General features: G+C 38.9%; 1 protein-coding gene across 2 annotated transcripts; it reads left to right on the forward strand.

Annotated features, from left to right (window-relative positions):
• The first annotated feature begins 341 nt into the window (after positions 1-341).
• LOC118220569 (PHD finger protein 3-like) lies at positions 342-49,749 on the forward strand. 2 transcript variants are annotated; one of them, XM_035404450.1, is made up of 15 exons: positions 342-492; positions 5,765-5,819; positions 17,529-18,944; positions 19,209-19,470; positions 20,804-20,930; positions 21,267-21,405; positions 23,928-24,084; positions 25,380-25,496; positions 35,747-35,875; positions 37,765-37,894; positions 41,733-41,916; positions 42,039-42,186; positions 42,334-42,423; positions 47,593-47,788; positions 47,872-49,749. In XM_035404450.1, exons 3-15 carry the CDS (start codon positions 17,560-17,562, stop codon positions 49,341-49,343), a joined length of 4,536 nt encoding a protein of 1,511 aa, XP_035260341.1. In that variant the 5' UTR covers positions 342-492; positions 5,765-5,819; positions 17,529-17,559; the 3' UTR covers positions 49,344-49,749. The 2 variants fall into 2 exon arrangements, with proteins under 2 accessions (XP_035260341.1, XP_035260343.1); XM_035404452.1 differs by lacking the exon at positions 5,765-5,819.
• Positions 49,750-52,428: the final 2,679 nt, after the last annotated feature.

Here is a 52,428-nt window from a genome sequence, read left to right on the forward strand (position 1 = left end):
TACTTGGGGGGACTGTTTGGGAGGAGTTCAGTGAGAAGGTGGGGTGGCAGGGTGCTCCCGAGTCGAATGCCTATACAATCCTGAGGTTTTATTCATTACAGAGTTTATGCCTGATTCGAAACATGTGTTATTATATTTATTGACATTACTTTGTTTAAACATTTGGTGGGTATGTACTGGACACATCCCTCTGTGTTAACTTAACTTGGTTATTTCAACTATTTGCAACCACTTTACAATCACTTTAAGAATTGAGACGCCGGGAAAACCAGACGAAGTATGACCCTTGCGGCATTCCATAGTAAACTGTCTCATGCTGAACAGTCGTACCACGTGACACTTGTAAGAACTATTTCATACTAATGGCTGCGGTGAGAACTACTGGCTATGATGGGAAGACTCTACGTCTTGGATTGCAGAAAATGGGGTCGCGTGTGTATTGATTAACTAGGTAGATGTAGCCTTAAATCCACTGCAATGCGGAAAGAAAAGGTAAATCAGAATATTTTGAGTTTTTTATTCACCGTTACCAATCAATAGATTCATGACTGTGTTGGGCGTTTCTTATTGTGTTTTGCTAGCTTGCTAGGTAGCTAAACAGGCCTACACAACAAGCCGACAGAGTAGCTAACACTAGCTGGCTAGGTAAAATGTTTATATAGGGCCATTTCTCCTACATTGCACGTGTATTTGTGAATTGGATTTAGCAGTCTAATTTATTTATTATTCTATGATGTCAGACATTAGTTAGTAAGCTAGCTACTTGGACCCAAGTCAACGGATATTGTATGGATAGTGGACTACACCCAGTTGTATGATGGTAACGTTATCATATACAAATTTTCCACAACGCATTAGTTGGCTCCCGATTCAAAAATTTTGGTCCATCTTAAATCGGTTGAGTTATATGATTGGATGCTTTCGCGCTCTTCCTTACGTGTTTGCAAAGGCTATTATTTGCCTCTAAAAGTCAGATACGACTCAAGAGAGAAATTTAACAAAGGTAGTAATGTGAAATTAGTTGTTTAAAAAAACAAAACTATTTTGTATTATGTTACGTTCACTTCACATGTCATTTAAGACTGTAATATGGAAACATCAGATACCCAAGTGTCACACATTTTGTTTTCTCCTCAAAATCTAATAGTCTCAACATTTCATCACGTGTGTATGAGAGAACAGGAAATAATGTACATCTGAAATGGTGTGGATGAAATATCACTGCACCATATGCAAATAAAACTCCAAACTGTCTATATAAACAAATACAGTAATAAACTCTTATTGGAAAATGGACATATTAGCTGGCCATTTCTCCTCAAAATTTAGAAGTCTCAAAATTTGACATTTAATTATGACAGAAGGGGTCCTGAAGTAGTACTGACCTGATTTGGGTGAAATATTCCTGAAGCGTTTTCAAATAATCCCACCCAAAATATGTAATCTACTACAGGCTGAGTGGGGAAAAAGAAACATTTTGGATGGTAATATCTCATGAATTATAAAGGTCTCAAACTTCTGACACTTGTTCCTGGCAAAAGGGGTCCTGGGGTACACGCTACCCCATTTTTGTGAAATTTTACTATAGCATTTGTGAATAATCCTACTTCAAACCTTCTGTGTAATCCAATACAACACAGTTGAGAAAAGTGAAAATTTGGGGTCGTGGTCTACATCCTACCCCGTTATTTTAAGCAGGAATGTTTAGGGAAGTCATGGAAGAGGGCAGATTTTACGGCATGGGAGTGATTTTATTTTTTAAGTCCCCAAGCCCAATGACAACAGTCTTGCCTATCTAGTGTTAAGGAAAACTCTCTGCAGTTGTGTGTGTCTAATTGAAAACCTGGTTCTCACTTCTGAGCGAATTGCAATAAATAGGTTGGAAAAAATATTTGAATAATATCGGCTAAATTCAAGAGGAGAAAACATTCTGAGAGAACACAATATTCACGCGTTTCCAAATATGGTATTTGTATTCGGCACCATCACTAACAAATGCTATGATACACTGTTTATTACATGGCTTTGTGCAGCCTTCTTCAGTAAGCAACAATTGTGTACTGAAACATCAGTATGTAATCTAGCTTGGTCTGTAATGCCTAGGTTATATGGAATATGTGACAAAAAATTCCAAGAAGTAGTTAGGCTACTTCAGATGTAGTCAAATATGCTTAACGTGTGGTGAAATTGTTACTCGTTATTTCCATCAAGTATTCCTTCAGTAGTTGTTTCATTATATTCATTAACCACTTCGTGCAGTGCCCCTAGTGGTCGGCATGGCGCCATGCCTAAATTGCTCAATTAAGACATTCTGTTCTCCTGCAACTAAATTATGTGTTGAAAACACAAACTCTGTGTTCTAGCTTTATTAGTAGACAATTCCCCCCCCCCCCCCCCGCATGACACACTGGACAATTGTGTCTATCTGGGCATACATGAAAACATTCTTTTACCTCAAAAAAATTTGTATTCCGTTGTAGCAACAAGATAAAGCTAACAGTAGCTGAAGTTATGCCAGTACAGCTGTAAAAAATGCTGTTTTCTGAACACTAATAAACGAGAGGAATTTTTCAAAAATTATACCATGTCATTCTACTGTCAATATCTGTGACTAAATATGGAATAAATATACAACCGTACTATTGTTTTAACGCGTAGAGATGTCCCTTTCAAGGCGGAGTGGTTATATTGTCTTGGACAATCCGTTTGTGAAATATACGGTCATTTGTGACGCCTGGGTACCTTCCAAAATAGCTGTGTGTAATACCACACGTTGTTTATGGTGTTGTCATCCTTTGTAGTACAATCTGGCTAAACAGAATAAGCTTTCTAACAATGTATAATATGTCTAATTTTACTTTTTGAATAGTGTTTTACAGCTCAGCTTAACCGAAAGTTATGTACCATTATAGCTGCATTACGCATTTCCTCTGTGGTAGCAGTAAAATAAGTCATTTCTTGGAAAATATTATTATTTTTGAGAATTTCTGAGCATGGCTAAGGCATATGTTTCTGATAGACCTAGGTTATATAGTCTACTGTTTTCTGAGCTAGGTTAGAACTGGGGAACGACGCCATTGATTCTGTCTCTTTCTCTATCTACTGAACACATATAAGATTTCAGCGTACAAATGTAAATGTTACTGCTGAAAATATTTAGGTTATATACATTATTTTTGAAATTGAGTGGCTTTAAATAGGTTAGTGGTATTTTATAATTATATTTCACATTGTAACAAGAGTTAGGCTAATGATTACACATTTAGGTACAGTACCATGTAGCGTGATAATGTTTTTGCATTATTGTTTTCAAATCTGATATTCAATGTTTTACTTTAAACCTTAATAAGGGGGACACATATATGCTTTATAATGGAGAAAAAGCATTTTATTGATTTTTGGAGTGATTTTTATGTTTCAGGACCCCTAGATATTTTAAGCCAACTGTACTGACGGAAAGGTTGTAATTCCCACTTGAAAATGATGCAACAGTGAGTCAAAACATTTGATTTGTAGTGAAATTTTGAATAGATTTGGAGTCATTGGGTACACTGCTTACTTTTTGATTTATCGATCTTTAGTAGTTCTGCATATCCGTCCTTAGGTTTGACACACTTGTGGTCAAGGAGTTTTTGATCCAGGACATGTAGGCTATAGTTTAACCTGCTGTCTATTTGCAATCTCTCAGTATTTCATTGCAAACTAAAAAAGAGCAAATTCATTTTTGATTTTTAGCTTAGACAACTGTATTTGTGGCACTATATTTGTATTAATCTGAACTGATCTAAGATAGTATTGTAAATGGTACAAATGTCTTGCTTAATTGAAGCCATTTTTCAAGTCTCACAGATTTTCACATTTGGAGTTATAAAGATTTAACTAGGGTACCCCCTAAAAGGGTAAGGATTAGCCAGATTTGGCATGTGCTGAAAGGGGTTAAAGATTAATCTACAGAGGGGTGACAAAGGAAAAACCTACATAAAGTGTGTTAGTAAGGTGTGGGCTCCCACGAGCTCACAGAACCGCTTTAATGCACCTTGGCATAAATTATAAAAGTCTCTGGAACTTTACTGGAGAAATGAAACACCATTCCTCCAAAAGATTCCCTCATTTGGTGTTTTGATGATGATGATGATGATGGTGATGGAGAGTGCTGTCTAACACGTCGGTCTGAAATCTCCCAAAAGTTTTCAATTGGGTTGAGATCAGGTGACTGCGAAGGCCATAGCACATGATTCACATCATTTTCACACTCATCAAACCATTCAGTGACCCCTCGTGCCCTGTGGATGGGGGCATTTTTATCCTGGAGAGACAGCTCTCATCAGGCTAGAAATGTTTCATAATAGAATGAAGGTGATCACTCGGAATAACTTTGTATTAATTTGCAGTGACCTGTCCCTCTAAGGGGACATGTGGACCCAAACCATGCCAGGAAATTGCCCCCCTCAGCCACCGGACCGTTACACTGTAGGGGTTAAGCATTCAGGCCTGTACCATTCTTTTGGTGTGTGCCACACATGCACTCACCCACTTGAGAATGAGAATATGGTGAAGGATGACTCATCTGATCATATCACTTTTTTCCACATCTTTGTAGACCAGGGCCTATTGTTTTTGCATCAAATGTGCATTCGTCTTTGTAATGAGGGGATTATGCACTGCAACCCTACTTTAATATCCGTCTCTATGCAGTTGTCGATGGACTGTTCTTGCTGACAGTCTGATTATGTCCTGCATTGACATACTCAGTCACCTGAGGAAGAGGAGTTCTTCTGCTTTTCATTACATATCACACTAATGCAGGAGAATCACAGTCAGCGAATATGCACTTTTGACCACAATTTCCAACCCTATTTACTGATGTCTTTCCCATAGATCTATATGCAGATGTCACTTTAGTCACTCTTCCTATTGAAACACTAACCAGTTGAGCAGTCTTTGTGAATGAAGCTCCTGCCATCCGTGCCCCAATAATGAACTCTCTTTCAAAGTCACTTACATCTTTTCCTCCTGCCACCTTGATCCAAAATCAAGGTCAACTGGGCCGGCTAACATTTTTATAGCTACATACCACAGAGCATGATAGGATGTCAGTTTCTTAATTGTATCATAAAGTACACCTGTATGGAAGCATTTACATTTGTTATTTACATTTGTTATGTCATTTATTTGGGTTTTACCTTTAATTTGTCACCCATCTTTATGTCGATTACAGAGAAACTAATAGTTATTGACTAAGAAAGGGATCGCATGGACTGGATTTTGAGTTAAGAGAAAAGTGGGAATGATCCTAAACAGAGCATAGAATGTACAGCATCAGTGAGGGAACATTGATTGCAGTGGTCTGATGATGAGCGGGCAGTTTTTTCTGACCCTGCTCAGCTTGATCTGCTTCTGTTGAGCAAAGTATGAAAACATGTTCATTTTTACATGTGTAGGTACAATTGTTTTTGTTTCGTTATGGCGCTGATCTTAGATGGACCCAGCACACAGTTGTAGATTGAAAAGGGTATTCACAGATTTGTCAGTGGAAAGTAGTATTTGTTTCCATTTAATGCTTGTTTTTTGTATCAGATAGCAAAGACAATATATTGTACAATAAGGTATCCTGTCCGATTGACTGATCTGTCCATAATGCTGTGGTTTGCACCTCTGCGGTTCTTCTATATATCCATATTTTATTTCCAAAAATATGTTGCCTTAAATGACACTTTTTCCTTCATTCTTAATGGGCCTAAATATTCATTTGTTTTATTTAAAGGTGCAGTGTGTAGAATTCAGCAGAACGGACTTGGCAGAAATGGAATATAATATTCGTAAGTATGGTTTAATTAGTGTGTAATCCCATGGAAATAAGAATCGTTGAGTTTTCGTTATCTTAGAATGAGCCCTTTTATCTGCATAGGGAGCGGGTCCTCTTCCCCTGCGCCGCCATGTTGCACCGCCATGTTTCTACTACAGTAGCTCAGAACGGACAAATAGCTCTAGAGAGGGCGCATTTGTGATGCCTGGGTACCTTCCAATAGCTGTGTGTAATACCAGCCACACGTGTTGTTTACGGCGTTGTCGCCCTTTTTAGTACAGTCTGGCTTGAATGACATTCCATTTATTCAATAGGTCAGAGTATAAGCTTTCTAACGATGCTTTTGGAATAGCGTTTTGTCAGCGTAATCAAAAGTTTTGTTATCATCGCATTCACTTATGCATTCACATGTGGTAGCATTAAAATACGCTGCACCTAACGAAACGTAGTTAACGATTTTTCGTAATTTCTTGGAAAATACTATTATTATTCAGGACTTCTGGGCATAGTTAAGCCATATGTTTGCTGATAGACCTAGCTGACATCGTTTTCTGGTGTAAGACAGAAGCGGATAGAAATAGCCTATGTCATTCATTTACTGTCTCTATAAGATTTCATCATTGCTATGTAAGTATTACTGGTCAATATTTCGGTTATATACGTTATTTTTGAAATTGAGTGTCTTTAAATAGGCTAGTGGTATTTTATAATGAGGATATGTCACACTGTATGTAAGCGTTAGTATCAATCAATCAATCAAATTTTATTTATAGAGCACATTTCATACAAGTGATGCAGCTCAATGTGCTGTACATAAAAATAAGAAAGAAGTAATTAAAAAGTGTTACAGTGGAGGAAATAGAAAACGTGATGTAGAAAATGTGACAGGTGCTGGTGTTTTGGTCCTCAAGTAGGGCAAGGTCATTTTTCAGTTTTTTACAGATTATGAAAGTGCAGATTATAAACTTCCAAATGATGTGTCATACATTGAAATCTGAAAATAGTTGAAGAAGATATGCTTATTTGAATGTTGGTACTCCTAAAATCAAGTAGCAAAGAAAATCCCCTTGAAAGATCTTGAACTTTTCACACTTCTCACAGGGAGATAATGGGTGGGAACAATAGCTAGTTAACTCCACCCCAACCACTCCCCCGCTAGAGTACCTGTAAATCCTTGTCCATTTAGGGATTACCCTATTTAAAGCTTTATAACTCCAGATGTGAACACCACAGAGACTAGAAAAATGTCTAAATGAAGCAATACATTTGTACCATTTACAATACTAGTTTAGATTACTTTATATTCATAATTTTGTAAGAAATAAAGTGCCACAAATGCAATGGTCAAGGCAAAAAATCTAAAATGAATTTGCTCCTTTTTTAGTTCGCAATGAAATACTGTGAGATTGCGGGTTAAAGTATACATGTCCTGGATCAAAAACTTCTTGACCACAAGTTCATAAAATCTAAGGGTGGATATGTAGAACTACTAAAGATCTATGAAGCAAAAACTAAGCAGTGTGCCCAGCATCTCCAAATTTACCCAAAATGTCTAAATTATTAACACTGGTCTAAAATAGCTAAGGGTCCAGAAACAAATCCAAAATCTCTCCAAAAAGGAATATAATGCTTTTTGTCCATTGTAAAGCATATGAGCCCCTTATGAAGGTTTAAGATAAAACATAGATATAATTTAAACATTACATAATACCACTAACCTATTTAAAGACACTCAATTTCAAAAATAACGTATATAACCGAAATATTTTGAGCAGTAATACTTACATAGCAATGATGAAATCTTATCTATGTTCAGTAGATGGAGACACAGACAGTAAATCAATGACAGTTCTATCCGCTTCTGTTTTGCTCCAGAAAACGATGTCAGATAGGTCTATCAGCAAACATGGCTTAGCTATGCCCAAAAGTCCTCAATAATAATGGTATTTTCCAAGGAATTACGAAAAATCGTTGACAGTGTTTCGTTAGGTGCAACGTCTTTTAATGCTACCATATATAGAGCGAATGCCATGGTAAGAAAATGTTCGGTTACGCTAACCTATAAAACGCTATTCCAAAAGCAAAATTAGACATGTTATACATCGTTAGAAAGCTTATACTCTCACCTACTGATTGAGCATCCGCCGTTGTAGCAACCTCACAGAGTAAACAAACCTAGGCTACTACCACACGGCTTTATTTATGGGCGGTGGCTTGACTGAAACAAAGTGACAATAGCCAACGAAATCAAACATGCTAATTAAACTGCACCCCCATCACGCCTCCAAAACCCGGCTGTAAGAATCACTAAAACAAGCCGACTTTGCTGACAAATTATAAGTATTTAGTGACCCTAAAAATTTTGTTTATTCTATTGAGTGACTTCTTCAACACTTTAACTTTTGTAATATGAAAAAAAGGAAAACAGTAAAAAAAAAAATTAAAAAACCTTTTTTGCCTCCTAGCGCGATTTCAAGATTTGCGACTTGCGGACCTTTTCTCCAGCACCCGTCACAAATAGAGATACCTTAGCAATGTTTCTTAAAGGAGTAACATGATGGTTGAACGTGACACTTCCCAGTTGTCTTTAGGCAACAACAAAACAAATGTACATAATTTTTTTATTATTCAGTTATTTCAATGTACTTTAAAACGTATTTTTCTAAGCCTAAATTTCCCACTATAAAAGTTCACCCGAACCGTCTGGGTGTGGTAATGAGAACTGTCAGTTAGCTATGATTGACAGACCGTGCCCCGTTACCATAGCTACCCCCATGATAAGCGCTCTTTTTGGGAGACTTTTCACAAGCTAGCTAGCTTAGTAGTATATCAAGTATCGATAGATAGCTAAGGTAAGGACGTTGACTTATATCCAATTATAATTTTTGCTATCTAGCTAGCCAAGTTAAGATAAAAGCACAACTATAACGTCCTCATAAAAGCAAACTAGCTAGCTAACGTTATCGATAACATTGCCTTATGAAAGCAAACTACCTAGCTAGCTAACGTTAGCTAGCTAGCTAGCTAAATGAATATAACCAGAAATAATCTAATAGTCCTTAAAAGGCACTCTAATTTAAGTGAACCTAACGTTAGTCAAATATTTGCATTGTCTTGCCCGTAAGCCAGCGGCGCAAACTATGGGTCTCGAGTTATCCATGGGTTTACGGGGCGTGGAAAGGGGAGTGGTTACTGTGTTCGTGACGCACCAAGCTGACAACTTTCTCAACCGGTTGAAAATAGGACGATAAATTTAAAACGCATATTTCTCCAAAAATACAGAAATACAGGACATATTTAATACTCTACTCATTGTGTTTCTTCAATGCCTCTTTTGCAAATAGCACATAAAACCGAGAAAGTGTGAAAATCACCATGGTACTCCTTTAAGTGATAAAAAGCTGATTTAGTGACATTTCTAACATGGGCTTCAAAATTAAGGTCGGCATCCATGATTACTCCCAGGTTTGTAACTTGATGTTTGCTCTTCAGTGACAGAGATTCTAGATAGACAGAGATTTTTTCTCTTTGATCCTTTGCTCCTATAATAAGTATCTCTGTTTTTTCTTTATTTTTTTGTAAAAAGTTTTGGGGCATCCACAAATTTATATCATTAATGCACCTGATCACAGGGCTCATGTCCCCAGGTAATATGGAGATATAAAGTTGTGTGTCATCTGCGTAGCTGTGAAAATGTATGTTATGTTTTCTAATGACATTCCCAAGAGGGAGCATGTACAAGTTGAAGAGGACTGGCACTAGAATGGACCCCTGAGCAATACCACACAGTATGTCAACTTTCTCCGAGGTCACCTAGTGAGGGAAAGAAGTTGCACCCGGTTAGATATGTCCTAAACTAGTTTAAAACTGTACCCGAGAGGCCAACCCAATTTTGAAGTTTATCTATTGGAATTTCATAGTCAACAGTATCAAAAGCTGCGCTCAAATCCAAGAGCATGAGAATAGAGAGCTTATTTGAATCAGTATTCATTCTTAGGTCATTTACCACCTTAACGAGTGCTGTCTCTGTACTATGGTGGGCAAGAAAACCAGACTGGAAATTCTCTAAAATACAATTTGCGTTAAGATAGTCGTTTAGTTGCTTAAAAACCACCTTTTCAAGGATTTTGTTGAGAAAAGGAAGGTTTGAAATGGGCCTATAATTGCTTATTTCTGAAGAATCAAGATTACTCTTCTTCAGAAGTGGCTTTACCATAACAGTTTTAAGTGCATATGGGAAGGTACCAGTTTGTAGAGAACAGTTAGGCTAATAATAGTCTGCACTTCATCTGCTAGGCAGCTAAAAACAGTTTTTAAAAAAGTAGTTGGAATGGGGTCAAGGGGGCAGTTCGAATACCCAGGCCCTTGGTAATGACCAGGTCCAGAGTGTGGCCTTGTTTATGAGTAGGTCAAGAGACATGTTGGGTAAAATCAAAGGAATCTAAAAGCTTGATAAAATCTTTAGCTTTTGAGTCAGATGGATTATCGATGTGTAAGTTAAAATCTCCAGAGATAATAGCCCAGTCAAAATCTGTGGCTATTATGGACAGTAATTCTGCAAAGTCCTCCATGAAACCGGAGTTAGCCTACATTTTGGAGGACGATACACAGTGAGCAGGAGAACAGGAACATCACAATTTAAAATTATTGCAAGGTTCTCAAAAGTAGAGAAGTCACCAATTGAAATTTGTTTAGAATTAATTTTGTCGGAATATAGCCTAATGTTCCTACACCACCTCCTTTCCTCTCTTGTCTCACAGTATGATGGAAGTTAAAATTTGGAGGTGATGCCTCAATAAGTGCAGAAGGACCAGTATTGTCCAGCCAAGTTTCTGTGAGCATTAGAGTGTCCAGCTTGTGTTCAGTTATAAGCTCATTTATGATAAGTCTTATTGCTAAGTGACCGAACATTAAAAAGTGCCATTTTCATCTTTTGAGATACAGAAGCAGAAACAACAGGCTGATCAGGCTTATAGTAGTGTAATAGTTTTGTGACGCATCATGTCTTTCTATGATTTACAATGCGAAGCAGCTAACATTAGCAATAAAACGCTACCACAATCATAATCGCTATCTTACTTGTAAGCTATGACCTATAGTTTTACGGACTAAATAACTAAATACAATTTACAAATCTATAAAGGAACCTTATCACTTGACACTTGGTTACTCGATGCTGTCGTAGACGATGACATCATTTTTGGAACTTACAGGCGACCATAGCTTCTCCTACGTCGTTGGAAAGGGAGGGGTGAGGGGAAGGGGGGATATTCAGCTGGTTGCTATCTGCAACCTCACCGCTAGATGCCAATTCTACACACTGCACCGTTAAGTTCAATTAGATGAGGGATCAGTGAGAATACATGCTCTGATCACTGCTGTATTTTTCCTATTACATATGATCAGGGGTTAAATTGGGGGTGGACGTGGGTGGACAGCGTCCACCCACCTTTGGTAAATAAATAAATAATTTTGACCGGCAGTTTTACAAATAACTATGACAATTCAGTCCATTTTTCGTAGGCTCCAGTCCATGTGTTCCCTCTAGCCAGTTACTCGCTCAACCAATCAAAAATCCAAAGAAAAAAAGACTCAGGAGGAACAGTCGTTTATATAGACAGGCACAGAAAGAAAAATATCATTGATTGTCTTGATTGTTTGGAAGCGGACGCGGTAGGTAATTTCATTAACGTGTAATTTCATCTATGCAACATTTTAAAGAGAGATGAATAAACAGCCCCCAAGAACGCCGGCTATTATTAACGGCAACTTTGATTGCTTGAGCAAAATCAGCAGGTTGCTGGTCAGCAGCTAAGCTAGGATTGAATATTTCCCACATACATAACGTTTTATTCAGCGGCGACTGGTGAGCTGAAAATCGGTGGGACGCACAAATTTCCTTTAAACTAATCATTGATCTCAACCTGTTTTCATTAGTAATTTTCCTTTATAATCAAGCGTGCCAACGATCGGATTAATCAAATGGCAAGTAACCTAACACACAGCGTCTTCACACCGTGTTAGGGGGATTAAATCATAAATTCAATTTATCTGTTAAAAATCCGTTTTAATCACCAAGTAGCCTACACTTAAACAAGATACACCAGTCTGTTATCTACCGTGCTAGCTTTCAGAATAACCACCAAAAACAAAACCTGCACTTCAATTTTGTTTACAATCTACGCATTGCAGATATTTGCCATGAATACGAGTGCGGAGAAAGAAGTAGGCCTACATGTATCCACAAATAATGTTGACTAAAAATGTGCACAATTTCGTACTGCAAATGAAAATAAATGTAGGCTATAAGGCCTAGGCTGCTTGCTAAAACTGCCTATTTGGGGAGAGCTGGCTATATATATGATAGTATTGAGTGGCCTATTTTGTGGATTAATTGTATTGATACTCAAGGAAAACGATTAAAACGAATTTTTCTAAATCATATTTATCATTTAATCTCCCTAACACAATGTGAAGAAGCTGTGTCCCTTTCCAATTGATTAGTCATGTTTGCATGCTTGTTAATCACTGAAAATGAATTAAAACAGTTTGACATCAATGATTAGTTTAAAGGAAAGTTTTGCACCTCACCAGTTTAAGAAAGATGGATAAAGGAGAAAGAAAGTGAGGACAAGAGGAGGATGACCGATTATTTTCGTGGGTAAAAAAAATTCTCAGCATTAATAACTCTCAATAAACTTGAAATAGGCTATATTATGTAAAAGCTTGCATCAATAATATAGCTACATTCTTTTTAAAACATTGTTTTCCTTAATTACAATTATGTGCACAATACATTAAAGATACAACTATTTTGAGCTGAGACATTCATTGGTTTGATGAATGTCTCATCACCCACCTTTTTTTTTTCACCCACCTCCCACCAGATTTCAGGGTCCACCCACCTCCCAAATCCCAATTTAACTCCTGCATATGATTGCATAGATTTGATGGTCTACAGGTTTGCAGTATACTCAATTAAGTTTTATTTTTATCCATTAGGCACGTTCATTTACATTACATTACAGGCATTTGGCAGACGCTCTTATCCAGAGCGACGTACAACAAAGTGTATAACCATAACCAGAACAAGTATGACGAAACCCCTAGAGAGAAGTACCGGTCCAAGTGCAGGGAACAACCGCATAGTTCAACTTGGACCCTGAAGGTTAAACTGATTAACACTAAACAACGAGAACGGCAACAACGCAATCTATGGAAAAAATACAAGCAGTAGTTAAGACAGTTAATGCGCCTAAATCACCTATGAAACAGCTGCCTAGTTACAACCCTAAGCTTACAGTCATTTACAGGGGGGTAGGGAGGGATGGGGAGAGGTGCAGCCTGAAGAGATGAGTCTTCAGTCGTCGTTTGAAATGGGTCAGTGTCTCAGCTGTTCTGACCTCCACAGGGGCGTCATTCCACCATCGTGGGGCCAGAACAGACAGGAGACGTGTTCTGGAAGTGCAGGTGCGAAGAGATTGAGGTGCTAGGCATCCTGAGGTAGCAGAACGGAGGGATCTGGCTGGCATGTAGGGTTTGAATATCTTGTGGAGGTATGCTGGGGCTGATCCCTTGACTGCCTGGTATGCTAGGACCAATGTTTTAAATTTGATGCGAGCTATAACAGGCAGCTAGTGGAGGGTAGTGAGCAGGGGAGTGACGTGGGAGTGTCTGGGGAGGTTGAAGACCAGACGAGCCGCAGCATTCTGAATGAGTTGCAGGGGTCTGGTAGCAGATGCCGGTAGTCCAGCCAGAAGAGAGTTGCAGTAGTCCAGGCAGGATAGAACCATTGCTTGGACCAGGAGCTGGGTTGAGTAGGTGGTGAGAAAGGGGCGGATTCTGCGGATGTTATACAGGCTTACTGCTGCGATGTTCTTGGAGAGGGACAGCCTGTTGTCCATCACCACTCCGAGATTCTTGGCACAGGGTGATGATGTCACTAAGGTGTCCCCTAGGGAAATGAAAAAGTCGAGGAGGGGAGAGGATAGAGCAGGCATAAAGATTAGCTCCGTCTTTCCCGGGTTGAGCTTCAGGTGGTGATTGTCCATCCAGCTCTGTATGTCCCTCCGGCAAGCGGAGATGCGGGCAGGGACCTGTGTGTCCGATGGGGAGAAGGAGAGAAAGAGTTGCGTGTCGTCGGCATAGGAGTGATAGGACAAGCCATGGGCAGATATTACAGGGCCAAGGGATCTGGTGTACATTTACCTCCAGAAGTGAATTAAGTAGGCCTACATTTTAAGGAATGTATGTTTTCAAACATTTATGTTCTAAAACTAGGCTATATGGATTCTTTCATTGATTTGCAATTAACATGGTGTGTAATGTGTTGCCTGTTCAGAAATGTTTACTTTCTCTTTTCATTTTCTGTACCTGTCTGTAAAAGATTATTTATTCTCTGTGCTTCATTTTAACATATAGTAGTGTACTTATTTCAAACATGCATTTCAGTCCTTTTAAAATATTTTGTTATATCATTTGTAAAAATAAAAATAAATTAAAAAAATAAAATTATTAATGATAACTCACATGGAATTCCAGAGATCTTTATGAAAATGTCCCTTAATGTTTTGCTTTTTGGGGATTTTGAGAAGAACTACTTACTTGAACATTTAGCTATGTGTTTCTGTGAGACCAAAATATAACATGGTGTTATTTTAAGAGTACTGTATGTAGAAAACTTAAAACTGACCAATATTTAAACAATGTATTTTAACTTGACAGGGTATTTTAACTTTTTGAATGTAAATTTTGAAGAAGCTGAAAAGGACAGTTCTTCCCCTGTTCTTCTTAAAATGCAGCTTCGATGCATAGAATCTTTATTGTTTAAAACAATTTCTACAGACAGGTGCCTTCATCAGGGTAATTTTTTTCAGTATATGTTCCACCAGCCAGCACCTCTGCAATTCAGGTGTGCATTCCTTTCGTTCAACAATAGAAAACACAGTTTAAACCATCTTAAATCAGCTTAGAATTCCAGCTGGTCTTAGCTCGAATCTTCTGCACGGTTGATATTAATTTTTTAGTTTTTGTATATGTTTTTATTGGCCCAGACAGTTCTTGTTGAAATGAAGGATATGTTCTATATTTTTTAACTTCTAGAAGTTTCTGGATGAACTTCCAGCTTTACAATTGGGAGCTTAGAGAAAGAAAATTAAACTTTGGGTAATTCCAAAGAAAATTGCATAGTGACATTGTTTCTGTACGTATTAACAGATTAATTTTATAGCATTTATTCATGATTATGTACGCACAAGTATCAGTTTTTATATTGTGCTGATAATTCTTCACTTTTCATTTATCTGGCAGTCCAAGCTCTTCACTCCCAAGGAGCAGAAATGCATGGTTTAGATGCAGCTGTTCAGGCCAAAGGGTAGCCATCACTCTACCTGTACTGGTTGTTGCATTAGCCAAGCTGCTTACAGATTGAAAGTGAAGCTACAACTATGAAACTGAAGTTTCAACTACTTTGCAGAACCTGATTTATTTGGCCCAAATTTAAATAAGAGGAGATTCAACAGAGGCTCAGAAATGGAAGAGGGAACATCAGCTGGTCTGCTGATGTCCTGTTTGATACAGTCACATCTTCAAACTCTGTTGTTTAAATGTAAGCTAGGTGATGACTGACAGACCCTTTTGTCATTCTTTTCCAGCAAGTTGAAATTCTGCAAGCATTTCATAGGACTATGGATTAATTCAGTTCTGAGTAAAATATGTCAGTATTGATTTGGGAAATCCTCATTGATTTAAAAAAATATATATATATTTTGAGTGTTCTCTGAAAAGGACACTTGGAAACAGATTGGCATGACTCACTTTATCTCTACCTAAATACCTCATGCACACAAAATATGGAATCTGGTCATCTGCAGCATGCCGCAGTGTTGACTGATGACCCTATTTCTAGTTGCACACTTTTTGGTTTTGCCTGTGAACAAGCACATCCAATCAGATTGAAAAGTAAGATAAAGATTCAGTAAGACTTGGGCAGTACCAGGGAATGTTATTTGGTAATCCGATACATTAAGCTCCTGTACAAGTTTTAGCTAGGTACCTAATTTTGAAAAATAACAAATGGAAAAAATGCAGTTTTCACTGCCCCAGGCTCTGAAATCAGCCACTCCAAATTTCACCGCACCTGAATATTAACAACTAGTCAGGACATCACTCTGCAAGGTGGCTTCCCTATCTGCCTGTTAATCCTGTTGTGCACTCAGTGCTGCCAGATCAGGCAGGTTGGGGCTACACAGATAAGAGCAGAGCAGAGATACTGCAGAGATGGTCCTAAAGCTAGTTAGCTAGCAGAAAATGATAGGTTGAGATATTCTAGACAACCAATGTCACTATAACAAAAATGGAAGAGAAAAATCTGCCAAAATGACCAGATCTGCCTTTGCCTACAATGACTTATACTGATAAAAAAGATTTTCAAAAGCAAGAAAAGAGCGATTGATGATGAAAAGATTTAAACCAAAAAGAAATTGATCCGAGAAAGAGACAAGACTAGAGTAAACATCAGTTTGGCTTTTCAGAAATAGTGGTAGCCACTAGCTATGTAACTTAGGTACTTACAGCGTCTTCGACAAATGTTATGGATATGCAGTAGTAAAAATAATATTTAAATATAGCTGCAAGCAGCGATACATGGGGCCCAAGCACACACAGCTAATTATGTGCCACTTAACAAGAGCCAAAATCACACTCTGGCCTTAGGGAGATACCCTATACCACTGCAATGGTTTTCATAGGTCTCACCCATGTGGTTAGGCCAAAATGGGGGACAGAGGAAATTGGCTAATAGCATTCTAAAATGGCAACATTCCAAAATGGCGGCAATCCAAGATGGCGGCGACAAATAAGGAAAAGATATAGGTTCTAGATGAAGAAATTGATCACTACAGCAAATCTTTAATCTCCAAAAGACAACAGTGATTTTCTTGTGAATTTCTGAATTTAAAAAAGGGCTCTATAGTGCCACCATCTGTTTCAATTGGACCAATACTTTAGGTTGATGCTTTAGCTTTATTACCCCAGCCAGTTAATGCTAACTGGTACTACCTGGCCATCAATATTGCATGAAGCTCTATCATTTTTGCCAGTAACATCATGCTTATTATACACCATAGCTGTGAATTAAAACTATAGCTGTGTTCATTGTTTACATTTAGTATGATTCCATTTACATTTTGTCTTTTATATCTGTGAATCAGACATTATGTGCTTACTTTGATGTCGGACTGCTGCGTGCCTGTGTTTGGAGGGAGGTGCTTTGGAGGGAGAGCTGAGGGGAGGGGATAGGAGGTGGTGGAAAGTTCTTTTTTTCTCCAAAATCTTGCTCTTTTGCTCATTTCTCCAAACTTACATACTGCACCTTGAAGCAAGAATCAGTCTCTGGTGCTAGCCTGCCTGACGCACAGGCCAATGTGATACACAGCAAGTCAGTGCATCAGTCAAGTTATTGGGGTGCCCCTATGGTAGAAAACACACCGACACAGACCTTTATTGACAATTTTTTTGTGGGGTATATCTGTTCTCTTATCTGGTATGGTTTTGGAATGTCAAAATACAAAATGACCTGTTTCTGAATGTTTGTCTTAAGTAATGTAACATAAGATGACCCTTTATTTTTAACCTGCGAACATTTCCTATCCAATCTATTACTTTTATTTAGTGTTGCTCAATGGGAAATTAAATTATTATTAACACTCTGTTGTCTTTTCAGGCCCAGTTAGGAGTGTATAATAACACGGCAGATGGATCCTTCAAACAAATCCATTAGCGAATACACAGGAAAGCCTGTAAGAACAGAAGAGAACATGCAGAAGCATCAGGCATCAGGAGAAATTTCCCTAGCAATGAAAGACGAACTGGCACTGGGGAATGGGGCAGGCAGTGAGCAGCAGGTTCAGGCCATTAATCCTGCTGTACAACCAACAACAATTAATGTAGAGTTGGAGAAAACAAAACCACCAGACCTTACTAAGGGTTTGGAAGATTGCCCGAGATCCCAGAAGAGTTCAACTTGTGGGGTTCTGGAAAATACACTTAGACAAGGTGGAACTCTAGATGCAACTTGCTCAGATTTGGTGGGAGACTTCAACATGGCACAAGAGCTTGGTGAGAGTATAGTCAAAGACAGGCCACCAGAGCTAGCACCCTTCGTTAATCCCAGTGAAGTCCAGGAGGGCCATGTCATTCTGCTGAGCAGCAGCAAAGCTACCAATTCAATCGGGGAAAACAAACCAAGCAAGGACAACTTCCAATTTCAAAAAACTGCTTTAAGTGGTATGGATACATATGATGCTGACAAGGATCTAGATACAAGTGCAGTCCTGAAAAATGCTGAGGTCAGTAAAGTGGGGCTGCAGAGTTTACCTAAAGGCAAGGAAGGTCAAGACCAAAATGATCCGACTAAGTTACTCCCATCAGAACATGGTTATTCCCCTGCAGAGCAGTGGAAGGAGCAGAGGCCAAGCAGCCCAGTTAGTGCAGAAATGAGACCTTCACCAATCCAGCCAAAAAGGGTAACTCCAACGGACACTGAAAGCATACAAACAACTGACGCCCAGCAATTAGTGATGGCTATGAAACGGCAAACCAATCAACTAAAAACATACCCGCCTTCAAAAAAGCAAAGAATACAGGCTGCACAAGATGGGAGACCAGTTCATGTATACAGCAACACGCAAAAGAAACAACTGCTTTTTCTCAACCAAGGCCTGAAACCTCCTGAGATGTCAAACCCTTCTCTGGTCAGCAAAACCTTACCACATGCTGCTGGTCCAGACAGATTCAGGAGTCAATGTCTGGAATTGCAGCCTGGAATTTCAAGATCTGTTCAGTCTCATATTGTGCCCAGACTACAGAATCCACAAACGGCAGCATCAAAATCCATCAGTCCCCAATTGGAGTGCTCAGAAGCAGAAGAACGAGGGGAAAAGGGGAAAATGAAAAAGTCCGAAAAAATTTTGCAAAGACAGAGGAGCAAGAGTGGTAGAAGTCTCCCCTTAGAAGAGCCTCCTTTGTTTATTCCTGATAATGCCCCAACAGTGAAGCAAGAGGAAGACTCCATTGACAGTGAGACTGTATGGGATCCTACCAAGCATTGCATTTTCTGCAAAAAGCCTCATAACTCCAGGTATATTACACAGGATTCTTATTGCTGTAGATGCATCTGTACCTTTCAACAAAGATTCAGCATACCTAATTTCTAGCATTAGTTCTACATTGTGCATTACGGTGGTAGTGCATTTTAGAAAAAAATGTAAGGTACTGAATAATAAATACATTTTGTAATATGAACTGCTTTTAATATAGAAATAGGCAGGGGAAATAAAGTCAGTAGCTGCATCAACACTCAATTTCAAATGGTAAAATGAGGTCAAATTTGCCATTCGTTTAGGTTCATGGTTGGCTGTGGTCGTTGTGACGACTGGTTTCATGGGGAGTGCGTAGGTCTTGACCTGGCCAAGGCCCAGAAGATGGAGCAGGAGGACCAGGAGTATGTTTGCCTCAAGTGTTGTGCTGAGGAGGACAGGAAGTCCACTGCCCTGAGGCAGCTTCGCACAGACCCATCTAAGCTTGAGCACAACCTGGAGAGTGACCCTTTGGCGAAACAAGAGAAGCAGAGGCAGGCAAAGCCACCCGTAACAGGAGTCAGAAGGGTAAGGGGTATGCTGTAAAGGGATGTTGTCTGTGTTTATGTTGTGATTTTGGGATTTGTACATTACTGATGTTGTAGGCTAAGTAAATTATGGTGACAGGAGAACTATATTAAAATCTGGAAGTTGGGGCTGCTGGGTGCCTCATTCAGTTAAGGCACCACACCACGTTGCATGCATGAGCCTTGCAGCCTTGGTTTGAATCTGGACCACGCCAGTGCTAACTGTGGTCCATAGCTCCAGAGGGAAATGTACAATTGGTGATTGTACCACTTAGAGGAGGGTGGTCCAGTCTGTTAGGCATCCATGTTTCTTATCACTCTCTAGTAATCCCCACTAGTTGATTGGGGCACCAGAGCTGTACTCTGCAGTGTGACATGAGGTAGTAGTTGACACTACGTGTTTCTTTGGAGGACCGCAGATATCTACACTCTCCTGAGTTGCCTGTGCAGTTCGCACATGAACACAGCTGTGGTTGCAGATAACTGGACACAACAAATTATGGTGGTAATTGGATACATGCAGCCCAGTGTTGGACACCACCAAAAAAACAAAATGATAAATTAACCCCTTCACACAGATGCCAAATCTGGCCAATCCTGGCTTTTTGGTAGTGTTCCTGCTTTCTATTTGCATGTTTATTTCTCAAACAGATTATTATAGACAATAAATGACAACTGAATCATGAAAGGGACATCTCAACATGTAAAACAATGGTAAAATTGTATATTTTTTCCATATTTAGTTTCAGATATTGATAATGGAACGACGTGGTATACACAATCATTCCTTGTTTATTTTGTTATTCAGTAAGCATAGAAAGTGCTACCAAAAAGCTCTTGCCAAAGTGGCTGGTAAGAGAGAAAGTTATAGGCTACTGCTGTCTACCCGCATTTGGCAGGTGGTGAGTGTTAATGTCAAGCCCTTCTGGTCAGAGAAGCATATAGGTGGGCTTGTTTTGTTCCAGAGAATCTATACAACCAGTGGTGTAACAGCATTCTTTTGTACACAGTACTTTTGGAGTGTATGCAATGGCGAAACAAACAACAATGATAATTCCTCTGAGAATTTCTAAGTAAACAATGGACATTATGTAAATTGTACAAGTTACATAAGTATAAGTATGTACTTGTAATATGTTGTTATATAACAATGTATCCATGAATGCAATGTAGTCCATATTGTGTGCTAAAATCATAATGGCTCATACATTGGCTGTATCTGATGTGTACACAAACAGCAAAGCTGACTTTTGTTACCCATATAAATATTATGTGTAGGTTCTCATTTTGAAAATCTTTCTAATTTGTGCCTTTTCATTTGTATTCTAATCTAGGATTCGGTGGAAATGAGGCAGCAGTCAACCAAAAAATCAGAGACCAGGAGGCTGTATGATTCAGATTGTAGAAGTGGTCACACAGTGAAAACACAAAAGACCTCAGGGGACATGCCACTGAAAACTGGTATTAGGATTAAATCTCACTGTTGTAGTGATTCACTTCATCAATCACATATGTGTATTCTAATACTGTACAGTGTTTATAAAATGTGGCAATAATGAAAATTATGACAGATTAATTTCTGGTTATTGAAGGATGCAATTACATAAAAAACTTTAGGCTAATGGATAGCAAACCCTGATGTATGCTAATGTAATTTCATGATTATGACAGATAAAATGAGGGAAGAATTTACGAGCAATAATTTTTTGTGATCAGTATTGTAGATGCTATTTACACACCTGGTTAATATTGTTCTCATTATCTTCGTTAATCAGTTTAATTTGCCAACTTCCTTAGGTATGCATCAGAGGGTGGAAATGAAGACAGCAAAAGGAGCAAAGTGTCTGTCATCCTTGCCTGCAGCATTGAAAAGACCTTCAGTGGAGCAAATCAGGAGGAATGTACGTGATTCTCTGAAGGACATTCTCCTCAAAAGGTAAAGATTAGTACTTGTCTCAGACGGGAGGGTAAATTGGGACAATTCAAATGGGCGGGCATAAAAAATAACACTGGTTGCCTGAACCTTCGACCCCTGTATTGACCAACTATACACTGTTGCTTTGATTTTTTAAAAATACTATCTGTATGACATTGTTACGTCATTATTGTGAATTCAACTTCTAAGTATTCAACCATAAAATTGGTATTAGCCTTTGGAAAAAAAAACTAAAACATAGGCATAAGACCTAGAGGAGAAATGATTCATAATGTAAGAAACCAAAACTTATCACATTGAGGTCACCAACTGTAAGAAACACCACTGCAAACCAAACCGCGGAAGTATCTGAGTGGCGAATGAATGTGTGTAGTCTTACCCGGTACTAATGGAACTGGATTAATTTAATGTTATCTTGATTATCTGACTCCAAAATAGTGTTTTATCCATTCCTCTGTGTTAACAGTTATGTTAAGAGGAATGCCAGGTTAAAATGAGTGCAGTTTATTGTTCAGTGTGTTTAGTAATAATGACAGTATACAATTGCGCAAAATGTGAGAGGTGAAATGTCTATATGCATATGCCTCGGCGCAGGACACCATGTTGACAAGTCTCCCCAAACCATTCCACATTTCCCCTTATATGCCCACAAGATAAAAGACATAGTCATGAAAAAACAATACAGATCAATGATCCTGCTTGCACTATCCCTGTAAGCATATCACATCAGGTTAACCTTTGTATCTGGCTGGGCGCTGACCCATCGGTATCAAGATCTTTAGTCAGCACGCCACCACCAAAGACACCAACTTGTTCCCAATAGGCCTATTTCACATTTCCGGGTATGAAAACCGGATGTAGGGGTCTCTCATTTCCGGTTATCTTAACAGCCACCAAAACAATGGCAGCAACGAAGAGCAACCAGTTTTGTTGCGTTCCCCTGTGTACCAATTCGAAGAAGAATTTATTTGCCCTTTCACAGCTTTCCCACAGATGTGCTCCAAAATAATAAGAAAACTTGCTAGGTAGCATGATTGTTGCAAACTAACATAAACTAACTCATTATGATAGCTAGCTAGTTAGCTACTGCTTTGTGAATCAATAAGATTACACTCGATATTAAACTTTTCTCCTCACATACATTTGGGTCCAAGAGTCTGAGTCCACTACCAACTTGTTTTTTTATCATTCATTGAGAACGAACGCAGTTTCAGTCATGTGGTATTTGTTACTCAAGAATGTCATAAAATCAGTTAGCTAGCTATATTTTATGTTATGATTAGCAAATTACATTTTAGCCAGCTAGCTTGTTAGCAAGCACATATTTGGATATTCAATGTTGAAACTGCAGATGCACGTTTATTTTAGTTGTTAATTGTAATTACAAAATGTATTGACGGACATCGCGACAAGCCTACTTAAGATATATCAGCTGATTTTAAAATGTGTGGGTAGTTTTCATCAGCGATGAAAACAAACAGCTCGGTAGTAAACTGAACACCATTACACAGGCGATCTGACAAGCAATATAAATCTTTATTAGAACAACTACAGCACAAACAACATGTCACAAAATACTAACGGTAGTACAAAACTTAGTTCAGAGATATTTCACTTCGGTATAACAAGTAGTTTTGTGGAGCCTAATACATTGTACTTACATAGCTCTGCCTCCCCTGCTGACCGTCAACGTTAACAGAATCGCTTTTCCTCACAGTTGTCAGGCTCCCTATTCATTCATTTTCGGGACAACCGAGAGGAACAGAGACGCTGTTAACGGACAGCAGATGTTGCTTCACGCTACGAAAACACAATGGAGTCTCCTCCAGAAAATAATTTATGTTATGTCGAAGTTAAATATCTCTAATCGGCTAACTTGCTGTGGTTAGCAAGCTAGATATTTAGCTTTCTGGCGAACCAGAGCTAACGTTATACTTATCTTCATAACCGAATATAAACTTCTCTAAACTTTTATAGCCCTTGTCTAGTTTAGACCGCTTAACGTTCACTGGCAATGCTTCGACAATGCGGATAACATCGGACAGCGAACTTTGGCAGAGCTATTAGGGACTGTGAGAACACACGTCGCTGTTTAGGCTCAATTTTTCACTGTCAGAAATGGACTTGCGTCCATAGCAACGGTAACCGGAAACAAAGTATCCCTACATCCGGTTTTAGTCGCCATCTTGTGAAATAGGCCTATAACATCTGCTTTCCAGCAATACAAAACATGATTACATTGGAGAACCTTAAGTTCACATAATGCTGATCCAATCAGATGTTTTGCAACTGAGCACTGTCTCATTATCACACTTGCTGACAGTAAACAGTCTGTTTTCTTTTAGTGGTCTGATAAGGAGAACACTTCTGTAAACCGCCTTACAATAAAAATGTCATATTCAATAATCCAACTCCAATGTATTTTTCAGTAGACTAGAGAATGAATGTGTTGTATTCAAGCTGTTTAGACTCAATAAAGTAAATGTGTTTGTCATATATGACTGAATGTGATTTCTTTTCAGGCTAAATGAGTCTGATTTAAAGGTTTCAACAGAGCGGGCTGGAAAAGTGGCTGTGAAAACGGAGAAGGAACTTTTTTCTTTTTTCCGGGATACTGACAGCAAATACAAGAGCAAGTATAGAAGTTTAATGTTCAACCTTAAGGATGCCAAAAACAATGTGAGTAAGACACCATGTCTCAAAACGTTTGTTGTGCCAAACAGGCATTGAGAGCCCTTGAATGCACTCTGGTCGGTCAGCTCTCCCATGTAAAATGGGATTTTTGAACCTAAAAATCTCCATTTCAAAACCAGTAGTAATGCCACTTCACGGATGGACTACAATTACCATGGGCTCACAAAATACCGATTTTGGTATAGCTATATTACACACTAGTGTTGTGGATACCCCTAAATAATTATCATAAAAATTACGACTTTTTGCACAAACATAACTCAGTTTGACCCCAACTGGTCCTGAAACAAGACCCCTCATTCTGTCGTCATTTTGAGACATGCATGCTTTTTATATTTTCATGGCTGTATGCTTAATTAAAATTTAATGAGTCATCAAAATTTGGAATTTGGACCCTGAATTGTCCATAGACTTAACACGGAGACACAATACTAACTTACAAAATCAGGCTAGCTTCTCCAAATTTGAATAGTTCCATCGTTAAGTTCTAACAATGATTTGTGAGTGACTATCATTGAGTGACTGTATGCTCAATAGTTAGCCATGACTTTGGTTTATCAGTCAATTACATTTGTACAAATATTAAATAATGGTGTGTATATAAGCCCATATATGTACATACTGTATATTTACTTTTTAGCAGACTCTTTTATCTAGAGTAACGTACAGTATATGAATGCATATATTTTTCAAATATATGTAATCCCCTGTTCGAATACACAGTGCCTTTGCATTGTTAGCGCAATGCCGTGCCAACTGATCCAAGCCATAGGAATAGTATTATGATGATTAATACTATGTGACCTGGAGTATGTTCAAAATTAGATACATATCCTTAAGAGATCACAGCAATATACACTCTACAATATGCTCTCTAATGCGAGCTCTACCAATGAATCACATATACATAGCTTTAGCAGTTGTCTATGATCTGTGCTGGTACACGATGGAGAGCAGATTGATGTTTGCGTTAAGACTGATCAGTTTCATTTCATGTCTTTTGATGCTTTTGGCAAATGCATACATTTCATTTAAAACATAGTTTTTTGTGATTAATAGTACAAAAGAGTATGGTGGTTTCCTATGTATGATATCTGTCTTTAGTCAATTGTCATTTTCTTGTTTCATTAGAACATTGAACAGTAAGGTGGTTGTTGATACTGTTCAGTATGTAAATTTAAGAAAAGGATTTTATTTATTTTAACCTTACATTAATGCTCTCTATTTTGACAGTAGTAAACAAAACGTCAAATTTTCATATTTTCATTTTTTTTCCGCAGGTGTTATTCAAGCGTGTACTCAAAGGTGAAATTTCTCCAGAAAATTTAATTCATATGAGTCCTGAAGAACTAGCCTCAAAAGAGCTGGCTGCTTGGCGAAAAAGAGAAAATCGGCATGTAAGTACCATTTTTTGCATCACATTAGTAAATTCAGAATTCATTCCTGTTTTCTCTCATATGTCATATGTTGATGGATGACTCTGGCTGTGTTTGAAACAACAAACTATCTGTGACATGAAATGCATACACAGTATGTTCATTTTAAGTATGTGAAATGTGCCCAGATGTGTACTACAGCTGTGTTCAAAACTGCATACTATCCATGATTAGCATACCAAATGTGAAGTTAAATTAATAAGTAGTGTGTTTATTATGCTTAGCATGTTCATTTTGCGTATACTACATTAGCAAAAATGTCTGAGTATGCAAGCAAGATTACTCAACAATCAAGAGGAACCCCGTAAACCAGTGCTGTGAAAAAGTATTTGCCTCCTTCCTGATTTTCTCTATTATTGCAGAATTTTTCACATCTTTAGATGATTAAAATGTAATATTAGACAAAGGGAATCTGATTAAACTCAAAACATGTTTAAATGATTATATAATTTATTAAATATAAAATGTTATCAAACACCCATATCACCCATGTGAAAAAGTAAATACCCCTTTAGTTACAACAAATTAACCCAATTTAATTGATAATTAGTTTCAGCTGATTAAACACAGCCTAGCTTGATTGCAGCAGCCCTGTTGAATCTAAACCTCACTCATGGTAAACTTACCAATGGGTGAAGTAGTCAAAGTTTCCACAAGCACACTATGCCACAATCAAAGGAAATTCCAGAAGTAATGAGGAAAAAAGTTGTTGAAATATATCAGCCTGTAAAGGATTACAGAGCCATTTCTAAGGCTTTGGGACTTCACCGGGCAACAGTGAGAACCATTATCTTCACATGGAGAACACCAGTGGTGAATATTCCCAGTATTGGCCAGCCTACCAAAATTTCAAGAAGGGTCTAGTGAGGAGGAAGTTACAAAAGTTCCCAGAAGAACATGCAAAGAACTACAGGCATTTTTAGCCTCAGCTAAGGTCAGTGTTCATGGCTCCACAATAAGAAAAAGACTGGGCAAAAAATGGGATTCATGGGAGAGTAACATAGGAGAAACCACTGCTAACCAAGAGAAACTGCTCAACTCACATTTGCAAAAAAGCACCTGGATGATCCCCAAGCCTGTCTGGATAATGTTGTATGGACACATGAGTCAAAAGTGGAACTTTTTGAATGACACTGGTCCCAATATGTCTGGTGTTAAACAAATAAAGAATTTCACTGTAGGCACATCATACTAACAGTCGAACACGGTTGTGGTAATATGATGGTGTGAGGATTCTTTGCTGCCTCCGGACCTGGACGACTTGCCATTATTGAAGGAACCATTCTGCTCTGTACCAGAAAATTCTTAGGGAGAATATCCAGTCATCTGTCTCTGAGCTGAAGCTGAAGCGTAATTGAGTTATGTAGCAAGATAGTGATCCAAAACACAAAAAAGTCTAAATGGCTTGAAAGAAATAAAATTAAAGTTTTGGAGTGGTCTAATCAAAGTCGCCCAATAGATGCTGTGACCTGAAATGGGCAGTTCATGCTCAAAAGCCTATCATTTTGTCTGAATAAACGCTTTTGCAGAGATGCCAAATCTGACCAATTCTCATCCATTTAGGGGGTGTTCTATTTAAGGCTTTATAACTCCAAATATGAGCATCACAGAGACTTGGATAATTGCTTTTGCAATCGTTCCATTAACAATACTTCAATGATTCAACAATGATTCATTTATATTAAAAATGATGTAGAGATAGTCACCAATGCAATTATTCTGGCAAAAATGCAAAACATAAGTTGTTCTTTAGTTTGTAATGAAATACTGAAGGATAACATATGTAAAACGGGCAACACTATACATATCCTGGATCATAAACTCATTGAGTGTGCAATATCTAACGCCAATATGCAGAACTACTCAAGCAAAAAGTAAGCACTGTATCCTTGTGTCCCTTACGGTGAAGCCACACTATACGCGGCGACGGCCGCCTGTCGCCGCGCCGCGTCCCCACAGTCGGCTGTTTGTGGGCGTCACCTATATTTGACAGACAGTTGTGTTCGTTAAATGTTGACCGGGTTTAATATCGTGTTTCATATTCATTGTCCTGTCTGAATAAAAATCATTTTTGCAGTAACCTAGATCTGAATTTTTAGTCAGCTGCCTAGCTAGGCTGTTTAATATCTAGCTAGTGAGTAACAACCAACAACAAAAACATTGTCTGGCTAATTAGCCAGATAATGCCTTCAGAGTTAGGCTACATCTGGTCAGCTAGCTAGGTGGCTGGTAGAAACGAACAACTTGCAACTAATACATTAGAAAGATTTTTTTGTTTGTTATTGTTTGTTGTTACTCACTATAGCTAGACATTAGACAGCCTAGCTAGGCAGCTTATTAACATTTTTCAGAGCTAGGTTACTGCAAAAATGATTTTTATTCAGACTGGACAGTGATAGTAGCTAACGGCGATAACTACGTTGCAGAGCCACCGACAATTTCAGGGACTTTTCTCCACGCTGCGTTCCTCTTATCAATGTCTCTGTAGGAGATTTTATTAAGTTGGGAAACCCGATACGGAAATTAGGAGTTAGGTCCTCCATTGTGGAACGATAGAATGTGGAACTAAAATTAGAAAAAAATAGGGACAATTTACTTGACGCATCATTAGATCAAATCAGATTGGTTACCGCAACGCAGCGAGGGGGTCAAAGTTGAATTTTTGCCATCTCCCCCGCGGCCTCGCCGCGCCGCCGGCAATCCCAACATGCATTGCGGGGTCTGGCCGCCACCTCTCATTCAAAATGAATGGAGGCGGCGCCGCCACGCGGTGGGGCCGCGTATAGTGTGGCTTCAGCCTTACTGTCTCCAAATCTATCCGAAATGTCTAAATTGTACATTGCTGTAAATCTTAACATAATCCTATATTTCACTACAAAGCACCAGTTTGTACTCATGAACTCACATTTGCGTTATTTTCATGTGGGAATTACTATTTTATCAGTATTGTATAATAAAAGGCTTTTTGTGTATTTTAAAGCATATAAATTTGCCCCTTACAGTGGTTTAACAATAAACATTGATATAACATTGAAAAATAATGCAAAAACATTGTTACACACTGAACGTAAATAATTGAATTGTTACAAGCCGTAATACGTAAATCTTCGTATGTATCCTGGTTAGACCTAATACTGCATCCTACTTTTCTGAACCACTGCCTAGAGAATTTTCTTTAGCCTTGCTGATGAGTTGGAAAAATTGGTTGGTAATATCTTCCAAAAACCAAAGGGAAAAAATTACGCCACAACCAGTGCTTGTATATCACTGCATAATGTTATGGTTTATTGCACAGCGCTGTGATGAAGCAACAGTTCAAGCTTTTACGTGCGGCTCGAAGTTCTTGTTATAAATTTTAAATGGGGCATGTGATACACTGTTGGAAAGCTTATGCTATCCTCTTCTATGAATATAAAAGAGGATGAAAGAGTTATCAATCAAATCACAAGGAACTGAACAGAGTTACTATGCCATAAGAAGTGGTGTCTTGCAAATGGCCAATTTAAATCCCTACCCCTAGTTTCTGTTCACATGTTTATTTCTCAAACGAATTGGTCAAGACAATAAATGACCACAGAATCTACGCAGGATTTCCTCTTGTTTTTTTTGCTTTTTCATCAATGTATTGGCATACCTTCAGGCAAATGTTGGCTTTATCTTGTTGCTATGATGAAATACGTATTATTGGTGGTAAAGGAGTATTTTTATGAACTCCCGAATGCTTTGTGGGTATAGTTGCAGATTGAGAACGTGGGGAAGGGGTGCTTGTTATATAGACAAACTACATGACAATGGTGTAGAATTAGAAACTGTATTTGGTGTACTTGTGGTGTATTGTTTACTAGGGGGCTTGCCCGAAGTGGTTAATGCAGTTCTGCAAAGAAGAGAGGGCTAAAATTCCCCCACAGCAATGTTGAAGTCTGATATCAAATAATAGGAAGCATTTGATTGCAGTTATTGCTACTAAACATGGTGCAACCAGTTGTTAAGTTTAAGGAGGCAATTCTTTTTTCACATGGGTGATATGGGTGTTTGGTAGCATTTTTCATTAAATAAATGAAATAATAATTCTAAAAATGTGTTGTTATTGTTACTCAAGTTTTGTCTAATATTATTGCCTAACATTTTGCCTGAAGATCTTAAATCATCTACTGTGACAAATATTCAACAATAGAGGAAATCAGGAAATACACCAAATACTTTTTCATTGCACTATACATCATGATTGCATGTCGTCATCCAATTGAATAATATGATTTCCAAGAATAATTTCTGATGACAACAATATGATATGCAGCATCATGTAGCTTTTAAAGTACCCCTCCATGTGTGTTTTAAAACCTTAAAAAATATTCTGTAATGAATAGTAATTTAATGTGGTTTTTCCACCAAAAATATTCAGTTATATTATAATATTGAAAATGGCTTAGTAGCATCTCTCCACCTTTACCTCATGAGCTAATTATTTGCAGGCAACCTTCATGCAGCTCCAAAACCACTTTACCCTCCTATTATGTTGGAAATTTTATGACCAGTTTTATGTTGGGGTCAAATTGACTCCAAATTTTCATTTAATATGTGACACTTGGTGTGTCACCTCCTTTAATGTCTCCCAAATTACTTTTATCCCTAAATATTAAAAATCTGTGAGAAAAATCATTTTAAAGCATGAGGTGAGTAAACGTTTGAAACCCGTATGGAAAAGTGCCATCCAGAATCACCTACAAAAATCAGAGGGTAAATAGCTGCAAGCAGCAGTTCATGGGGTCCAAGCAACATTGGGCATACAGCATACTACGGCACATGTATTTGTGTGTCTTATGCATTCTTCAGGATGTAATTAATGGCACACAAACTCCTGACTCTGATGAATCTTGGAAAGGAAAGACTTTGAATGTAGGCCAAGTAGTTGAGTCAAAAATATGAAAAATACACACTTATTCTGGTAGTGGCACCATAGAGTTTGACTTTGTACTCAATATGCTCTGTGGATTTCAGACAAACATGGGAATGTAAATTTCATCCAGGTCCAATGCAACATTCAGAGGAGATGCATCGCACCGAACTACGGCATCAACCCACAACAAGTGGTTGTTGTAGCACCTTTGTCTGGCAAATCAGTATATTTTTTATTGGCTGGGTATTGGGTGCTATTTGCTGGCTATCAACCAGATTTCATATGATTTTCATACGACCCCTGTCGTAAGTTTGTTTACATTTGTCTCTGTTGCGAGTGGGTTTCATCTTAACAGTTCGTCATCTGATTAGCCGTTTCCATCTCTGGTTCCTCAGCTTGAAAAAGCCGCTGTTTTCCAGTTACCAGTGGAGACTAGCTCTTTGAACTTGTGCTTTGTGGGTTGTGTATAGTTATTGCTTCATTTGACTTTATGTATTCAGCCCTATTTTTGTTTGATTCCGATTCTCCTATCACCCTTCTAGTTTTTTTGACTCATGATTCTGTGTCTGACCATTCCCTCTCATATTCTATTACAATTCTTGCCTAGCACCTTTGCTTTGTTTGCGGATTGGATTTTGTGTTTGACCATTCACTCGTACTTGACCTCAACTCTCGTGTTGCCCTCTGCTGGCCGTATAGTGTGCTGGTTAGTTTGTGTTTTATATGTGAAAAAATTATAAAAAGTAAATAAGTGGTTGCATCACCTTTATCAGAAATAACTGCAACCAAACGCAGTATATAATTTGATATCAGTCTTTCACATCACTGTAGAGGAATTTCAGCCGACTCTTTTTTTGCCAAACTGCTTTAAATCAGGCTACCTGGAAGGTTTTCAAACATGAACTGCTCGTTTCAGGTCCTGGCACTGTCTCCCTATTGGGTTCAGTGCAGGACTGACTAGTCCACTCCAAAACTTGAATTTTTATTCAGCCACTTTAATTTTGTTCCATCGGTTTACTGCATAACCCAATTACGCTTCAGCTTCAGATCACATGGAGTCAGGAACACTTGCCATAGCTGAGACTAGAGAGGCCTACAGTTCTTTGGATGTTCTTCTGGGATGTTTTGTGACTTCCTGGATGAGTTGTCGCTGCACCCTTGGAGAAATTTTGGCAGGCCGACCACTCCTGGGAAGATTCACCACTGTTTCAATTGTACTCCATTTAAAGTTATTCCTCTCCCTGTGGCTCAGTGGAGTCCCAGAGCCTTAGAAATGGCTTTGTAATAATCTCCGGACTGATATATTTCTGCAACTTTTTGTCTAAGCTCTTCTGGAATTTCTGGAATTGTGGCATTATAGGATTCTTGTAGCTTGTAGGAACCTTGTGGTGACTATTTCACTTGGTTGGTAAAGTTCAATATGAGAGGTTTAGATTAAACAGGACTAAAGAGCAATCAAGCCTGGCTGTGTTCAGTTTAATTACCAATATAATTACCAATTAAATTTGATTGGTTGACTGTTTCATTGAGTAGCTAAGGGAGCCATTACTTTTTCACAAGGGTGATACGGATGTTTGAGAACTGTTGTCATGAAATAAAATGATGATTTAGAAGATGATTTAGATGGTTTACCTAATATGTTTTGTGCAAATATGTGAAACCATTCTGTGTGCAAATTTTCAATAATACAGGAAATCTGGAATGGGGCAAATACTGTTTCACGGCAGTGTGTCAATATGTCCATCTAGGTTATCTTGATTTGAGGCCTTTTGGGATTTATTAGCTGTTTTGAAAAAGTCACACCCACATGCAACTTCATTGGCTATTTGCAAGCACATTTTTAAGTGTAGCAACTTTGCTAATATAAATTTGTAAGATAATCATCAGTAGATGCAGGATGCCAAGTGTCGTGCTAATTGGTCAAACTTACTGCCCTGTTAATGTTACTGTGCAAGCTCCTTGCGAAATCGGTTTGTTTTAGTTTCACTCAAGTCAAAGAAATTTTGTTAGAAAATGTACTATTTAACTTTAGACTAATAAACTACAGTTGACGCAATGCATGAATCCCTGTTGAGTTAGCAGGCTGTGTGGTTAACCTCTTAGCGCAAAGCGCCTAGTGGTCGGCATGCCGGCCTGCCGAGATTACTAAACTCAGACATTCGGTGCTACTGCAACCGAAGTATGAGTTAAAAACAGAAACGCGTTGTTTTAGTTTCATTAGTAGAAAACTGAGTTTCACAGCGCCGCCATTGTCGCTCTGGTCGTTCATTTAACACGCACCCCCTCCCTGCAGTCTCATCTGCAACTACACCCCCCACTCATGACATAATGGACAATATTGTCTATCTGAGCATTCATAAAAATATTCTTTCACCACTCAAAAATCGTACTTCGTCATAGCAACAAGATAAACCCGACAATAGCCCTAAGATATGCTAATACAGCAGTGAAAACGCTGCTCACTGAATAACAAAATAAACAAGACAAAGTTTTAAAATATGATACCATGTCATTCTACAGTCAATATCTGGGACTAAATATTGAATAAATATACAACCATACCATTGGTTTTACACGTAGAGATGTCCCTTTTGAGACTGAGTGGTCATATATTGTCTTGGACAATCCGTTTGGGAAATATACAAGCATTTGTGACGCCTGGGTACCTGCCAAAATAGCTGTGCGTAATACCACACGTGTTGTTTACTGCGTTGTCGCCCTTTTTAGTACAGTGTGGCTTGACTGACAATTCATTTATTCAGTAGGTGAGAGTATAAGCTTTCTACCGATGTATAACATGTCTAATTTTGCTTTTGGAATAGCGTTTTATAGGTCAGCATAACCGAAAAGTGTCTTATCATTGCATTCACTTACGCATTCACTTCGTGGTAGCAGTCAAAGACGCTGCACCTAACGAAACACATTGTACCGCATTGTGTGACAATATTTTTGCATTATTTTTAAATTGGATATCAATGTTTCATATCATACCTTCATAATGGGCTCATTTATGTGCTTTACAGTGGACAAAAAGCATTATATTCCTTTTTGGAGATATTTTGGATATGTTCCTGGACCCCTAGATATTTTAGACCACTGTACTGACTGAAAGCTTGTAATTCCCACTTGAAAATGATGCAACAGTGAGTTTCCAGAGTCAAAACAGTTGATTTGTAGTGAAATACGTGAATATGATTTACAGCAATGCATAATTTAGACATTTTGGATAGATTTGGAGACGCTGGGTACACTGCTTAGTTTTTGCTTCATCTATAGTAGTTCTACATATCCACCCTTAAATATTATGAACTTGTGGTCAAGAAGTTTTTGATCCAGCACATGTACAGTTTGTCCTGCTGTATATATGCAATCTCTCAGTATTTCATTGCAAACTAAAAAAGTGCAAATTCATTTTTGATTGTTTGTCTAGACAATTGCATTTGTGGCACTTTATGTCTTCCAAAATTATGAATATAAACTAATCTGCATTAGTATTGTAAATTGTACAAATGTCTCTGTGGTGTTCACATCTGGAGTTATAAAGCTTTAAATAGGGTACCCCCTAAATGGGCAAGAATTGGCAAGATTTGGCTTGTGCGCAAAGGGGTTAATGTAACATAGTTCTCAACAACTGGCCACGTTTCACGTCAATCATGTGTACCTGTCTGTCAGGCAGAAGCCGTAGGGATTTTTAAAAAAATGACACGCCGATCTACGGTTTTCTCCTTTTTCATCCAATCCTGTTACTGCACGTATGCCTACTATTGCCCTATGCCCCATACCAATTTAATTTTAGGTGTATTCATGCATGGTATTTCAGAGCTAAATATTCAATGGAAAGTATCCTTTGATGCATTGGAAATATTTGGGTTTTTCACTCTGAGAGACTTCTGTTATGGCAGCGGCCGTGTGCTCGAGCGAACAGTCTCTTTTAGGCATATGGGAAAAAGCGGTGGAGTGTTTGTGGCATCTCTACATCTTCTGTGGTGTTATGCATTTTGCTCAACATTAAGTCTTTTTTAGTCTTTGTGGATGGTGACATTCCAATTTCACTGCATTGTCGTGACATTGCTCGTTTCTTTGTTGACAATTTAGAAAATCACATTTTTCCCATAGCTTGACTCTTGCATCCCCAAACCAAACAATCAAACTACACCTATGGTGGCAACACAAAAGAGTAGGTACGTGGGAGGTGCTTGTGGGACTATATATAAATAGGGACAGTAATGACCAAAAGTGGAATATTTGGATGGAAACTGAGAGCAGTGACATTACATGGAAAATTATCTAGTGGTTTATATCAATATTTTCATTTATTTTAGCCATGAATAAAAATACATTAACAAATAATACTACGAATATTGTGGGAATTTTTCTAAATTTAATCAGGGTGGTTTCTACATATGTTTACAGCCTTATTTAAATAGGCTACTGATAGCCACAGGTCTGTGGTGCAGTTAAGGATACTCAATTCCATAACGTGCTTACTAGTTGTGTATACTACACATTTATAGTACATGGTACATACTGACATATTAGGTAGTACTGTATGTAGTCTGCAGTTTCAATCACAGCATATGGGAGCTAGGCAAGTGTGTCACCTCATATTTATACCCCAGTGAAACAAGAAGTCATGAATGACCACCTAAGAGTTCCTAATGAGTCAGATGAACTAAGAAAGTAGAATATGAATGGAAATAAACTTGTATTAATTTTGTTAACCAGGGGCATCCTTGTTTTTGACAACTGGGTCGCACTTGTTTTTGACACAGTTATTTATTTTCTTTGAACAATTTTACCCCAGTTGAAGGTTGAATTTCTCTTGTATTTTGTGTACAAAATCGAGCTGATGAAAAGCAATGACTTCTTTTCATAGCTTTTTTGTTTTACCTCTCTTTACCAAGGGTGTTTTTCTGTGTGGCATCGATTAGGCTGGGTGCCAACTTGATATTTTAGTACTTTCACTCATCTCAGTCTCGACTTGTTCAAGACTTAATTCCTTGGTAAAAAAAATGGCTGAGCCAGTCATCTTCATTCTTCATTATGAGCAGGGTTATCTCTCTTGTGCAGTGGACTCATGGCAGCATGGCCAGCGTACAGAGCAATCTAAGTGTTGTGGCAGTGTCTGTATTGGTTAGACTGCATGTATTGGCAAAAATGTTTCCTAGCCCATTCTGAAATTGTTACTGTACGTGTCTGTCTCAGAACACTTACACATCATGCAAATCACTTTTGCATCTTGGTTTTCTTACCCATGATAGGGCTCAAACAAGTATCTAATGTATTTGTAAACATGAACATGCTTTTTCTTCAGACAATTGAAATGATAGAAAAAGAACAACGAGAGGTTGAAAGGCGTCCCATCACAAAAATCACCCACAAAGGAGAAATTGAGATTGAGAACCAGGAGCCTGTTAAAGAGCCTGAAGCTGTGGAATTGGAGGTAAGTGAAATCTCACTGTGTAAGAACGGGGCATTTGCATTCTATGCAGTGTGGAATGACATTACAAATAAGTATAACATATGACACTCAACCTGTACTGGGCAACTTTTATATTAATTTCCTCACTTCAGCGTTTTGACGTCATTGTACCAACTTTGACTTTTACAATCCAGTAATACTGTTAATTGTATTTGCCAGAATACTGGACCTTTCATTTGAGGGGTGTTTGAAAAGTTACCTGTCAAGCCTAGTCAAGGTGTACTTTTTAAGCAAGTGGCACGGAATATTAACCATGCTGGGAGCAGCCTAAGCAAATTCACACCATAAATGCATACTTAATTTGGCAGTGAAAGAGTTGTCATGTGTATTGAAATTAAAGTATATAGTATTTTATGCTCTTCCTATTATACAGTTGAGGCCAAATGTTTACATACACCTAGGCTAGATATTCAAAAAGATATTTAAACTGTTTTTCACAACTCCACACATTTCATGTTGCCATACATTTCTTTTGGCAAGTCAAGTAGGCCATCTACTTTCACATCAGAGGTCATTTTAAAACAATTGATTAGAGACAGATTTATTTCAGCTTGTCAGAATGTCAGAATTCCAGTGGGTCAAAAGTTTACATACACCAAGTCGACTGTCTCTTTAAACAGTCTGGAAAATTTCAGAAATTGATGTAGTTGGAAATTAGGAATTGATTGGGAGTTAATTGGCACCTGTGGCTGTATTTAAGGGCCTACTTTTAGAGCCACTGCCTTTTTGCCCTTGATACCATGGGAAAATGCAAGCAACTCAGCCAAGAAGAAAAATTGTAGACCTCCAAAAGTCAGGTTCCTCCTTAGGAGCAATTTCCAAACAACTGAAGGTACCATGAGCATCTGCACAGTTGTATGCAAATATAAAAGTCTTGGGAAGCCCCTAGTCCAAGACCAGCATAAAAAAAGCCAGAATGAAGATTACAGGTGATCACCAGGATGAAGACCTAGTCTTTTGGAGGAGTGTTCTATGGTCAGATGAAACAAAAATTGAACTGTTTGGCCATAATGATCAGCGCTATGTATGGGGGGAAAATGATGAATCTTTTAATCCGAAGAACACCATCCCTACTGTGAAGCATGGGGGTGGCAGCATCATGTTGTGGGGGTGTTTTGCTGGAAAAGGGACTGGTGCACTTCAGAAAATAGATGGCATCATGAGGAAGAAACACCTCAAGACATCAGCTATAAAGTTAAAACTTGGTCGCAACTGGGCAGGACAGTGATCCTAAGCATACCTCCAAATTTGTAACAAAATTGCTTAAAGACAACAAAATGAAAGTATTGTGGACTGAACTGAAAAAGCATGTCTGAGCAAGGAGGCCCACAAACCTGACCGAGTTACACCGGTTCTGTCAGGTGGAATGGGCAAAAATTCCGGCAAAGTATTGTTAGAAGCTTGTGGAAAGCTACCCCAAGTGTTTGATTCAAGTTAAGCAATTAAAAGGCAATGCCACCAAATACTAACGAAGTGTATGTAAACTTTTGACCCACTGAAAATTTGATATAGTACATAAAAGCTGAAATAAATCTGTCTCTTAGCTATTATTTTGAAATGACCTCTTATGGAAATAAAGTAGATACCCTAATTGGCTTAACACAGGAAATATATGGTAACATGAAATGTGTGGAGTTGTGAAAAATTGAGTTTGAATGTCTTTAGCCTAGATGCATGTAAATTTTTGGCCTCAACTGTAAGTGAACAAACATATTTTAGTAGGCTGTTCACTGATGATTTAACTGTGTACTTGAAGCTCAGGAATAAGCTTTATTCTTAACACTCTACAGGTAGTGGGTTTGGCAAATCTCATGAGCTTTATGTTACTCAGTGTATTTATGTCTGTGCAGGTGGACCCTGTGCCCAGACCAGTGGAAGAGCCTGCAGCAGTCCCACAAGAAATGGAATTTGAGAGCCTTAAAGACACGACCAGCCAGCACAAGGATCACCTTTTTGACCTTGATTGCAAGATATGCACAGGTACTTGAAAATGCTCCATTTCAATGTTGCCAGAATCATTTGAGTTCCTCCAAATAAAGGTTTCCCCACATAACTTCATTAGCCTTTAAAGAACTGTAACAATTTTCTTTTTGAACAGAATCAACAATAAGGGCTCTATTTTGCGGAATCAGTGTTATATGGTGCATGGATGCAGTCAATGGCACGGTGCACCGGTGCACTGAGCGTGGCTACTGAATGTTTTGGTATTTAAGTGACCAGAGGCAAAAAGTGCACAGCTGAAAGCACATGACAGAAGTGGAAAATGGGCTGGATTAGGCTGAATGTTAGTGGTGGGTGTGTTCCAGCAGGATTGAATCATAGCCAATCAAATTACCTCTTTTCATTCCCTTTAAGAGCCGTGCGCATTGTGTCCAGGAGTACTGCCAATTAGGGTTGGACGATTGTCTGTCTGTTTAGATCGGCTGAATGTGGCGAGCTGGGTGTATAATGGTGGACAGGGCATGAACTCAGCAGCTGATGACAGTTAAGTTCCGTCCGATCTGGGTGAGAACAGGAAAAAGACATGCGGAAGGAACTAGCTGCCAGGAGAGAGAAAAATGGAGTCATGTATACAAGACAGTGGGCTGGAAAAGGACCATTTTCAAGCATAAACGGAAGTAAAACGTCTAACATTGGTTGTTATTTGTTTCAGTGTAATTGAAGCAGGAGCGTCGGAGTGATTTTGAACTTGGGGGGCACCTAAATTGTAGGGTGGTCTGGGGGCATGCTCCCCCTTGAGGAAATGTTTTTTAAATAAAGCACTTAAATGCTTATTCTGGTGTCTTTTAAGAAAAGAATATGCTAATTAACGTGGCTGTGAGAAAGTCACATGGTTCTCGTGTAAACTGCTAATTAATGCATAAACTTTTACGATACACCCTTAGAAGTAAAGTAGACTAACATGTTTTCCTGACCACATTGCTATTCCATAGGACACCTCCAGATGTAAAAGAGCATAGTTCGATCTGTATAATTATCAGGAATTGATATGGTTAAGTTTACTAATGAATTGTAGGAAAGTGGTGCAATCATTGTTGCAGCAAATATATCTTTAATGCAGTAATTTTATTACATAACGAACAAACAACACAAAAAATGTTATAATTGCCTTAATAATGCCATCATTATATTTTTCCAAAGAAATACCTAATGTCCGGTCACTTCCTTTGCACTAACTGCATTATTTTAAGTCATGCACTGACTGCAAACGCAAGGGGATGAGGAGCACAAGGCCACTGCCATAACAGCAGCCTCTCAGAGTGATGGAGGAATTTAAATGGTGCTGAACATAATGTGCCATGTGTCAGATATCTGACAAATCCATCACATATAAATAGCAGCTCCAAATTACTATGTAAATGAAACAGAATATACAGCATATTCAACTGTGATATGGACTGCTAAGTAACACAACCTTTACTTTCCTGAGAAATCGTTAATATGCGTACAGGTAGCTATAAACAGCTAGATAGGTAAGTTAGCATTAGGTAGTACAAGAGCTAGCTACTAAATTAGCTGTATTACTCAGTCAAAACAACATAGTAAAATCTTATAGGTGCTTATGTCAGGAAGGCACACAAATACTCCTTTGAATTGCAACGAGTTCTGGAGGAGCTAGCTGGCTGAATTAACCAAGTAGATAGTGGTTGCTGCCTTAGATGAGTGAACATGTTGCCTGATTTGCCAGATGGTGACAGCACCCAATCAGAGCCTCAAACCCACCTGATCTTTAAATAAATAGCCAAATTAAATAAATAATTAAAAAATGCACAATGCATGTATATACAACATGTTATACTTATTTTCTCCTGATAAACAGAAATGTGCTCATTATGCAAGATCGGAGACAGCAAACACTAACCACCAACATGATGACAAATGCAGCCATTTTTCTTATTTTTGTTCATCATTTCTCTCATTGTAATGGTGAATGAATGTGTGTGTGCACGGTGATAGACAAGTGACCTGTCCAGGGTGTATTCCTGCCTCTCTCCCAATGCACGCTGGGATTGGCTCCAGCAGCCCCCATGAGCCTGCCCAGGATAAGCGGGTATAGATAATGGATGGATTTCTCTTATTGTATTGCCACACTGGCGATGTTTTCTCTTTGCATAGCTACACAACGATGCTCACAGGCTAACGTTAAGCATTTCAGTGCCAGGTAACAACTGTCTGTCTGCTGTATTGTTAATGGTGCATTTGACAAATAAACTATGATTTGATTTAATCACTCCGCTAACTCCAGTTAATACCCTAGACATGATATCTAATGATATTAATTGCCAGATTATTGCTTACTTTCGTGCAAATGTAGCTAGCTGTATCTGTCTGCGGTATTGACTGCATGTGTTTAAGTTTTATTCACAACAAACACAAAATAAGCATTTTTGAAAAGTGGGGGGACAAGTTCCCTCATTATAATGGGTCCTACGCCCAGCATTTATTGAAGAAGTGTGTAGCTAGTTGTAGTGACTGTAGCCGAGTACGGGTTTTAATGTCATTGGTTGAGAATATTGCACTCACTAACAGAGTGAAGCTATGAGGCTAGCCACTTCTGCAAATTGTCAGTGGGAACGGCCTGGGGGGAGTCACAGAGGGTGCGTGGGGGCTTATGCTGCCACTGCTAACCAGGCTTTACTGAGTAAAAATACTTAAAGGTTTGATTGATTACTGTAGCGCCCCCTATTGACTGATTCTCACCAAATTGTTCCTTCTAGTACGGGCTTCCCAGTAGTACAAGATGATTGGACCACAGAAAATCTACCTAGTACATGCTAAAATCTAATTGGCGTATCTGAACAAAACAGCAACTTCGCTGCTTTGGCCCCCAATAATAATCGGAACAAAAACAAAAAGGTTCCAGCACCTGTATGTATCCTAATAATAAAAATCCAAAAATCCCCCCCCCCCCGGTGTTGCCCATCCTTGCCTTCCTTGCCACTTGTTCTCACTCACAAGTGCTCATGTAATGTGAAATGCAAGTAAAGAATGCTACTCTTCAAAATGTGTAGACTATGGATTAAAACGAATACTTCCCTGGGTTCAACCACAGCTGGTATGTCGCACGCTCTGCTCAATGCATGCGCTGAGACAATCACTTGAGTCCCTCAGTGACAGTGCGACAGTGATTATTGACAATAAATACCTGCCGGTTTAAGACATAGAAGTGAAGTTATGATAGTGTTGCTATGAGTAATGCATTTATTCAGTTATGCTTTGACACATGTAAAATCAGGACCATAATGTGAACTGCTGGCCAACAGTGCTGTCCTGTTGAGAGAAATTGTCTCATAACCCTTTTGGATGGTTCTGTCTATCCGTTTGTTCTTCTAGACATTGACCTGCATAGAAAGTGAAAGCAAGTCATCTTACAGTTTTTGCTGTAATTTGTGGAGTTTCAGCATATGATGCAAAATTGCAATCCGCTGCACCAACATTGCAGTGCGCTGCTTGAGATCTTCACTGACACACCCACAACAGTGCCTCTCATCCCACTTTGGCACATGGCTGGACACCAAATTACTGGGCTCAGGCTTCTCAAAATCCATGACAAATATACCACTTTGCCCGTGTTTGCCAGAACGTAGAGCTCTAAATGGGATAAAACTGATTTATCGCCCTTTCATGAATGATTACCAATGTATGAATCACTGTTTTATGTTTTTTTAGATGTCCAGCTGCTCCTCAAGAAACAAAGAATTTTTTTTAATTGTGAAAAAAAATTGCAGCATGTGTACAATGAGTCAAACATATCAAAAGCTATTCCTTTATTGATCTGTATAAAGTCAGTGTCATTCACTATTATTTCTCCTTGCAGGACGAATGGCTCCTCCTGTCGAGGATGCAGCCACCAAAGTTATGAAGGTGGCTACCACAGTGATGTGGAGGCAGGCTGGCTCTGATGGAGAGACTCCAACCATGTCTGACCACCCAGATGGGCAATCCCACAGTGAAGTGGTGGAAAATGTGGTCAATACCAGGGCCATCTCATCTGAAGGAAGGTGAGGTCTGCTTCCCTAGTGAGAAAAATAGAATTACATTCTCAGGCAATGTAGGTAAATGCAGTATCCCAAGTTCGCTTAAGGAAAAGTAGTTTTTGTTCTAAGGGAAGTTTTTACTCCAGGTCAGATAATGCAAATGAAGGAGAGGATGAGGCCATGTTCCTTGCACGTCTGCAGTCCATGTGGAAGGGCTTTATCAATATGCCATCCGTGGCAAAATTTGTCACAAAAGCATATCCAGTATCAGGTATTCTTGACCACCTAACTGAGGTAAGAACCTTTAGTTGCAAGTAAGCATGCTTGAAGTAAAACTAACATCCAGTTACATCAATGAGTAATACTTGCTGTTTCTAAGCATCAAGGTTGAGTAAGACTGTTTACTAAACATGAATGTCTTATTTATTATTATTTCATCAGGACCTGCCTGACAGCATCCAGGTTGGAGGGAGGATTTCCCCTCATACTGTATGGGACTATGTGGAAAAGATTCGAGCCTCAGGAACAAAAGTATATTTCATGTGATTTTTATTTTATTCTGAGCAGTTTCAGTTATAAACACTACATTTTACTCAGTATTGGGTAACCTGGGAAATACGTAAAGATGAGATACGAGATATTCTTTTAAAGGGAACCCTGCCTGTTTAGACTTGTAGGGCGTAATATGTTGTATGAATGCCCTCAACTATGGAAATATGTTGTAAAAACCACACACAAGATTTCAGTTATTAAAAACAAACCCAAGCCAAACATTCCACAAACAATGGGATTCACTTTGTTGTCTTTAAGCCATTTTGTTGAAAATTTGGAGGTATGCTTTTGATCATTGTTGCAACCAAGTTTTAACTTTCTTGCTGATGTCTTAAGGTGTTGCTTCAGTATTTCTAGATAATCCTCCTTCCTCATGATGCCATCTGTTTTCTGAAGTGCACCAGTCCCTTTTGCAGCAAGACACCCCTACAACACGATGCTGCCACCCCCATGTTTCACAATTTGGATTGTGTTCTTCGGATAAAAGCCTCACCCTTTTTCCTCCACACATAGCGCTGATCATTATGGCCAGACTGTTCAATTTTTGTTTCATCTGACCAGAGAACACTCCTCCAAAAGGCTAGGTCTGTGTCCTAATGATCAACTTCATTCTGGCTTTTTATGCCAGTCTTGGAGTTGGGGCTTCTTCCTTGCGCAGCAGCATTTCAGGCCATGGCAATGTAGGATTCTTTTAACGGTGGATGTAGATACGTTGGTACCTGATGCCTCCAACTCCGTCACCAGTTCCCTTGTTGTTGTCTTGGGGTTTAGTTGAACCTTTCGGACCAGAGTTCGTTCAGCCCTGGGAGTCAATTTGTGCCTCCTTCCTGAACGATGCAGTGTCTGTGTGGTCCCAAGATTTTTATATTTGCATACGATTGTTTGTACAGATGCTCGTCGTACCTTCAGTTGTTTGGAAATACATACTAAGGAGGTACCGGACTTGTGGAGGTCCACAATTTTTTTTCTGAGATCTTTGCTGAGTTGCTTGGATTTTCTCACTGTATCAAGGGCAAAAAGGCAGTGGCTCTAAAGGTAGGCCCTTAAATAGAGCTACCGGTGCCAATTAACTCCCAGTCAACTCGTAATTATGACAATTGGCCAATCACAAGCTTCTAAAAAGTAATTACATCAATTTCTGAAATCTTCCAGACTGTTTAAAGAGACTGTCAACTTGGTGTAACCTTTGACCCACTGGAAGTCTGATACAGTGAATTAAAGCTGAAATAAATCTGTCTCTAATCGATTATTTAAAAATTACCTCTGATGTGAACAAAGAAATGTATGGTAACATGAATTTTGTGGAGTTGTGAAAAACTGAGTTTGAATATCTTTAGCCTAGGTGTATGTAAATTTTTGGCCTTAACTGTATCTGTGAATAGGATGGTGTAGCAGTTGGTCCGCCGGAGAGGCGGATTGGTCTCGGCTGCGCCGGCTGGTGGAGAGAGCACACACACCTGGGTTGTGTTAACTAATCCGCTCAGATGCTTACAGGTGTGCAGCTCTCCACAGTTCGGGGCCGAGACCAGGAGCTAACATCGAGAGCGCAGTTATGATTTCCATTTTGTTTTGTTTGAGCACTAAAGAAAAAGAAAGCAATCCTCAGCTGGGATGCTGGAGGAGCTTGACCTGGCCAGGAAGGCGAGTCAGCTACAGAGCAGGGAACTGAAAATTTGCTGCTCTGTTTTACTTTCTTTTCTCTTTGTCATTTTAGCTTGTTGTTTTAGTTTATTGTTTTCGCCCGCAACCTGTGAGGGGGAAGGGTGAAGAGGGTAATTTATTTTATTTCATGTTTGTGTGGGTGTGCTCTCTCTCTCTCCATGTGACAGACTGTGGTGTTCCCTGTCACTGCCGCATCTCCCTCCCAGGAGTGTCACACTGGTTTGTCACAGATGGATTCAGCAGTGAAACATCTTAGTGTATCAGCACGTATTATCATTAGGGATTGTGCATTTAAAGGAGGTATTATCACCGGCTTAAGCTCATATATACGACGCAGATAAATAGTAATGCTATGTCATTTAAATTAATGGCGATAATGTACATGTTTCAGTTTCACCAAAAAGTTTGATCCATATGGTAAAGTGACTTTGAACGGCTGCTGCTAGAAAGCGGAGCTCTTTACAACAGACACCTTTTTCCATTTCTGTTGGCATAGGTGAGCAGTTGCTGCACAGACACCATCTCTTATACTCCTCTGGCCTTCGATCTTCATCGTTTTGATTTATTTGATGAGGGCTGTCCTCGATGCTTTCCTGCTGAGTAATGTCCCGCACTAGCTTGAATTGAAAAGGCTGAACAGAAGTCATTTTCAGTGCTGCCCAATGGACTGAGACCTGTGCAACCATTTGATGTCACTCCCCAGAGTGCATTGCGATGGTAACAACAATGGAGACCTATGAGTCAAAAGATTTTTTTTATTTTTTATTTTAAAAACTTAAATATTTCATGTGGTTTTTATGACATTTGTATAATTGAAGGAATTTACACTATATTAAGGCCTACAAGTTTTAACAGGCAGGGTTCCTTTATAGATGTGGTTAAGAGAACTTAATTTTTGCTTAACTTTGTTGATTTCATAACTTGTAAACTGCTTTCAAATCTCAATGCAAATCACTCCAATTGTTTGCGCACAGAGGACTCTGTATTGAAAACTAATATTTAAAAATACTGTGTCTACTAGTTCCTTTATATGGATTCAGGGCTTGACATTAACACCTGCCACCCACCAAATGCAGTTAGAATTCAGTAGTGGCGTGTCACTCCGTCACTCTTACCAGCCAAATTGGTAGGTGATCTTTTGGTAGCATTTTCTATGAAAAGTTATTGCAGTTTACAAAAAGGCATGTGAAAAAATTAAGTCAATCTGAGATGATACTACAACTCCTGTGAACACTGGGTGCACACTGTGCTCATCCCATTGGCACATCCAATTTGCTTTCTCGTGTCTTGTCTCCTCATTCAAGCTGGGTGTATAATTTGTAAGAACGAGAACTCGAAAGAAATCGAACCACCGCATACAAACTGTATACTGTCAGACACGTAAAACACCATTTGGTCGTTCTCAGCCATAGGAAGCTTCAAAGTGCTCAGCCAGCACAGCCTGGAGAAAAGACAGAGCAGGAACTGGGGTGTTACTATCTGAGGGTGTGTGTCTGCACATATGTGTGTGTGTGTCAGAGAGGGTGTCCATGCCCCTGCCCCCTTCTTTTTTTTCACCAGTTAAAATATACGGCTTTCTTTTAGTTTTTAGTTAAGTTTGAGCAAATTTGAAGGAGGCAGTTTTGCAACAGTTGGAAGTGGGCATCCCAGTCCTGCATCTATGTCTGCCATTCTACATTTCATCTCTGGTTCTTTTGGACTATTCTGCTGTCTTGGTTTCTGCATTTTGGATTACTTTGGGACAAAAGCTGTGGTTTGGTATCTTCTCTCATTCATTTCTTGTGTGACTGTCCATGTCTGTAACCTCTGTTAAGTGTTTTAAGGTAGTTGAACCTCGTCTTTATATTAGACATTTGGTGTCACTTAATAAATTTCTTAATTTTCACATGGTTGTGAGTCTTACATTTTGATAAAGGTTGATCCAAACAGTTTTCTCTGCCTGTCAATGAATTTGGCGATTTGATTGATAATTCATATCTTTGATAATAATTACCAAATTAAATTGAAAAAAAATATTTTACATGTTGGTTAAGTGAGGTGTTTTAACTGTTGATGCACTTGTGTTTGGGATTCAGAGTACCGGGTGTCAACGAGAGTGTTAACAGTTGAAACTGCTGGGTTCTAAAAATTAAACATATTTCAGTTAATCTTCACCTTGCTGACAATACTCATTGCAACTTTAAACTTTTCATTTAGTGACAGTCCATGCTAGTAGAGAGCGCAGATTCGCATTCTGCAGTTGTGATTGGGAAGCACAGAATTGACGATTGCCGCACCAAACACAGAAAACAACAGCTCGGTAAAGGAGCATAACTTTGACAGATTGACATCCATTATTTCAGAGTCGCTTTAGTTTATTTAGTGCTGCAAAAAAAGAAAAGAAGAAAGTAGGCTTGTCGCAGTGTTCGGTTTAGCCCTGTGGCATATGATGCATGAGCCTACACAGGTGTAGTTGTTTTCTCACCACCAATGCTATAAAATAAATAAATAAAAGTATATAAATCTCCAGAGCTTCAACATTGACATTATTAAATGATCATAAGTACATTATATTCACACAATTCTCAATACCATCTGATATAGCCAGTTCTCAATTAGGTGTATAATTAGTAATGAAATCATTGTTTGCATTGCAAAATTGTGCACATTTAATCGCTATTATTTAAAATTGTGGATACATGTACTCTTCGTTTTCTGTATTGACATGACGAAAATGCATAGCAAAGATCTTGCTCAAAGAGTTTAGTCAGGTTGGATAGCTGTAATAGTTTTTGTTCAAATAAAATATGTCCAAACAGTGCTCCAATATACTTATTTCTTTGGAAAACCGCTAGCCACAGTGGTTGGTGAGGCAAAAAGTTAATGTCAAGCCCTTTGACATAACCCTTTATGGAATGGTTAGTTTTTAGCCTGACATACCGCAGAAGTTGCAGAAGTGCTTCTTTTGAATGGCACAGAATGCAGGCTGAGCACTATTACCACAACATTGAGGTAGCCGAGAAATATGCCTGAGTTAAACTATTAACACAATATTATTGGGATTCTGCTGCAGTGGGACACAATTGGATTTGTCCTGCTGGCTTAGCCTGGGCTTATATTGACATGGTTTCCTCACGTTATTGGTGCATGCATAGCTCTTAGCTACGCCCTAGCCACCCAGGTCACCTGTTGTCATCAGTGAGAGATACAAGTCACCTCTGGTCAGTACCAGTTTGACTTAAGTATGCTGTGTGGTTTTTAGTGTGTAAATGGCCACCTGCAAGTGGTAAGAGCATATCTGATGAGTGTGGAGTGGGTTTTATGCCCAACACAGGGTATATATGATTTCCAAGATATTCAGATCAAATCAAAAGAAAATCAGATATTTTATGTGTCACCGCTTGATAACATTTACTGGGTGAAGTTCAATCTGTGATGGTAGTAGTTGCTAAATGTCATTAGCTTGCTAAGCCTAATTGAGATGATGTCCTCCCTTTTTTTCCTCAGGAGGTCTGTTTGATTCGTTTCAGTCCTGTGACAGAAGAGGATGAGATTTCATATACACTGCTGTATGCCTATTTCAGTAGCAGGAAACGCTATGGAGTTGTAGCCAATAACATGAAGCAGGTGAAAGACATGTATCTCATTCCCTTGGGGTCCTCTGAAAAAATCCCACACCATCTTGTCCCCTTCGATGGACCTGGTAAGAGCAATGTTCTAAATTAATCTACTGTGGTCCAAGTCTTCCTTTTGAAATGACCTTTATCTTTCTTTGTGATTCCTAAGGTTTGGAAGCCAAACGTCCAAGCCTCCTCTTGGGATTAATCATTCGACAGAGGGTGAAAAGAGATTTTGAAGCTGTTTTACCTGTGGATATCCCTGAAACTATTACTGCCAGATCCTTACCTGAGAAAAAAACAAAGTCATATTTTGCCAATGACGATGGAAGTGCTCGCAGTGAGGACATGGATTTTTTCAGTTCACTGAAAATAGTTCGTCCAAAGCAAGTGACTAAAGTAGAACAGTCTGCTCAAGTTGACGTGGCAGCACAGCCCATCTTGAAGACCACCTTGGCTCCAGAGGCCAGTCTACCTGATCTTTCTAGACCATTGCGGTTTCTTCCAGGTGTGCTGTCTTCGCCTACACTCAGGTCAGTTGATGATCTTCAGCAGAGCTTGCCATGTATTACAGAGAAGGATGCAGGCAAACGGGTCACAGCAGGTGATGGCATAGATATAGGGAGTACACCCAGCAAAAACCTTGGTTCGGGTGGTAACAGACTGGAACGTTTTGTTGTGAAGAAGAAGGACCCAAAAACATTTCAGATGGAGTCAGCAACAACATCCAATCCAAACAATAAGCCAAAAATGAACATCCTGTCCGAGAAAGAAACTGCTGATTTAGCATTTTATCCGAGGGAAAATCCACAAGATTGTTCCACAGAGGCTGTCCTCGCTGGTCTATCGGTGGTAGGGAAAAGGCTGGAAAACTCAGTCTTACAAAGGATGGAAGGTGCAATCTATGAACAGCCTAAATCAAAACCTGATCAGCATCCTGGTTTTATTGCTGTATCTAACAGGCCTGAAGAGGTTCTCTCTGCCTGTTCAAAATCTTCAGAAAGCCATTGTCCATCCAGTGGAGTGCCAGCATGTCAACGGCATTCAGTTCAACCAGAGTTGCTTTATGGAGAATTTGATATCCTGGGAACTTCCACTGCACGTTCATTCCATGACAAAACAGACCATAACACATCCCATCCTGGTTTATTCCCACCCCCCTCAGCCACTGCATTTCCTCAAGGGGGGCATGAACCACCCCAGGGCACCAATCCCCTAGGGCACATCAGAGCCCCTGAACTCCAGTACCAGGCGGAAGCACCCCCAGTTTTCCCTTTGCAAAGCAATAAACTGCCTGTCTTCCAGCCACAGATCCCACCCAGTGTGCAGTATCCCAGTACTTTGCCACCCATGTTCTCACAGCCAGAGTCCCAAGGTCAGAATTGTACCATGATCAGGCCCTCACCTTCCCCTCATTCAATCAGGTTCTCATCCTCTCAGCTGGTTCCTCCTGAGTCCAGGTTTTTGGGAAATTCTCAGAGATCCTCCATACAACCTCAGATAATAGAGACTCAGGGACCAGAGGGACATTACAGTGATTCCTGGGAGTCTCAGCACAGCCATTCTGAGGATGGTTACAAGCAGGTGGGCAGCACTCATCATGGAAGCAACAGGTTCCACAGTGATTCACATCATGAATAGAAAAATCTGTAAAGGTAGAGGCCTCCTGGACCAGGTTTAAGGCTGAGTGCCTGAAGCACTGGGACCAACACACAGTGGACATGGGAAAGCAGCCACAACACAAAGACATCACCCAACACAAGAAGAGGGACGAGTACTGTAAAAGGGAGGAAAGCAGGCGATTTAAATTTTCAGATGAACTAATGGTCAGTGGGATGACTGTTGGCAAATATTCATGATTAGTATTTTTCCTTATTCTGCTCTTCCATCTTCCTTCTGAATATTCCGCTGTGTATTGTCCAATGAAACCAGTGACATTTCAATAAATCTTCTTTGGCTGATGCAAAAAAGAAACAAAAAAAAAAAAAAACTGAAGAGAGATGTTAGAACCTTTCAATTGTTTGCATTTGTAGTAATTTTATGATAGCTGTACATTTCTATGTACATTTACACAAACAGGGCTCAGATTAAGGTTTCAAAAAATCTAGGGTTAAAAACTTTAACATGGCATGTGGCAAAGGAACAAGTTGCCCAGTTTTAAAAATGGTTTTCAATCTTAAATGGATTGTAGAAGTGCATAAATGATTTGAATGTAATTATGATATGGAAAATCATTATATTGCTTTGAAAAGGTTTTAAAGCAGCTCTGCCAGTCCGTAATAGACACTTTAATTTCATTTATTAAATTATTTATTTACATGCATAACAACATAGTGAAAAAGTGAAAATGTATTCGTCCCTTCCTGATTTCCTCTATTATTGCTCATTTGCCACATTGAATAGTTTCAGATGTTTCAACAAAATGTAATATGAGACAAAGGGAATCTGAGCAAACATTTTAAAAATAATTTATCAAACACCCATATCAACCATGTGAAAGGTAATTGCTCCCTTAAACTTAACTGGTTGCACCACCTTCAGCAGCAATAACTGCAACCAAACACTTCCTATAATTTTTGTATCAGTCTTTCACATGGCTGCAGAGGAATTTTGGCCCACTCCTCTTTGCAGAACTTCTTCACTTCAGACAAACTGGAAGGTATTCAAGCATTAACAAGCATTAATTATCGTTTCAGGTCCTGCCACAGCACCTCTATTGGGTTCAAGTCAGGACTTTAACTACTACACTTCAAAGCTTTAATTTTTTTCTTTTGAGCCATTGAAATGTGGCTTGCTTTTGTGGTTTGGATCACTGTCTTGCATTACCCAATTATGCTTCAGCTTCAGCTCACAAGCAGATGACATTCCGGACATTGTCCTTTAGAATTCCAGAGCAGAATTCATGGTTCCTTCAATAACCATATGTCATCTAGGTCCCGTGGCAGTAAAACATTGCAACTCCATTACACTACCACCACCATTTTTGACTGTTGGTAGAATGTTCTTTCTTTGAAATGATGTATTCACTGTACGCCAGACATAATGGGACCCGTGTCATCCAAAAGGATCCACTTTTAACTCATTTGTTCACAGAACATAACCCAAAAGGCTTGGGGATCATCCAGGTGCTGGATGCAAATGTTAGATGAGCATTGATGCTTCTTGTGGTTAGCAGTGGTTTTCACCTTCCTACTGTCTCATGAATCCCATTTTTTCCCTGTCTCTTTCTTATTGTGGAGTCATGAACACTGAGGCTAGAGAGGCCTCAAGTTCTTTGGATGTTTTTCTGGGATCTTTTGTGACTTCCTGGATGAGTTGTCACTGCACACTTGAAGAACATTTGGCAGGCCGACCACTCCTGGGAAGATTCACCACTGTTCCAAGTGTTCGCCATTTGAACATAATGGCTCTCACTGTGGTTTGATGGAGTCCCAAAGCCTTGGAAATTGCTTTTAACCCTTTCCAGACTGATATTTCAACAACCTTTTTTCTAATCTCTTCTGGAATTTAATTTAATCTTGGCATAGTGTGCTTGCAGAACCTTTGCAGTCTACTTCACTCTGATGGTAAGGTTCAATATGAGAGGTTTAGATTCAACATGGCTAGCTGCAGCCAATCCTGGCTGTGTTTATTCAGCTGAATCTAATTATCATTTAAATTAAGTTAACTGGTAACTCTTAGTTGCTAAAATGGAAATAACTTTTTCACATGGGTAATATGAAATTATTCAAAATGTTTTTTGTGTTTACTCAGTTTCCCGTTGTCTAATATTAGGCTACATTTTGTGTGAAGATCTGATCTTCAGTGTGACAAATATGCAAAAATATTGGGAAGGGGGAAAATACTTTTTCATGCCATTATATACAGTGAGCTCCATAATGTTTGGGACAAAGACTTTTTTATTTGTCTGTAATCCATAATTCTATATTTGTAATCAAACTATTATGTGTGGATAAAATGTGCATTGTTTGCTTTTATTTAAGGGTATTTTTATACACTTTGGTTTCACCACAGAAATTACAGCACTTTTCATATGTAGCCCATACTTATAAATGAAAGTAGTCATGCTTAGTACTTTGTTGCATATCCTTTGCATGCAATAACTGCTCTCTGACCCATAGACATCACCAGGTGCCAAGTGTCTTCTCTGGTGTTGCTCTGCCATGACTGTACTGCAGCCATCTTCAGCTCCTACTTGTTTCGGGGGCTAGTTGCCTCAAATCTTCTCTAGAGGATATGAAACGCTTGTTCAAGGGGATTCAGATTGAGTGAATGACTTAGCCAGTCAAGAATATTCCAGTTTTTAAAAAACTCCTTTGTTGCTTTAGTAGTATATTTGGGATCATGTTATTGTTATAAGACAAATGCCACATCCACACCTGCCTCCTGAAGAATGTTTCTGATCTGCTGGCCAGATGTTTGGGGATTTTTCTTCATTATGGTGAGAATTCTTCGCTGATCAACTGTAGAGGTCTTTCTTGGCCTCCCAGGCCCTTTGCGATTACTGATCTTGACAGTTTTCTCTTTCTCATTTTAGTAAGGCTAATGTTTGGCGTGTGTCTGTTTTTTCTTATTTCTCAGCCTCATAATGGCCTCCTTGACTTTCATTGGCACAACTCTGATTTTCCTGTTGACAAACACCAATAAGAAATTCCAAAGGCAATCAAAATCCTAGAATCAAGACTAGATACTGAAAGTTATCATACCTGCTCTAAGGAAGCAATTT

Source organism: Anguilla anguilla, chromosome 2 (genome assembly GCF_013347855.1).
Source record: "Anguilla anguilla isolate fAngAng1 chromosome 2, fAngAng1.pri, whole genome shotgun sequence".
Taxonomy (NCBI): domain Eukaryota; kingdom Metazoa; phylum Chordata; class Actinopteri; order Anguilliformes; family Anguillidae; genus Anguilla; species Anguilla anguilla.

Excerpts from the sequence above, each read along its gene's own strand:
- LOC118220569 (XM_035404450.1), top strand. The coding sequence starts at position 17,560 with ATGGATCCTTCAAACAAATCCATTAGCGAATACACAGGAAAGCCTGTA. Across the intron at positions 19,471-20,803 it reads CCGTAACAGGAGTCAGAAGG|GATTCGGTGGAAATGAGGCA; the intron begins GTAAGGGGTATG and ends ATTCTAATCTAG. Across the intron at positions 20,931-21,266 it reads GGACATGCCACTGAAAACTG|GTATGCATCAGAGGGTGGAA; the intron begins GTATTAGGATTA and ends CAACTTCCTTAG.